This window comes from Battus philenor, unplaced genomic scaffold (genome assembly GCF_028537555.1).
Source record: "Battus philenor isolate CCGP_79_NKW_IND1 unplaced genomic scaffold, ilBatPhil1.0.hap1 SCAF_10, whole genome shotgun sequence".
NCBI lineage: Eukaryota > Metazoa > Arthropoda > Insecta > Lepidoptera > Papilionidae > Battus > Battus philenor.
In genome coordinates this window covers 1,249,000-1,321,088 of record NW_027181662.1, presented here as the reverse complement: position 1 = coordinate 1,321,088, position 72,089 = coordinate 1,249,000, and the positions used below count along the sequence as shown (strand labels likewise).

The following is a 72,089-nucleotide window of genomic DNA, read 5'->3' as shown; positions in this document are numbered from 1 at the left end:
ACCGCTTTGACACCACCATCCACGGTAGACATTGTGTAAATGGAAGATAGTTTATTTGGTGCGATTTTAGTACTGAACTTTAAAAATGACCGTTTCCAAAAAAAAATATTGTTCACCATCTGTGTGCAAATTTAGAGAGTTATTCATATTAATATATACGCTTAAAAACATTTTATATAAATTGCTCCACCTGTATCGATTATTTTTAATTATAATCGATATTCGAATCATTCGATTCATGTATCGATTTTACTAATGAAGTAATTTATTTTTATCAATTATCCTGTCTCTTTCTTCCATTTACATTTTGCTTCAAGTAGATTATTTCCTTCTCTTTCTCACTTCCTGCGGCGTATGACAGCGCCATCTAGTAAGTTAAACGGTGATGCTTTTATCAATTCTTGCGATTTCGTTTCCACCAGTTGCATGCACGTTTTAAAAGTTTATTTTATTCTCTGTCGAAAGCAAATAGTCTTATTATCCCATATCCTTTTAGCAATCACGGAAAATAATTAGTTTTAACAATTTAGTTATTCACTTAGTAGATACATTAGCACACTGTAGCATAGAACTGCTTCACTGTAGTCAACACTGTTTGATTTATATTGTTGTATATATAGATATTGCCCAAAAAATTTTCTAAAAAGTTTCAGATTCGACATTTAGATCACATAATAAATAGAAAAGTTACTCAGATAAAAGGCTGACTTTTTGGCTTAATTTATTGACCTGCCGCATTTCTATAGAAAAAAGAAATTATGTATTTATTAATTTATTTGTGAACTAATAACTATCAACAGGCTGGCGGGGGTGGGTGCACTTTGTTGCACGACTACCACTGCATGTGCGGATGTAGCTATATATTAGTTCCTTTCTTACTTAGGATGGACTTCCACAAAATAACGCCTGATTCCATTATAAGAACTCAGAGGCTTTTAACGGGCAATTCAAAAATAAGTTCGCTTCAAATGGGGAAGATCGGTTAGTGTGACAAAAGGAGAGGGGGTGACCTTGGGGTTTAGAAAACGTTGTGATCATCGCTAACACACTTCAATTCCGGTTATAGATATAACATATTGACATGTAGACAGGAAATATATACATTTTTTTAAATTCATTTAATAGCCAGCCAGTGTCTTGGAACATGGGAGTCAGTCGACTTTAGTTTTTGTTGTTTAAAAAGGATTAAAATAATTTTTATTGCCATTGGCATACTTAAGATAATTAAAATAAACAAATACGCAGTGCAGATACATTAGCTTATGTTACTTCGCGCGATGCCGACGCCGTACTTATATATTGTTAGGCTTCACGCGCCGGCGCGAGATCGTCTCCTCACCGTACTCCCAGCTTATCGAAAGTTAAATTTTGTTTTTGTAAAAAAAAGTGGATTTTTTATGTGATGAAAACTATTATATACCTCCGTTCAACTTACCGGACCTCTTCAGGAAAAAATCTTCGGAAGAATCTTTTGAGCTGACCCCCGGCACATTGTCTTAAACCTCAAGGCATTTAACGGTCTGTTGCGCTTGGGCAGCGATTTAAAATTAAATAATGCATCAATTAATGTATAATTCAGTAAAAAGTTTTTTTTTTATTATATTGTTTATATATATATATACATTTTTGCTGTATTTAACTATAAAAAATTGTAAGTAATAATGAAACGCTGTCATGACTCGCAGCTAGGAGAAAGGTCCGTATCAAATAGCGGCAAACCCTCTCCTAAGTAAGATAAGAACCAATATTTAGCCACTTCCGCACATGCAGTGGTAGTCGTGCAATAAAGCGCACCGCCCACCAGCCCGTTGATAAATGCGTATGCGGCAAACAATGCGGATTACACAACTACCACCGTCAAATCACTCAACTCGTGTTTCACCCCTCCACGGGGCATCTTAAGGAGTTATGTTACACCCCTAGTTCCAAACAAGGGACTCTGTTGCGGTGCGGACTCTGGTGCTCTGGGCTTGTTGTTGTGCACTTTGTTGCACGACTACCACTGCATACGCGGAAGTGGCCAAATATTGGTCCTTTTCTTACTTAGGATGGACTTTCGCAAGGTAACGCCTGATTCCATTAAACCCTCTCCTGTCTGCTCTCGAAAAAAACACCCAAGCGGTACAAATTAGAGTTAATAAATAAAAAGTATGGAAAAGTGTTGAAACGAGATAAATAACATCTTGTGTTGCACAGATAAACTGCACGGGTCGCAGTCTCTTTGTTCAGACGACACGGCAAGCGTGTGCACAACTGGCACAGATGAATTGCACTACCCTCGACGCGTGGAGAAACCGCAGCTGGAAGAGCTGATGGTACAGGTACTGGAAATATATCGATTTTCTCTCTTCTAATTTTTCCAAATCTAGGCTAATATAACAAACATTTAAATGTATATTTTTACACTTCTAGGTATGTGATGGAGTATCCCTATCTTTGGGAAGCGGTCGATCGTTTTTTTCTCACGATATTTTTTTCTTTCATTCAACACTTTATCTTTCTACTTCTTTCATTTCACAATTATCTCAGTCTTTCTCTTTAGTTCTATTCGCCATACATCCATCCTCAACTACCACATTCTAGGTATCTTCAGCTTTACATATATTTATTACAGTTTTTATCCTTTATTGTACTTATTTCAATATTTTTATTTACAATTTAATTTATTTCTTTACTTACTATTTAATTTCCTATCTGACAATATTTGAGCCTATAATTGTTTTATTTCTCTCTATTGCTGTTTTGGTTACCTTCTTACAGTAGTTGAAGTGTGATGGAGGTTTTGCTGATCAGGCTTTGTGCAGCTTCTATTGAGCTAACGAAACAAGATGTCCGTGGACTAAAAATGATGTATGCGCGAAAAGGAGGCTATACCCGTAGGTTTATATATATATATATATATATATATATATATATATATATATATATATATATGTAAATGTTTGTATGTCCTTCATATAATCGTCAACTATACTTTCGAACATGTGATGATCTTTAGCAAAGTTGTTGTGCATGAGCCCACGGAGGTTTCTTAGTTGGTATGGCCAATTTTCTACAGATGGCGCCACTGTCATTTTAATGAATTTCGACAAAATTGCCGTGAAAATAATTATAAACACTAAATTTTAAACTTAAATAATGGATTATTTAAGTGTACCGAATGAACACTGCAGTGATGTAAATAAACGCTTAACTTTATGACCACTTACTGTACTAACTGAACAATCAAGTGCACTATTTGAACTCGTAACTGTACTAACTGATGGACCAAGTGCATAATTTGAACGCTTAAGTATACTGACGGTACAGTCAAGTGCACTTACTGAACAATTAAGTACAATAATTGAAGACTAAAGTGTAGTAAATGTACACCTATATGTAAATACTGAACAATCAAGTGCACTGTTGGAACACTCAAGTGTATACACTGAACAATCGAGCACACTTTTTAAACACTTAACAATCTCGTGATGTAATCAATCTAGTGCACTATTTTAACACTTAATTGGACCTACTGAGCAATCAAATGCGCTGTTAAATTCAAGTGTATTTCCTGCACAATCAAGTGCACTGATCGAACACTGGTGCCCTGCACAGGCACAAGTTAGGTGCAGTAACTGAAGATTAAATGTACTGACTGTAATGTGTGTGATAATTTAATATTTATGTATACTTGCTGAACAGATAAAGTGAACATTTATATATATATATATATATATATATATATATATATATAAAAGATCTCAGCGCACGTGTTTCTATATTTGCACGTTTGAAAGATCGCATTATTTGTTGCAGCCGTCATTGTCCAGTACTATGAACCAGACGATGGCACTGCCCAGTCCGGCGAGCACAATAGAATCTCTGACCAGAGAGTTCCAGGACTCTTTGGAGATGTCACAGTCTAAATACGGTAAGGTTTTATACGACACTGATAATTTTACCAACAGTTACATAGTAACCCTTGAACATATTTCCACTTTTTTGTACACCATAGATAATAATAAAAATAAAAAAGAAACAATTCATATAGTGGTACCAAAGGCGGTAGTATTGCTCGAGGCGATCTCTACTAGAAAACCTTTGGAGGAAGATGAGAGACGTGCAGGAAAGGACAGAGAAGAGTTCCCCAAACTTTTTTGTGTCGTAGACCCCTTGCCATGTTTTTCCGTGTTGTGTTAAAAACTAAAATAAAAACACATGTTAATTTATACATTTATTAATTGAATTTAAATTAAAACTACTCAAAATAATCGCGACTCTCAGGTTTTTACAAGTTCAAAATATATTGCGACCACAAAGCAAATACCAACATCCTACAACTTACATAATTAATGTTTAAATTTTTTATTTCAAGGTACTTTTATAAATAATGTAAATGTTTTGATATTATACGATAGTATGATGTAAGTAAATAGGTACTATCAGTGTGTGTGTTGAGATCCACTATCGTGGACCCCCATTTTCATTTCATGGACCCCCAATTTTTTTTTCGCTGACGTAGACCCCTTGCAGGTTGTCATAGACCCCTAAGGGTCGATATAGATCACTTTGGAAATCACTGGTTTAGAGTGTACATAAATAAATTAAATATGTTACTATTCACACAAAACTATATATACGTGGAAATGGTATTAGATAAATAGGAATAAATAAATAATGCTGCACGATATTCGATTCATTTTCGTTATGACGTCATTAACATATTAAAGAGAATATTCTAGAATTTGTTTTTGTATGGAGTTGAATTTTATTTCGTGCCAGTTTACATTGCAATGCAATTATTTTGGTGACAGTTAACCGTAATGAATGTGGAAAAGTCATTCGTGTATTAAAAATCGATTAGATGTAGTTAGTTATATAATTTTATTTATCTAATATATAAAATGTCCATGTCACAATGTTAGTTACCGTACTCCTCCGAAACGGCTTGACCGAATTTTTACCAAATTTTATATGCGTATTCAGTAGGTCTGAGAATCGGCTACTATCTATTTTCCATACCCCTAAGTGATAAGGGTTGTTCACCTTTAAATTTTTTTTGTTTTTATATTTTTATGATACAGCATATAAAAATACATACAACCCTAAATTTTGGCCCCTCTACGATCAACTCTTATTTTTAATTGTTAAGTAAAAACTTAAGTAAGAAAAGGACCAATATTCAACACAGAGTCAAGTCAAGACTCTGTGTTTGTCACTAATCGGTGTAACATAACTCCTGAAGATGCCCCGTGGAGGGGTGAAACGCGTGTTGAGTGATTTGGCGGTGGCGGTTGTGTGATTCGCATTGTTTGCCGCATGCGCATTTATCAGCGGGCAGGCGGGCGGTGCATTTCATTGCACGACTACGACTGCATGTGCGGAAGTGGCTAAATATTGGTCCTTTTCTTACTTAGGATGGACTTCCGCGAGGTAACGCCTGATTCCATTAAATAAGTAAAAACTTCATTTTTTTGCAATACGTTTGCGGGATCAGATAGTTCATTTATATTATTAGGGGAACCGGAAAGTAATGTCGCTTTCTTAAGTTTAATTCATACGACTACATTTTTAACAAGTTTTCACTTCTAATCAACAATATATTCACCTTAGTTATCAACAACCTTTTGCCATCTAGTATACAAATCAATGCCGGGGCGGTAACAAATCAATCGGTTTTTCTGTAAAATATGTCGACAGAAACGACAGTACTTACCGATCTCCCTAATACTTTAACATACGGTGTTAAGATTCTGGAGTACAGAAGACATAATCCAGAGGATTAGCAAGTTGAACTGGGCAATTAGCAGGCTGTATAATGCACGGGACATGTATATACCTATCGGAACTTTAAGGTTGTGTTGATGTCCATTTAAGTGGACAAACGGTCCTTTTTAAAATTGTCCAAAGACACTGGACGTAATCCAATTACAACCAGCCTTATTGGGCAGGCTTTACGTCCAACTATGGACTTTCGCTGAAAATGTGACATTATTGATTTTTGACTTTATTTTGCATAAAATTTTTGCAACAATTTGGTCGTATTTAACCCTTAAATGCATAATGATGCAAATCTGCAACATACCAATTAAACGATATAAGTAGAAGTAAATGCATAGTGTTGTATAGCTGCAACATAAGATTAACTACTATTCATTAAGATAAACTAATATTCTTTTGAATGATCCAAAATGTTAATTTATCAATCAAAAAAAAATTAGGATTCTTGTTGTTTTATTTCGCTCTGTCTGTCTCTCTTTCTCTCTCTCTAACATTTTTTTCTTTAATGCTTAAAGAATTAGTCATTGTCCTTATTATTTAAAAAGCTTTTGTAAATAGGTGTCATAGCTTAATTCAGCATTCAGCTCCTAAGGTTTTACACTTATAATCATACATCCTGTATATTCTAATTGTATAGCTAGCGACGTGTCGGTGGGTTTGGGAGGTGGTTGCTCCCACGAGTGCCGATCTTCAAGGTCCAGCGAGCGGGCCAGCAGCTCCTCCCGAAGCAGCACGGCGACATCACAGCGGCATAAGCCACCACCAGCTACCGCCACAATGCACTCAACCTTGGACATCAAGGAAGCTGTTAGAGGTCTGTACCATTTCTATCTTCTTGTACTATTTTTGGGTACTCTCGTACCCCCTAAGACAAGGACATTTTTTATTTGAAATATTTTCTTTTAGTTTGTGTTTTCTTATCCCTTCCGTTTTTCGAAATATCTATCACTCTTCTTTCACTCTCTTAGCATTTATTTACATTCCATTCGCACCTTGTCTCTCTTCACATTTTAAGTTTTTAACTGAAGTTTTTACAATTTTGTTTCTTTTTTGGACTATCACAGTTCTGTGATATTATTTTTATATTTTCGTTAATATTAATCTTATTCTACTGGTCATTTCGGCGAATCTCTCAAAAAGCAGGGCACGAGAGATGTACTTCGCGCTTTTTACCTTAAAAGCCTTTTGGGACAGGCTATACTCGAAATCAGCTCCGTAGGAACTGTGTTGTGACAAATATATAACTTTATATGCAGGTGAATGCATGGTTCGTGCACTCGACGAAGAGAGGTCGCGAAGCAACGCCAGAACCCACAGCGAGGGTCGGAGTCACGCACACCACCAGCCCCATCAGCCCACAGAGCACCAGGACCCTAACCAACCAACCAGCGCCAGCCTCGGACATACGAGGTAATGACACCAACATCATCACTGAAGCAGAAAGTATTATTGTATGTATATCAAATTTAATTAAAATTACAGTCGAATTGGGTCAGGTTAGAATAGGCTCTGATCACCAAATTTGATATACATACAATAATACTTTCTGCATGATGTCATGATCATATTGTGAGGTATCTGAAAGAATTGCTCATAGAGAAGGTCGCAGATATCGCAAGACCAGTGATCATTATTGTCATTTTTGAGGGAGGCCCTGTGCCTAGCAGTGGGCGTCTATCGGCTCATATGATAACGTGGATTATTGTTTTGCAGAAAATCTGCAGGTGGTCGAGCGCGAAGGCGGTCCGCCGGGGATTCCCCCACTCCGGGGCCGGCGCTGCGGACGCGTTCTTCATCAGGTCACCAGCTCACCGACATTGAGATACTGGAGCAGGTCACCGTGCTAAACCTTGACACCGGTACCTATCACTGCATCTAGATGTTTCTGATCCTTGAGTAAAAACTGGGAAGTTCAATCTGATTGTAGATTGTATCAGCTTGATCTCTTTTGCCATTCTGAAGCCGTATTCGAGTATTCAATACATGAATCTTTAGTTCCTTACGCAAATATTAATAATATGTATGAGACAATTTCTCTCGACTATGTAGGTATATGCTTAAAAATAAAAACACTAATGTATTGTTCTTAAAATAGAGTAACGACATTTTAAATTATTTAAATTGTGGATTTCTTTTAAAACTTAACCCTCCTACAATTTTTTTCACATTGACGTTAAAAAAAATCCACTGCTTTACCATCCTTTAGGTGTATACTGCAATCTAGAAAATTATGACGATACATGGTGTGTTCGTATGCGTGTCTGTCTGTCTCTTTCTCTGTATGTGTGCTCTTCTCTCTCCATCTCTATGAGGGTTTGTGTGGGGGGGGGGTACGCATGTGTGTGTGTGAGGATTGTCACTGCTCATAAACATGTTTCTAGAAGATTGGCAGCAGCTTTTGCGTACCATAATAACAATCTGATCGAAAACATGTCAAGCGTGGCGATTATAGTCCCCCCCCCCCCCCCTATATACCTTTATTGAAGACCTGTGCCTTTTTTAGTGGCCCCCACTATTGGGACCTCTCATTCCCCTATCTTTGGGAAGGACAGGGTCGTTTTTATTTTTTCTTATTATTTTTTTTTTCACTGTCATTTTCATTTACATTCTCTACTATCATTCTTCACATAATCAATCGTTCCATTCTTTCTTTCTACAGTTCATTCTATCTTTCTATTTCGTTGTAATTCTCATTTGTACATCGCCTTCTTGTTTCTATTTTTCAATTTTGTTTACATTGTTTTACATTTTTATTAACAGTTTTATACTTACTCTATTACACTGTTTTCTGTCTTTCACTTGTTTATTTTTGTAACATGTTTAACTATTACTTTACAAAAACTGATAAACGATTCCCTGCTTTTGGCATCTTATACCATAGAGGCAATGTGTTCCTCATTTATTTTTACGCTTAACTGGCATTCGGAGTCGATCCGGAGTCCTCCGAATGCGGGATAGTGGGCTACCAGGTGGACCACGGTCTGGTCCACGCCCGATTCACAGAAGCACGAGGGGGGGTCCTCCTTGAGCTTAATCCGCTGAAGGTACTCGGGAAATCCCCCGTGCCCCGTGAAGAGCTGAAGAAGAAGAGCCTTAACCTTCTAACTGCCAAGCTATTTTGGCCATGACTTCCCCAGGTGCCAAATGGAAATATCAAGTGTAGGCTTTCCTTATGTGAAAATTTGGGATCTTTACATTCTATGAATGAATATAACACATAATGAATGTCATTATGTACTGATACCGCCGGCGACCTTCATGTCAGTTAAAGGCAACAGAGTACTCGGTGTGCCATGAGGTCGCCGGCGGGTCACGTTTTTGTAACACAGAAAACACGATAGGTTTTCAAAGCCAGCTTTGAAATATGAATAAATTTTAAAATCAATACAAAGAAAGGTTTCTATATACATATTCTAATGTAAATTTTATATAAAAAGTGAGGCCGCCCGCGGTCTCATTGGCACCCGTGGTAACCGCTTCTAAAACATGCTGCAAATCGTATACCATCCCGTGATCCAGTTGCTAGGTGTCTAATGAAGCTAATAATTACCGGAGGGTCGGAAAAAAATAATATTCCTTAGATGTGCAGATGAAAAATTGTGAGGTAGCCGGCGGCCCTCACGGCACCTATTGTTGGGTATCGTGAGGTAGCCGGCGGTCCTCATGGCACTTAAAAGGTTAAAAGCATAAACAAAGACAGGAGATATTCTAATTGTTTTTGTTTTAAAATATTCCGCAGGCGAACGCATGCCCCTCAGCGTGGCAGAGCACAAGCTGCCACAATGCATTAACCCGCTGTCGCTTCACATCATGAGGCTCACCTCGGAGTACATTGGACGCACAGGCGACGACGAGAACACGAGGTAACGCGGACCATAGATTATCTGTGCACAATGTCTATGGCTAGCACAGATAAAATATTGCACGTTTAAATAACAATTGAGACGCATGCGGGGGTAATCTAATAATGTATATAATGGCATGTGTGCAAATAATACGCTAGTTTTTTTTAGATTTCGAATGCCATGTAGGTTTTTATTACTACCCACGTAATTTCTAGAAACATTAAAATTGTCACAATTAAAATCAGTTTATAGCTATAGCTCGTGTTGTATATTTAAGATTAAATTTAACTAACTAAATTTAACTTTAAAGTTGCGAATGAATTTAGTGACCACAACAAAGATGCGTTTGAGTTTGTCGTGAGCCCTTCATAGATCAGGCTGCGTTTGGAACCTTGGTTTTAAAAGTTGTATTTTAAATTTACAATTTAATACAAGATACTTTGATGCTTCATGTATTGTTATACAGTTGAATTAGATGAACACTTGAGAAAGGTATAAATGTTGACAACAACGAGTGGGGTAGGTGTGGCTTGGGTAGCCCCGCCTACCTGGACTGATATGTCAAGGTCATGGAAAGTCGCTGAAGGGGGTAGCGCAATACCGGCCATCGTAACTATCTTTGAGGCGATGGCTTGATGACTGGTGAATGGTTCTAAATTCAAATTATTTGTAACCCACAGACTTCATAGAGTTAGCAAAAGTTTTACAATAGGAACGTAATGTTCAATAAATACAATTAAAAAACTTTTAAGTTAAACGGTTTTTTGATACCCATATTGAGGGGGTTAAGAAAAAAAACGTTATCCGCCATTTTGTATCGGCGGCCATCTTAGATTTATAATGTTATTGATTTTATTATTTTGTATTGTCGTCTAAATTAAATGTGTGTACCAAATTTCGGATCAATCTGACAACGGGATGGTGCTTAAATTTCAATTTCTAATTTTGACCCAAATAAACAAATTCCGTACGGGTCGAACTAAATAAAACCGTTTAAAAAGCTTCCATTTCTTATATTTAATTTTTAAGATAAAAAAGGTTTTTATGTTAAATACTATATGGGTTCACTCTGCGTATACCAAGCTATTAAAATATTTTTTTATGTAATTTAAATAATTAAAATAAAATGACACACGGATCGGTAGATTCGGTTTGAATTCGATAGATATAATCTGTGGTATGTTGAATTTTTGCAGCCCACAGATAAAGCCAAAAAGTATATGGAAGAAAGGTTTCTCAATGAGCCTGCAGAGTTCAGCTTACCTGCTGAAGCGATCACCTTCTGCCCCAATACAACCCGTCAACTCTCTGCTCAGTATTGACACTAGGTCAAAAATTTTTTTGTAACTACCCACATTTTAATATATCGATGTCGTGTTTTATTTGCTTTGCTGTGTTTATATTAGTATAGAGTAGTAAAAAGGTAGTAAAAAATATTTTACAATAAAATAACTACACCAGTACCTCGATTTGCGTCGTTTCGTTTTGCGTTTTTTTCGAAGTTACATCGCTGCTTAATTTTCACTGTGCGTCGTTAGATTTTCGAGGTTGCGTTGTTTTGGGTTCGAGTCTTTAATTTTTTTTTAATTTTCTTTATTTTATAAAACATGGCAACACTTTTGTTTCTAATTGCGCCATGCCATCAAAACTCGGGGATTCCTTTTCTAACTAAAACATTTTTATTTTCATTTTGTTTTGCTAACATAGTGTGTTGTAATGTAGTGGGTTGTGCTTTTTTTTTTAAAGAGAATTATAAATTTATATAAATTTTAACGTGTTGTTTCTGGTTACAAAAAAGGTATATATTTTTCCAATTTATTTATGGGCAGAATTATATTATTTTTGTTTTTTGAATGTTTACTTTGTTCAATTTTCTTTTCAAGAAGTAGTATTTTCGTGACCCTGAAACCTATCTTCGATCTTTACATGGTTTACTATAGAAAATCCTAATTCACTTTGCGGCGTTTCAATTTGCGTCGTGTTTTTTTGGAACGTAACCACGACACAAAGTGAGGTATTGGTGTATTTGTATATAACAGGGGTGGTCAAACTGGCGCTGTTTGAACGATTATTTTTGGCTTCGATTGATTGTCGAATCATTTCAATATTTAAATTTATTTAACTTTTATCCAATGCTAGCTTCTGGGAAATCGAAACAAATTACTGATGTGAATAATAATTATTATTATTCCACCATAAAATTAGCAAAAACCAAACGCGGATTATAATTAACTAACCGGCGTCTTAAGTATTATTAGGAGTGCTGTCATATACGTGTGCATATATATAACTTAAATACACATATTTCGTACTTTTGTCATAGTTTCAATAAATATAATTTTTGTAAAAAAATTCTATTGCGTGTTTTAAATGCGTGTTCAATTGCGGCTCGCACTATTTAAAAGCTTGGCCACCCCTGGTATATAGCTTTTACGAATGTGTAATATATTATATATTAACAGAAATATTAATTATTTTTATATGTACCGCAATAGACAGGTGAATAGTTGCAGGTGTATAACGTTTGTGTGAATGTGAAACTCATTTGCTTTATTTTGCATTTAGATTTGCCCTTGACGGCCTACCAACAAAAAGGCAGTTACTCCTAATGCCCGCGGTTATTACGTCATCGCGCGTTCGATATTTGAAATTGGAAACTTGCTTATAACAGATAAAATAACGAAAAAAAACTACGGATTCAAATAAATTTTAAAAAAATTTTAATGTAGCAATAAGTATTTGCAATCGCATTCCTATAAGGATTATTTGCATTATTATCTTTAAAAGAAATCGGACAGGTCAGTCGGGCGTGAATTAACCCCGGTGGAGGGTTGATGTTGTATAGAAGTAAATGATTTCAGAAATATTAAATAAAGTAATGATAATATTGCAAGAAGAAGCTTTTTCATTATTTGAATTACTGTGTTGTGCTTCTAATTAAAAAAGTAATGGAAAAATGGAATGATAAAGATAGTTTTGATACCCTAAACATAAACTGATAAAAAAAAATCAAAAATCTTACCTTGGAATATATATATATAATATAATATAAATATATATATCCCTGCAGACTTTGTTCTGCCTTGTATGTTTATTGTCGTGACACATTGCAAAGAAAAAATATATTTCACAGGGATGAAATAAATGATGCATTAAAACTTTATGGCGGGCTAATAAGCATTATATACAATCATCCTGCATATAAAGATGGATATTTATATCAAATAGAAATGTTTAAATATTATTGTAAAGATGCGATGAGAATATATCGGATTATTAAAAGGTTCCAACTGGAAAAAACTCATGCGTGGATTTTACATTTCAAAATTTTTAATATATGGATCTTTTGTATGTCATCGTCTGATTTAAAAAGCTTTAGATCATCATTTCTAATCACCTTTTATATATTGTTTGTTCAAAAACTACATCGGAATGTGATATGTCAATAACTATAATACAAAATCTGCAGGCACAGGTAAATGATAATTAATTTTAACATTGCTTTAAAATCATACCGTGTTTATTATTTTTGAAAAAAAAAAATTTCTAGTGTACCATAATTAATAAAAAATCTTTTACACCTATACCCAATCACCCTGTATATCATATTTAACAATATGTATACTTTAGCCTTTATAATGGTATAATTTTTTGATTTATATTTGAGTATACGCTTTGAGCATATAGTATGCGATATTTACGTAACATATACAATATTTTGAATTAAGGCTTTTAAACAACTTATACAGTACAGTAATATTGGTAAATGTTGTCAATTATTCAATTACAATAGAAAAATGTAAATAGATGTTAGTTATTGTATGAAAGGTAAGAAAAACTTGTATATTTGTGATTAATGTTTTTATATACTAGCTAACGCTCCCTCCTTTCCCCCTTCTTTTTTGACTTACGCTGCCTTGGAGTAATTTTCTTAAAATCCATTCATGGTCATTTTTATCCTGAACTAACTTAACACACCTCCTGATAAGGGATCCCCTTTCAGATGGATTCTTATAAAATATGTTTGTAGCCGACCTCATTTCGGCGAATGATTTTATCTCCTTTTCATCCGGTAGACGCTTATTTCAAGATTGTTTGCGATGCCAACATCCAGCACTTCCTCAACCTTGACTGTCATGACTCCACCCAGTGGAGATGGTCTGCCCACGCCGCGTCTACCGGTCTACCTCAAGAACCTTTCGGCTCCCAAAGGCCTTTGCACGAGCGATGTGACTTATCCACTGCCAATTCAGACGAGATTTTCTTGTCTCATTTCTGATTCCATTTGTGAATGAATTATTCCTATTTAGACCCAAATTTCTTCTCTCTATTATATGTACTTTATATGTATAGTTGTGAATATATCGGGCCGCAAAATTTAAAATAGCGGGCCACGAATTGGTCGGCACTGGTTTCGTTGAATGTATATATAAAGTGATGTATTTATTATATTTTCAGAGAAACCGACGAGGAGAGTGAAAGCGTGTGCGTGGGAGGAGTGGAAGACGAGAGGCAGGAGGTCAAGAGGGAGTCCACTGACCGACAGTCTACCGCTATACGGAGGAAAACTGAGAAGTATATATATATCTTATATGTTTACACGATGTCAACATACAAGGACAGATGGGTTACACTGGACACTGGTCACTTCCAATTTGCCTCGTGGTCTACCAGTGGAAGTTTTAGACTGAAATGTAGAGTTGATTAAATTAATACATATTACTAGGAAAAAGTATTTTTTTAAACTGCACTTTTATAATAATAAATTAAAACTCTTATAATAATAAACAAAAGAGCACAATGGGCAGTCTTATCATACGAGGCAATCTCTTACAGACAACCATAGTATGTAAAAGAAAGAAGTATAGATAATGGGTAGTCAACGTGTACAAAATATACATACATATAGCATATATACTTGTAATAAATTAGGTACAATACGTCTTATAATTTTAATACAATAATAAATAAAAATTTATTTGGATCACACTTGCATTAGAAAGAAAGAAAAAGAAATCAATTAACAGATAAATAAGCATAGGTCTAGTAAATAATTGTTAATCATTTTCTTAAAAATAAGTATATCATTTTGAAATTTAAAATGTTCACACCGTTTGTTATTGGTTCAGAGCGCTGATGAACGATTTAGTGAAGTGCCACTCGCACGACAACATTAACAGGCGGTTGACGAGCGCGGCCAACTCGAGGTGACGCCCCGCACATCACTAACCGCTTTTGACAGTTGCGTTTGACAGCTCCGTTTGACAGTTGCGTTTGGCGCCAAAGGGCAATGTGCCCAGCCTTTATATGCGTTGCATTTTGCGCATAATGAATCGCTTTAATATTAAAATATATATTTTTTTACCTTTTTGTACGTTGTTGTTGATTTTTAAATATATTTTTTTTATTATTAATCGCAATGTATCCACCGGAGCGTTTCGCCCTCTAGTGGACAGTGTGCTTAACAGCTGAAGCAGTGTTTAAAACTTTAAATTCGTTTTATAAATGTTCACCTCTTTCATTCCATTGTGTGGTTTTATTTTTAGCTAAAGTTTTGAGTTTGATTTTCATGTATTCGAGTTTTATTAACCGTTTGTATTGTTTTCAATTTGTCTTTGACACAGGTTAAATGAATATGGTAGTATGGCGGTCGAGTTTGAAAGATGGCGATAACTTCAGATCAAATTATTCCATGGGCATTGTTCTATTAACCATACCAACTTAGTCTGTATGCATAAGATGGAGTAGAATGGTTCAAGTGGCGACCACAAGGCGCTGCATGGAAAGCTCACTAGGTAGATCAACATAGTCAAGGTTGAGAAAGATCGCTGGGTGCGGTGGTAGTGCAAGACCAGTGAATATGGTGATCTTTGGGTCAGACCTATGCCTTGCGTTGGGTGTTCATCGACCGACATTATAAAAATGGTAACTGAACATCATTTCCTGTCAATGTCACAGATATGACAGTTTTGTTCATAGAATATATTTGTTGGGCAACAATTTTATGCTTTATAATCTCCATTCTTCTCCCACATCTATACTTTGATTTAACACAAATGTATAAGGCTTCAATTCAATCATTAACACATAAACGTTATTTCATATGTCACTCGCGCGTCATTATAATTTAACCTGTCACTAATGTCAAATTTGACATTTCTCCCGAATCTTCCACAAATGTCGTGTTTATTTGTCATGAATGTCAAATCTGACATTTCTCTCGAATCTTCCACAAACGTCGTGTTTATTTCTCATGTCAAATTTGACATTTCTCACGAATCTTCCACAAACCTCGTGTTTATTTGTCATGAATGTCAAATTTGACGTTTCCGTTGGTTCTACCACGAGTGTCAAACTGACATTACTAACGAACCAGCCACAAACATTGTCACACTAGTCTCATTCGACTTATGTCAATTTTAACATTTCCATCGGTTAGTATCCATCTACGAGATAGATTAAGAATGTCAAATTTGAGATCTGTCCCGTAAATGTCATGTATGTATGTCAAAATTGACATACGTCAAATTGGACGTCTGGGCCGAATTAGTGATGAATGTCAAATGTGACATCTGCCTCAGCGTATCACGAGGGTCAAGTGCCAAGTAACGTCTGCAGGTTGAAGAGGTTCTTCGGCAGCACGGTGAAGAAGACGGTGGACGCGGCGAAGTCACTCGCGCAGGAGGTCTCCCACGCGCGCCACAAGGAGGACGTGGCGGACATAGCTGATGACGTCAGAGGCGAGCACAACATCAAGCTGAAAGCCTCCAACTCGCACAAGGGGCCGTACGACTTCGATGGATGCGTGCGGCATGTCCAGGTGACCTTTAGAAATTGTAATACAGGCAATCACTGTCTCTCTCTCTCCCTCTCTCTCTCTCTCTCCCTCTCTCTCCCCCTCTCCCTCTCATACACACACTATTTTCTTTTCCATCTTCAATCCAAGTATCCTTTTGATGTATTTGCCTCGATAGATTTACGTGTGACCGCAATCTTTATTTTCATAAACTTTCTCTATCGCTATCTCTTTTTTCTAAATAATATCGCGATTCGTCTTTGTGATTTTATTGATGTTTGTATAGTCCTTCGACCCCCCTGTCACCTTCCTCTTTACGACATTCTTGCTGGTCAGTAATTGTTAAGTTTTCATCTATGTATATATATTATAGTAGGTTTAATAGCCTAGTTACATGCTGTTATATTACCAAAGGTAAAAAAGTTGGTTGTGATTTAACAGATGGCCGCTGAAGCCTTAAGGTTTTATAGTGGACACAACGACGTAAGACTGAGTATGACGTCACAAAGTAGACAAACAAACTTACTGAGGTCAACAAAATCTTGTGCAATCCATGTAGCAGGCCTTTGTCCAGTTGTGGGCGCCCCAAAGCTGATATGACAATGTTGATTTAAATTGTAACGTAGTAGGTCACACCGGCGTAGGTCGAAGGATATTTCGTCTGAGCTGACAATGGGACTAAACATCGCTTGTGCAACTGACTGCCGTTAGGTACGAAAGGTTCTCGAGTAGGAGAACATGAACCGATAGATGCGGCGTGGGCAGGCCTTCACTAGATGGTCGCTGGATTCGGGTAACGCAAGACCGGCCATTGTGATGATCTTTTTTTTATTTATATTCCTTTTTATTATGACCCATTTACATGATGACTTGAAGGCGATATATTCTGATGGTGGAGGTTTAGACCCCTACCCCCCGCCACTACTGGTTTACTGTGTAACATAGGACTCCCCTGTGATGGTCTTTGGGGGAGGTCTGTGCATTGCAGTGGGAGTCTGTCAATTGAAATCATTATTTTAGCTGTCAGACATTTACTTCTGGACATAGGCCTAAAGATTTCGATAAAGAAGCAAAATTCATACGGTCGGTTTAGAATATTAAGGCTCCAGTAGCCATCTATTTTTGCCATTGTTACTTCAACTCGCCAATCCGCTGCACACTTTCGATTGTTGCCGGTTCACATGATGATGAGTGACGATGCGTGTTTTGTGTTTGTTGCAGGAGATGGGCGCGGGGCACACGGGCGCGGTGTGGTGCTGCAAGATGAGCGTGTGCGGGCGACTGCTGGCCACCGCCGGACAGGACCGCCTGCTGAGAGTCTGGGTCACTCGCGACGCCTACCACATGTTCCAGGTGACAAACACTAAAGCACTCGGCGCTGACACGTGGATACATACACACGTATACCGATACTGACACATAATACATACACACATATAGATATACGGACATATGAATACATACACACGTATACCGATACTGACACATGAATACATACAGACGTATACCTACAGTGACACATACATATTACACACTTCTTTAAAGCTCTTACACAGTACATCTATTCACCAGTGGTACATAGACAACCTTTAAGTCGTTGGATTCAGCCGTTTTCAACTATTCATGTTAGAAATATATGGAAGAGGCCTATGTCGAGCAGTATACGTCCTCCGGCTAAGATGATGACGATGAACCTTCTCTGTCTTATTCTTTTATCGTCCTTATATATTTTACGCTAAATTTGAACTGTCAATTTTTCTCAACAGGACATGCGAACGAAATACAACGCTGAAAAAAAGTCTTCCCCAACTCCCTCACAAGAGTCCTTGTCTCTATCAGCTCCGCCGCCAAGCCCCGAAGCACCTCTTGGTCCATCTGCCCCCTTTTGTCCAAAACCTTTCTGCGTGTATTCTGGCCACGCGTCGGATCTTCTAGACGTGTCGTGGTCAAAGAACTACTTTCTTCTCTCCTCTTCCATGGATAAAACTGTCCGCCTGTGGCATATCTCCCGTGGTGAATGTCTATGCTGCTTCCAGCATATAGACTTCGTGACAGCCATCGTCTTCCATCCAAGAGACGATAGGTACTTTCTCTCAGGCAGCCTGGACGGCAAGCTACGGTTGTGGAACATTCCAGATAAGAAGGTAATTGATTACATGGCTCATTATAATGTATATATCAAGTATTGTTAAATTGTTCAGATACATGGCTATTAAATGAAGGCGTATATCAAAGTTGAGTAGCTGTTTATTGTGGTGGCTGACCATGAGCAGGTAGATACGGCTTGGGTGTGTACCACCTGCTAGATGGACAGACGACATAGTCACCGGTAGTCGTTAATTTTCTGGGCATACAATAAATGAGATGAAAATACCTTCCAGGTAGCAGTCTGGAATGAAGTAGACGGTAAAACCAAGCTGATCACCGCCGCCAATTTCTGCCAGAACGGTAAGTTCGCAGTCGTTGGCACATACGACGGTCGCTGCATCTTCTACACCACCGACCAGCTGAAGTACCACACTCAGATCGACGTCCGGTCTACGCGTGGTAAGAACTCCACCGGACGAAAGATCAGCGGCATCGAACCCATGCCCAACGACGACAAGATCCTGGTAACATCGAACGACAGCCGCATCCGACTCTACGACCTCAGGGATCTAAACCTCTCTTGCAAATACAAGGGTTATGTTAACATCTCTAGTCAGATCAAAGCTTCATTCTCCCATGATGGAAAATACATCGTCAGCGGCTCGGAGAACCAGTGCATCTATATATGGAAGACTTACCATGATTACTCAAAGTTCAGCTCGGTGAGGAGGGATAGGAACGACTTCTGGGAGGGTATAAAAGCGCATAATGCGGTGGTGACTTGTGCCGTGTTCGCTCCGAACCCTGATCACATGATACGGATGATCGCTGAGAGGGAAGCTGAGGCCAACATGGCGGATAAGAGTCCAGAGGAGAGGGAGGAAGCGGTAAGTTTTATATTTTACACTTGTATGAATCCTCGGGTGACATCGTTCGTGAATATTAAATATAACTAAAATAACCAAATAGCCTTGGGGTCTGGTAAAGCGGTCCATTGCGACTAAATTTCAGATAAACGTCTTAGCAGCAAGATCTAATGTGTTTTTCAGGTTGTGAGATTTCTTTTGTTATGTCTACAATAAGACTTAAATTATTTTTTTAGCTTATATAGTCTGTAGAGATATTGCTATCATTGCTATTTATAGTCCTGCATTATCTATACTGGGGCAGAGGGTGTTCACAAAGGAGTCTTTGTAATGTATTTCCAATTTAAATTCATTTGGCATCGCTTTATCTGTTGTTCAGTCGAGTACTCGTGGCGCTTCACCTGATGATCTTCGTTCTAAGGCTTATTTAACCGTTTGACTGCACTACAAGAACTGTAAGACATGTTTCGACATGATTTTTCCAAAAAAAAAAAAACACTTTCATTTAGACTAAATATCAATCATTTTTATCCTACGATGGTTTCAAGCAGTGATGTGATGAAAAATAAATTGTGATACATTGCGGGTGTAACATCATCACACGTCTAGAAGCAACAAAGACACTAAAACTCCAGCGCAGAAATCCTGCGTAGCAATCAAACGGTTAAAAGAATAATACTTAAACCTTTCCACTCCAAGTCTGTTATGTAGCATCGATAACATTTAATTGAATTATAGTATCTTGCGATTCTAGAATATGTTTCATTCATTCGTGATTCAAACATTTTAGTAACAAAAATCTTTCCCGTTTTAAAATTTTCCGCAAAAATAAGTATTACACCATGTCGAGTATCACTCGACAGTGGAGCTTGTGGAACAAAATCAGTGTCGAGTGACACTCGACATTGGAGTGGAAAGGGTTAAATGTAGCCAAAATAACGACCTCTCAGAAAGTGACAAAAGGGTTAACGTACAAAAAAAAATGGCAATGAACCGATGTGGGAACCAATTTGTTACTCAGCAGAAGGGAGCCGATGGCGGCATGGTGTCATCGTCCCAGACCGGCCACGTGCTTGTCAGCGCTGACTTCAACGGCTGCATCAAAGTGTTTGTCCACAAGGCGAAACCCAAACACAGCTCGCTGCCGGCATCTGCGCTCGCGTAACACCAACCGCACTTGGCTTTGTCACTCTGCCAACAGTTATTCGGGTGTAACAAACGGTTGTAACATCCGGTTATTCTGGATTGTAACATGACACTGTAACATCCGGTTGTTATTCTAAAGTGTAACAATGTTGTAGCTGTAGTGGCGCGGGATATTATAACATCCAGTTGTTATTCTAAATTGTAACATCCGGTTGTTATTATAAAGTGTAACATATTATAATATCAAGTTGTACACAGGATGTAACATTCAGTTGTTATTCTAAAGTGTAACATTATATTGTAACATCCCGTTGTCATTATTAACGTTACGTAGTAAAATCTGCTTGTTTTTATAAATTGTAATGTGATGTAACATCCGGATGTTATGCAAGTGTCACAGGATTGTTGCGTTCGAATATAATCCTAGTGTTCATACCTAACAAAGCCAAGCTCAAATGGATTTCAACATTTAATCTCAAGTAAAACCAGTGGAACAGATGTTAATAGTGTTAAATATTTGCTTTATTATACAACTAAATTAAAAAGTAGCCGTTACGTTCGCAATTGTTGAATACAAGTTGCACCTTTAGTTTTTAGTGCTATAATGTTACAGGTTATAATAACCAGTTTAGTAATATCGAATCAAAATTCTAACACAGTAATATTACAAGAAATATTTGTGTGACAAAATCTCGAAACGTAGAATTCTTATCACGTGTAACAAACGAATGATTAAATCTATATGTTTGTAGTGGATACTAGCACAAATATTGACTTCTCTTTCTATGAATTCACAATATACAAGTGAGAAGACAATAAAATCAGTATAAATGAATGTATAAATGAATAAGGAAATTAGTTTTAGACGAAATATTAACACGTTCCATGCCACGGAAATTTTTTGAAGATTTTCCAGTTAGGGGCGTATACGACTCACACTATAAAAATTAAAAAAGTCGTTTAAGACATTGTTTTACACTTTTTCAATACTGCAAAGCTATAATTAGCGAGAATAAGTTAAATAAATTTTAATATGCATTACGTACGCGCATGCGTCATGTGAAGTTATCTATATTCGAGCCAACAATTCATTTGTTTAAGAATCCTTTGTTTTTTCAACGAGAACTGCAAATGGCCTGAACGGAAAGTGCAGCCGGGGTCGTATACGCCCTGGCATGGAGTGTGTTAAAATTACTCCTTGGCCTTCCTCTCCTTCCCTTTTTATTTCCCTCTCTTTTTGACTTCTTCCACCTCTTTCCCGACTTTTCTCTCTGTCACTCTTTCAGAAATGACAATATGGTTGATTATTATACAAAATTGCAATAATAAGGAAAACATAATTGTTGGTACCGTAGAATTTTATGTTTCCTTCAGCAGGAACAAATTGACACTCCTCAACGCGATTGATCAATGTTTCGCAACTCTGTCTTTTTTTTACTCGTGGGAAAATGATGGTCTCCTTGAACGCCTTTTTTTAAACTACGGAAACAATTTCGCATGCTACCGCAGTTACGGCGGTGATCCAGTTCCTTGACTCCTTACTTGCGGCGGATCACCCTGACTCCTCCGCCAAGGCCATTCTAAGGCGGTTGGAGAAAGGCGCGGTGTAACACCCTCCGACGTCCAGGCCTTCGACTGCGGATGGAGAGTTGAGATGTTCTTTCTCTCCCTCTCTCTCTGCAGCCTTCTTCTGCGACATCATTATTTCGCAGAATGTTATACAAACGCTCCATGACTGCTCATTCTGTACCAAAGCCCGGTGACGAGAGGTCATTCCCCAAAGTATCGGCGAGTTCTCGGTGCAGGCTTCCCAAGCTGTACACTCCTCAAGCGTGTGCTGAGTTGTATCCTCTTCGATACCACAAAGGTGGCATATCGTCGAATGTTCCCTGCCTATGTGACACAGGTACTTGCCAAAGCATCCATGCCCTGAAAGCACCTGCACCATTCGAAATGTTAGAGTACCGTACCGCTTGTTCGTCCAGACCTCTAGGACAAATAGCTTTGATTGTGCTGATCCCTGCTCTTGGGCTGCTCAATCGTTCCTTCCACCGTCTTGTAGCAACTGTCGATTGAAGCACCTCTGCGGTTCTAATTTCCCCGGCGAGGTTTGATCGCAGGCCCGTACTTCCAAGCGGCGTTGATATATCCAGGCTTTTAGTCTGGCCTCAAGATCCCATGGTAGAGATCACGCCAATGCATATGCTGTTTCATAAGAGATGGTGCGGTAGCCCTTTATCCCACCAATAGTCAATTCCCTTTGAGGTTGTCTGAGAAGGATGGAGCAATTGGTCCGCATAGGAGCTCCATACAGAGTCATTAACCGCAACACACTTTGATACAGGCGACTTGCTACTGGATTCCTGAGATTAGGCATTAGTCGCTTAAAAGCAGCGGCCATTCCCATACGCCGGGGAACTAGACGCGTAAAATGTTCGCGGAATTTCCATCAGCTGTCAAGAGTTAGTCCGAGGTACTACATATTAGACCCGATCACAATTCAGGTATCACATATGCCTCTGTAGGAATCACGTGGCGGCGCCTTTCGCGGCTCCGTGTAAACAGATGACCTCTGTCTTATTCAACGCCAATGTGTGTATGCCTATCTACAATCTGCGTCACCGAAACTGTGACAAGACAAGCAGCTTCCTTTTATTTGATCCCCGGAGTTGTAATTAAGGTATCGTCTGTATAGCAGACAATGTTCGCCCCTGATGGAACATTACATTTCAGAACCCATTCGTAGCCGATGTTCCACAGGACAGGACCCAATTCTTTGTGCCTGCTTCAAATATCTTGAATCTCGTCCTCTAAGAACCTTTTTTACATTAATGCAAATTTTAGTTGCGTGGCTTTTTAGAAAAACTGTGATCCTATACCAGTTGATTCAAGAACTCTTGTGTGAAATTCATTTTTCTGAACTGAGTGAATAGCCTGCTTGTTGCTGCAACATTTTGGATTCAGGTACTTACCTGCTGCGCTCTTACACACTTGTGATAAGAGTGTTTTATGTTAAAACCTGATACAAATACGCATTACGTTCACAATGTCATTATAAGTTGTAATGGCAAATATAGGTCATAACTTCTTGGTTGACGAATATAGTCGACGCTCGGATATGTGTATGGTTTTTTGGTTGATAAACCTCGTACCGAGGTGGTTAAGTTTTACCGGAACGTTATATTGCTTATATTGCTTTCCAATTTGAATAGTGTTGAGCTCTCTCCTTTGAAAGTTATTTCACTCAGTATTCTCAGATCTTCGAGGTACGTTCCCTACATTGCATGGAATACTACTTTGGCTGTTTTAAAAAAAATCTGCACCAGCAGACTCAATTTTCCATTTCCATTGATTTTCTATAAGCCTAATATATGTTTCCCTGAGAAACTCGCGAACTGTATCGCAATAGAAGTAGTGGAAAGTATATCTATTGTGTAGATCTAGCTGTAGTATCTAGGAGGATATTACCCTACTCCTCTGAAATCCCGGCCACTAATCCTGGTGTCCTTGTTTCTTTTAAACGGTACAATTTCTTGCGGCATTGGTAGCATCTGTATGCTATTTAAGAGTGCATTAGACTACTTATCGCTTCTGTCAAAGGTACGAACCATGTACTACCCCTGTTCTTCTTTCCGGTGCTAGATTTATGCCTTGTAGTAACGGGATATGATTATTAAACCATACAGTTAACGATTTTTGCGACATCGGTAACATTTTGAGGCTGTTTATTAGTGCATTAGATAACTTTGTGTTTCATTTGTCCTCTATTACTAATAATATTGCTTGTCAAAGATCTGAAACTTCGTACTGCCCCTGTCCTTCTTTCTGGTGCTAGAGTAATAGATTCCAACTGGTCGCTGGACGCTGCGTGGGGTTTCGCGTATGCACGCTCCGGGCAATGCTAGCCCCCCGTTACATCCTCCCCCCGGCGACTCTGAAGCCTATATTTCTATAATTCTATATTCGAAAAACGCATCGGTGTGAACCAAGATGAAAATACTTATTGCGTTATCGAAAACGAGTTTAATGACGTGTTTCTTTTTTCTTTCCACGTGTTTCTTTTTCCCACGTGCTTCTACCTTGTGCCTCCGTTTTGTTTCCACAGAGGCGCTTTTCACGTTGACATATTCCTATATTATTCAGGGCAGATCTGTCCATGGGCATTCGACAAGTTAATTTACAATTTCCATAAATTTTCTATAAGCCTGTTATATAATTGCCTGAGAAACTCCAATACTCTGCCACAGCTCTGACCACACGTATCGAAATAGAAGTAGTGGAAAGTATATATTTTGTGTAGATCTAGCTGTTGTCTTTATGATATTTTTTATATCACCTGATTCCTTTGAAATCCCAGCCACTGATATCTTTGCGTCTTTTAAATAGTTTATGATTTCCTTCGACTTTGGTAGCATCTGTATGCTATTTAAGAGTGCATTAGATTACTTATCGCTTGTGGCAAAGGTACGAAATACGTACCACCGTTGTTCTTCTTTCCGGTGCTAGAGTAATGCCTTGTACTAACGGGATATGATTATTAAACCATACACCCGGAATCTAATCCTTATACGAAAGTTCTCTTTTCCCACCTATCTCTTACTTCCTCCTCTCTATCCTTCTTCCTCCTTCCACATTACTCATAAATGTTGGTAGGATTCCTCCTAGGGTTGGAGTCTTGGTGGTGATAACAACACGGTCTGAAGTACAAGTGTGTATATTCATTTTGGCTTGGCCCGTGTTTATATATAATAAAACTATGAAAATATTGTTCAACCAATAAAAATCGTCAGCCAGTCACAAGTCGAGAAGTATTGTAGAGCGATCTCTTTCGCACGATGTGTATAAAGAATTATATTTCTGTGGGATTCCCCTTTTCGATGCGCCGCTGACGATGATGTAATGGAGCTCCTGCATATTAAAATTACCACTCCCGTCTCCCGTCACATTGAGTGGTTTTTTGTGCATATATATATATGAATTCATTTAGATATGTGGGAATGTAGCAGTGAAAACATTTGATTTAAACCGAGAAGTTTAATTAAACAAAAACACATGTACATCCCCTCGTGAAATCGCCTGTCAATGTCAACCCTTACATCCTTCTATCCTAATGTTGCTCGATAAACATTTTTTCCTCTGCGATATATATATATATATATATATATATATATATATATATATATATATATATATATATATATATATATTGCAATTTAATATGAGGTGAAAGTCACCAATGGCACTTAAATGTTTGTATGATAAAGATAGTAAACAAATATAGCTTTGTAAAAATAAAGGTGAAAAAAACGCCATGTGATGAAGCCTTAAAAATGTCTTAAAAGCGGAAAATGTATTCAAATTGCTATTTTACATTTTCCTAAAGTTTTTGGTGGACAGGACAGACCGTGTTAAGGAACACGCTAGATGCAGCCTAGACATGTCCTGTTGTCGTTTTGTATATAACGTATATATATAATGTTTTAATGTATAATAACACATTCAAAAATCCACATACACATAGACAGACGAACAAGCTACGCACATGTTTTATATATGATTTTGTATGTTTTATTTGATTTACATATAAAATGCAGTTGTACATTGTTAATGTTGGTTAATTTATATTTGGCTGTGTAACCATCACATTTAAAATTGACTTTGACGCGAAGTTATTTTCAAAGCCTCTTGCCTTCGTGGAGGTAGCGTACGGTGTAAGTGTAAATTTATTATTTAGTATTATAAATTGTATAGAAATGACGTTGCCATTGTATTATCAAATGATATTGTATTGTTTATATTTAAATCGCATTTATCACCAATAAATTCGTTATATTAAGCAATGTTTTATTTTTAATTTACGTTAAAAGGCACAAAATTGGCTAGATAGCTGCTAATTATAGTGGTTTATATAACTGTCGCAGTAAAATCCACTTAAAAAATAAAATTTCAGAGCAAATAAATTACAAAAATAAAAATTATAATGAAAACTATGTGCAAGTTTGTGTGTACAAAATCCATTTATAAGTGTATTAGAGTGGGTTTGTGTGAATGAGTGTGTTTATATGCGAAAGTAAGTGTCCATATATGAGTGAGTGGGTTTGTGTTATGGGTGTGTTTATTTATTTGCGGCAGTGTTTATGTACGAGTGAAAGTGGATATGTTTGAATGGGAGTGCATTTATATGCGAATGATAGTGTGTTCATGGGTGATAGTTCGTTGAATAAGTTTTTGTTGGTTTATATGCGACTGAAAGTGTTCATTTGTAAGAGTAGGTTTGTATTGTATTGTTGCTGTGATGTTTTTACTGTTAGCCCTAGGGCTTTTATATCTCATACATAGGGCTGCGTCGAAAATGAGTTCTCGGAGCAGAAGGTTCCGTGAATTCGGAAGTCCGACTGACAGTGAGTTCACGTGAGAGTGAAAATGGGTTTGTTTTTGGATGAGAATAAATATATATGTATGTGTATATATATATATATATATATATATATATATATATATATATATATATATATATATATATATATATATATGGTAAGTGTTACTGTGGTACAAGGAAGTGCAAATATAAAAGTATATTACATTTAACACGTTCCATGCCGCGGCAATTATTCAAGATTTTCCATTCATGCCGCATGGAGCGAATACGACCCACACAAATTAAAAAATCGTTAGACATATGCTTCACTTTTTAAATACTGCTAAGCTATAATTAGCGAGAATAAGTTATAAATTATAATACACATTACGTACGCGCATGCGTGATGTGTAGTTATCTATATTCGAGCCAACAATTCATTTGTTTAAGAATCCTTTGTTATTCAATGAATGAACGGAAATTGCAGCAGATGTCGTATAGGCTCCACATAAAATGGAATGTGTTAATGGCCTCTATGTATAGACATAAGGGTCAAGTTAGCGAAACGGAGGTGTATATCCTTAACTTATTAGCTAGACCCATAGCTCTATTAATAGTTTAATGGAAGGCGTTATTTTGCGGAAGTCCATCCTAAGTAAGAAAAGGACCAATATTTAGCTCATGTTTGACACTAATCGGCGTAACATAACTCCTGAAGATGCCCCGTTGAGGGGTGAAACACGTGTTGAGTGATTTAACGGTGGTAGTTGTGTAATTCGCATTGTTTACCGCACGCGCATTTATCAGCGGGCTGGCGGGCGGTGCACTTTATTGCACGACTACCACTGCATGTGCGGAAGTGGCTAAATATTGGTCCTTTTCTCTATTAATAATACCAAAGATGCCTTCAATGAAGTTTGCTAACTTAATGGAATGTGTAATGTTAAGTTTGATTAAAACAAAATTAAAAAATCAAGAAAATTTTATTGTCAACAGCACACGTCACTCCAACAAGTGCTTACATACATAATGAATAATAACAACACATTAAAAATCTCTTATCAAATAACTAACCTAATTGTAAATATGCAAAATGTTAATATATTGGGGCGGAATCGTTGCGGACGAAAATTAAATAAATAAATATAAAAATGCATTGACTTTATTGTATCGATTTTATTAACAATTTTATTTATATTTAGTTATATTGTACCTTTTCATTTGTGGGTACAAATATATGATACAGTAGTGTGATTGTCTATGTAAAAGACATCGCCGATAGATGGCGCTGTAAGTCTATTACCTCACGCTATTGTTTTGGCAATATTTTTAGCTTTGTAATTTTTTCAAATCTTTTGTTACAAAGATATATATATTGGTTATATGTGTAATAACTTTAAATATGTAAATGTACTTAGGTGGCCAAACTCTTTGATAGTTTGAGCAACTGTTCGAAATTTGAAACTTTTCGCGAGTTGCAATTGAATACGCATTTGCAACACGAAAACGAATATTTTATATTTATTGAAATTATATGACAAAAGCACTATATTTGTATATTGAAGTTAGACAACAGCACACATATATGACAACACTCCTAATAATACTTAAGATGCCGGTCAGTTAATTATGATCGGTGTTTAGATTTTGTTAATTTTACGGTGGAATAATAATAATTATTATTCACACCAGTAATTTGTTTCGATTTCTTAGGACCTGACAAAGGTAATGTAAATTAAAATATTTAAGTAGTTCAAAGAATCCAAAGAGTGCCATGCGGCTTGCAAACCTCAGTTTGGCCACCCCTTGTATATCTCATTTTCTGTAAATTAATATATGGTACAGTTAATCCAAAAATCGATTCAGAAATAATAACAATGTTGTTATAGTAAAAAAATTGTTTCAATAATTCAGAATAATACACATAATAATTATTGTTTTACTATCTGTGACTGCAAACTGCACTGCCTGTAGTTATTGATTTGTTGCATTTCAATAAAAGAAATAATATTAATGTAACATATTTCAGAGTGATCATTTTATAAGAGATAACTTGAAATAACAAAGCCTTTCATACTGTATAATATCATCTTTGATATCCGAGTCATCCTGACTAATATCACTTCCAACACTCACATGTGAGTATATATGTAAAGCCTTCATTCAACTAACAAATTGGGTCAGTTTCACTTTGTTATAACAAGACCTTACTAGTTCTGATGAAGCTGCAAGAGTCTCCAGACAAGTAGCTTTAACATCAACAGATACCAATACTACTGTATAATACACAAAGATACGCACCATAAAAATTCCTGATAAGACTTCATTCATTTTGTGTCACTATAAAATCACTGTTTTTAACCACTAAACAACACATTACACTTTCACTTTTGCTTCGTGGTCCAAGATAAACAGTCAAAGACGCTAGGCCTTCCACGGCGGCTTGTGAAGGCTCCGTTTGGTCCTGTCGCGGCGCTCATGGCGCTCCGCTCGGTCGCTGGTGGGCGGTTCGTGTAACTCAGGCCGGCGTAACTCCTCGCCGTCCGTTTCCACGTTGCTGCTCTCCAAGTTCACCGGTTTCATCAGCAACTGTCATAAATAATGAATTGTCAAATGTGTTGCTGAATGTAAAAGTTATATTAAGCCATGAATATTCTTGTTAGGGTTTCTAATGTAGAGAAATGAGAATGCCCTTTGCTAGAAGAATTTATAGAAGTGAGTAGGAGAGAGAAGATTAGAATGGACTTGTTATGGTGGTTTATATATGACTAGACTCTGCCTAGATATTTATATGAATGTAAACTAAGATATAAAGGTCTTTATTTAGGGCATGAATTTTTATGGAACTGTTTTTTTTTTTAATGACTCGTTTTTGGGGCATCTTTCCCCATGCCTTGTGTGGGACAAGGACGTTACAAATTCAGGTAAAGTGAGTTTTTTAATTTTTATTCTACACTCTCATTCGTCCTTTTCAATCTTTTCAGATCTTCATTTACATTCCTAGATCACAGTTTAAATTAATTATCACAGATTATTTATATTATTACATACTGTGGATTCTAACTCGAAATGGAACGCCACTGGTTCACAAAGAGCACTTTATTCACAAATCAGATGGTACTTTAACACAAAGTATACTTTCGCTTAGTTCAAACTACGCTTCCAAATCGCTCAAGAAATCACTGTCCAAATAACTTACCAAATAGTCACTTTGTATCACTGATCGTAGATCTTAATCTTATAACTCGAACAACAAGATTGAACTGTCGACATGGGGAGTACAATTATTTTTACAACGAATAAGGTTCTAATAAGTTCGAGATAGTACTCGGCTAGAATTTCCGATAAGTGTGTTCAAGGCAATTTTGGTCCTAGTCTTTCGTGTTTATTGTTTAAAGCAGAGTTCCCCAAACTTTTTTGTGTCGTAGACCCCTTGCCATGTTTTTTCCGTGTTGGGTAGACCCCCTACTTACTCAAAATAAGAATTTGTATCTGTTATGTAAATTATACGTAACAAACCACAAAGCGGATACCAACATCCTACAACTTTTATAAACAATTTTATAAACATATATAAATTTTTTTTTGCTTCAAAAATACTTTTATAAATAATGTAAATGTTTTGATATTATAAGATAGTATGATGTAAGCAAATAGGTACTATCAGTGTATGTGTTGAGATCCACTATTGTGAACCCCCATTTTCATTTCATGGACCCCCAAATTTTTTTTTGCTGACGTAGACCCCTTGCAGGTCGTCATAGACCCCTAGGGGTCGATATAGACCACTTTGGAAATCACTGGTTTAGAGGATTCTGTAACTCGTGCTTAGTAACAATATTTATTTCAATTTATTTACATTACTTTTGTAATGGACTGTCAGACGAGGCCCTCTCAATTCCAGAGTCCATTTCTAGAATTGCATCATGCAAGCAAGTTATGATATACATTTTATATTAAAATGTTTAAAGAAAAATTTTAGTCAACGTCAGTATACCTATCTCCTGATTTACACGGTACTTATTTTACACTTTTTTGCTTTTACACGGTTTTCGAAATAAGTTTTTTTTTGGTTTTTATAGCACTCAATGCTACTGTGATTGAACACGTGTGCTGCGTACACATTTCACGGGGAATCCTGAGCTTATGTGCTGACTTAGCTCAACATGAAGAAGTTTACAATGATCTTACAAAAAATTTGAAAGCAATTGTTAATAGCCGATTTTATTACCATCTCTCATAATGTAAATATTTCTTTTCTTATTTTTCAAACATCGAATTGACACAAATAACTTGGAGTGATGAAATTTAATTCGAACCTTCGATTCCGAAAAAATGAATGAGAGTAACTTCTGACAGTGATAAAGGATAATAAAACACCTTTGCTTTAAATTTATTTTTCTTCTGTTTAATGTATATTGAAATTAAATAAAAAAAAACAGAGTCCGTAATATATTAAATATTTTAACTTATTTGCATTTGATTTTTATTTCTGTGTACACCTAAAAATATTGAAAAAAATCACAACTGTTAAATAGCATAATTATGCATTTACTGCAAGCTTTTCGATTTACACGTTTTTCTCACGGACGTATCTACCGTGTAAATCGAGGGATAGGTGTATTGTTATGTCCAAGGATGTGATTAAAAAAATATTTATGTATTTATAAAATGTTACTGTCCCGATCTCAAACCGATTGAGCATTTATGGGATCAATTGAAAAAAAGTCTTAAAGAGACCCATAGCCACGTTAACAGCCAACAGGACCTCATAAACGCGCTGAAACTCAGTTGGGAACGAATACCCGACCAAAACATCACTCATCTGATTGAGAGTGTTCCAGATAGGCTCAGAGAGTGCATACGGAGCAAAGGAGGTCCTACTCGATACTAAAGAAAAGCTCCCGGCAAGTTTATTAAAAACAAACAGTGACTATAAAAGTTTTTATTGACAGTCTACTTAGTGCTCATATTCTCAAAAAATGTGTATTTGAGTGTATTGCAATACAATTAAACAATTCAAACGTTATTTTGTGTTTACTTAATGTGTAAAACCCTCATTCAACATTGACTAATTGTAAAAATTTAATAATCATGTATGCACATAAATTAAGGGGCAAAATGATGGTTGGCTCTATATTGTTTTGAGTAGTATATTTTCTACATTATTTTAGAATTCTCTAAGCATAATTTACCTTGTTCACATACTGGTGCAGTTCACTATCGCTGAGGCCGTCCACTGGTCTATGACTGTGCTTGTTCGCAGGCAACACTGTAACCAATAAACCGATTAAAAAATATAAAAAAAAAATAAAAAACCGAAATTTGTTTGCAACCCTTGTTAAACTTATGTTCAACTAACAAAAAATAATGTAATAAATACATTTGATATGTGTTATAAACTTTGCTTTGCTGTAATTTAATTTTCTTTTTAAAAAGTAGTATTTTCGTAATCATGGAACCTATCTTCGATCTTTATATGGTTTGCTATAGAAAATCTTAATTCACTTTGCGTCGTGTTTTTTTGGAACGTAACCACGACGCAAATAAAGAAATTAGTGTATTTATATGTCTAATATATAAACAATGGACTATGCTGATAAATGCATATATATAAATATATATATGATATATTTCTTACCACTGTCAGGTCGAGAAAAATCTATAGATGAAAATCCCGTTGAACGAGTAGGGAGATTGTCTAACGTTGGCTGGCACGCTTGGTTGGCAAGCTGGTTCGGAATCTGATTGGCTGGTTGGCTTGCAGGTTGGCCGTTGGTAAGTATCTGCAAGGCTTGACGCCACTGGGCTTCCATCACGCTGTGAAGCTGAGAAGCGATCTGCCCTCGCCTACGTCTGTAGGTCTCCAACTTGTTCTGAAATGACCAAGTTACTAAGTTTAAATAATAACAAAAACTTTGTAAGGGGCAACGTTATGTCATCATCAGCTGCGCGTCGAAAAGGGGAATTCTACAGAAATATAATTCTTTATTTACATCGGTATTATGGCAGCAACATTACTTCATCGTCAGCGGCGCATCGAAAAGGGGAATTCTACAAAAATATAATTCTTTATTCACATCGGTGTTATGACAGCAACATTACGTCATCATCAGCTGCGCATCGAAAAGAGGAATTCTACAGAAATATAATTCTTAATTTACATCGGTGTTATGGAAGCAACATTACGTCATACATAATTTTATTCGTTTTCGGAGATGAACAACATCCCATGATATATCTCATTCAACGATATAGGTTCAGTTCAGATTGAACCCAGTCTTGATTCTTTTAAATGGAATACACTCTTGTTTGTGTTCATCAAAGGCCTGACTTTATAGGCCTTATAGGACTTTGGCAATTCCTAATATATTAGTCTGACTTCTGTTTTTTTATAAACCATTGAGCACCTATGGTTTTCTGCGTGTTTTGGAATCTTTGGACAATTTCAATATTCGAGTGGCTTACTAACACCCTGAGTTCTATGCCGTAGGTCCAAACCAGCTTTTCATACATTTATACCTTTCCTACTAGCCTACCTACCAACTAGCCTACCTACCTAGTAGTCTACCTATCTACTAGTCTACCTATCTACTAGTCTACCTATCTACTAGTCTACCTATCTATCTATTAGCCCACCTATCTATCTACTAGCCTACCTATCTATCTACTAGCCTACCTATCTATCTACTAGCCTACCTATCTATCTACTAGCCTATCTATCTATCTACTAGCCTACCTATCTATCTACTATCCTATCTATCTATCTACTAGCCTACCTACCTACCTACCTACTAGCCTACCTATAACCAGTACATATCTCTATGTTTCTTACTGGCCTGATCTTTTTTAGTAAGTTTTCCGTCAAATTGAATTATGTGATTTTTTATTTCTACTTCCTCTATACTTAATTATTGTCATATCAAAGGAAGGTAAGCGTAATACCTAGTATCCAACTGCTTTAAGGCACAAAATCATGAGATTATTTATATACGGGGAGTATCACGAACGGTGGATCAAACAGGTGCCAAACCCCTGGACTATGTATTTTATATGTTAAGAATGAACATAGGATAAACAATACCAGTGGATACACACCTCTAAGAAGCCAATCTTTTCACTGGCCTGCGCAAGCTGTAGTCTGTAAAGTTTTATCTCCTCCTTCTGCTTCTCTTCTAGAACGTTCACCTCCAACTTATGTCTGGTGGACAAATTATAAAATCAATTCTAATATTTATTTTTATTGTAACATATCTGTGTATATAAAAATTAACATCATATTTAATTACACCATGACTTAGAACGACTTCAGCTATTTAATTTGTCTTTTATAATACTTTGAGGAAGGTTCTTATGGAAGTATTTAATATAAGCCATAAGATGTACACTGCTAGGTGTAATCCACTATGTGCCGTCCTGATAAATTTACAATAAGACCGGCCTGAAGAGTTCTGCATCCAGCTTTTTCTATATAGAAGACCATATTGTCCTTGTGAGGGCAACTCTTACACTGCGCACCTGTCTATGGTCTGCAGAACCTTAAGTCTTACAATGGCCTGCTTACTTCAACTTAAATTAGCCACTCCGCTGGACTTGGTGATAACCTTGAATTGGAGGAGTAGTCGTTTACAATGAACCTAAGGTGGTCACCAAGACATCAATGGAAAGTGCTAGCGTAGCAGATATGAGATCTGTGGAACCAGTATCCAACATTGCTCAATGAATTGCTTGTCTAAAGTGGCACATGCAATATTCAGCAATTGGGAGCTGGTGGACCTATAAAATAGTCATGTCACTGGATTGGTCTTTGGGGGAGGCTTATTTTGGGCGTCTATCAGCTAACATGATGATTTTGATGATAATGGTAATGAAGAATGACAAATTTCAAATTAAGTTTTATTGGTGTTTATGGTCAGACCCAGTATATATAATTTAACTAAGCTTTGATATATAACATATATAATATATAACATAGCCTTACAATAAAAAAAGAAAACTCACTGTTCCTCTATCCTCGCTATCTGTGCATTGTATGTATCGATGATAGCATTCTCTTTACTTCTGGTCTCCGCTTCCATCTCACTCTGGGCTTGATCCAACTGGACCTGGAACTCTTTCAGTTTCCCAAGCACAGCATCCTCCAGCTGCCGCTGGTAATGGGTCTTTAATTCATTCTTCTGGAGTTCCAGGTGTTTTTGTAGTGTCTTTATTTCACTCTCTAATGTTTCCTGGGGAATGTGCGATTTAGCTAATTAAATATAGTTTAAATATACTCTGAAATCCACGAAGCTCTGGAGATCAAAACGGTAAAGGAGGAGATCCAGTAGTCATCTAAAAATAAAAATTCGCTAGATAAAAACCCAAATAACTTGGATTCCGAATTGACTTACATCCAGTAAAGGAAACGTCTTAAACGCCATGACATCTAGAGACTAGACGCTCGATGGTGAACTAGGAGTGTCTTCCACCGGGGAGACCCCTTCCAAAGCTATAACCACTCAACAAATCCGGTTATAGTCCTAGGACTGATTGCAGATGAAATAAGTAACACAAAAAAAATATATAGTTTGAATATAATATGATTTGTCTACAGGGTGTTTGGTTATGTGTGTAAAAACTTTACAGGGGTGAATGGTAGCTGATTTGTTGTCGATTTCGGACATAATCAATAATGTAATGATAATATAGTAAGAAGATGTATCCCTATGAACTTTTTACTGCCAGAAGTTATTGCCTTGTCATATTCTAATTGATGCCCACTGCAAGGCATACGTCTTCTGCAAAGATATCTATGGGGGGGGGGGATATACCATAACTACCACTCCTGGCAGAAGGTTTGGCGATTGCAGTGTGGTATTATAGTATGCAGAGGACGCTATTGCACATTGTCTAGAAACATATTTATGAGCACTGGCAATTTTTTATAATTATTGCACAAATTGTGAAGTATATAAAATTGTATCCTGGGAATCAAACACCTGTCGCAATAAAGAATGAATTTAAAGTATTTTGGAGTGATCATTTTATACAAGATGATTAGAAATTTGACTGGATTTACCATCACCAAGTGATGTCAAACTATACTAGCTGTTTCAACAGACTATATACTGTCTGAAGTTGCATGACAGTCGCATTCAAATTAAAAAAAAAAAACTAATGTAACATTTATGAAAGTAAGTAATAATGAAAATAAAAATAATGTTACTATTGAACTTGAAAGATAACTATGTCCAAGTTTCAATGCCAAAATCAGTTTTTTTATTACTAAAAAACTTTAGCAAAACATCAGAGAAGTTAAAAAAAAATACAAATGAAATAGGTAAATTTGTTCTCAAGTTATGGTGAGACCAATTGGCAACCCCATTTTTATATAAAAAATTAAAGGAATAGTTCCTTCCCATTCTTTATTTAACCCTTTGACCTATAATCCCAAGTCTGACTCATGGTGAAAAATTTGTGCCATCAACAAAAGGCACAAGTCCGACTTCTGGTGCAAAATTTGTGCCATAAACGAAAGTTAGTACACCAATACCTCACTTTGCGTGGTGGTTACGTTCCAAAAAAACACGACGCAAATTGAAACGCCGCAAAGTGAATTAAGATTTTCTATAGCAAACCATGTAAAGATCGAAGATGGGTTCCAGGGTTACGAATAATAAAACTTTTTAAAAACAAAATTGAACAAAGTAAACATTTAAAAAACCAAAATAATATATCTCTGCCAATAAATAAGTTGGACAAAAAATATACCTTTTTTGTAACCAGAAACAACACGCTAAAATTTATGTAAATTTTTATTCTCTTTTAAAAAAAGCTCAACACACTACATAATTGAAACTGAACTCCAAGATTAGCAAAACAAAATGAAAATATTACAATATTAAAATTGCATTAATTTTTAGTTAGAAAGGGAATCCTCGAGTTTTGATGGCATGGATTAGAAACAAAAGTGTTACGATCTTTTGGATAAAAAAGAAAATATCAAAAAAAATTAAAGACTCGAACCCAAAACAACGCAACCTCGAAAATCTAACAGCACACAGTGAAAATTATTACTAATTAAGCAGCGAAGCAACTTCAAAAACGCAAAACGAAACGACGCAAAGCGAGGTATTGGTGTACATACTTTTTGCAAAGACAGTTTCTCTAGCATAATAAATAAAAATGACTTACACACTTCTTCATAAGCTCACTATTCTGGTTTTGAACGTCACATAATTGTCTTTCCACCACATTGCATCTCGATCTCTCTTCATTGACTTTCTCTTTCAGTATGTCCTTCTCTTGAATCACCAGGTATGACTCCTCTTGTACCGACTGGATTTTATGACTTAACGAATCCACTTTACTCTTACACTCCTCGTGTTCTGTTCTTTCCTGAATAAAATAAATTATTATCATCATATCAGCAGATAGATATCCAATTCAAAATATAGGCTTTCACCAAAGATACGATGACCAGTCTTGGACTGCACACACCGTGTTTGTCATGGTTGTTACTCAATAAAATTTTAACAGCCATCATTTGGACAAGTAATGTTCCTTGCCTACTGCCAGTTCAGACTTGCAATTCTTTGAGCTACATTGATGACCTAGGTTTTACTGTGGATCTTCTCATTTGTGATTTGATGCCCCTCTCTAAGCATATCTCTCTCCATTGCTCTCTTGTTAACATTGAGCTTTCTTATAAAGCCCAACATACACAACCATGTCTCAAAATATTTCTCGTCCCAAATTACAGGCAATATATTGATATATATTCCTTGCCAAATTCTTCTCCACAGGTTTTTTCCGAACCTGGCAGTTGTATATATCATAATATATATTTGAATGTATGTTATATCAATGTTGTATATTCAGAGGTGGTCACCAAAGAATAATTAAATATTTGCTTCATAAAGAGTACTAACATTGGGTTCCCCTTACTAAATTATATACTGCAGTACATTCTCTAACTTATTCCTAATTTGTTGGTTATACCATCCCCAAAGTTCCCAACCGTTAAGTAATACCAATCGGTATCATACACCCATCCGAAGGCAGGGACCTATTTACTGTAGGTATTGCCTCCACCATCTCTGACAGCATAGATACTACAGTAGAGTAACCTACAGGGCTACCCATGTCACATCACCGGTAACATCAAGGGTCTGCTGAGATATCTTGGGGAGTTGGTTCAATTAAGACCAACCATGACGCAAGACGAACGCATTGGCGCTTAGTTGCGGAAACCAGTCTGCGCAGACGAGAGAAACAGTAAAGTAACTAAACTAACCCGTTTCAAAGCATTTACTTTCAATAAAATACCCAGTTATGCGCATTTTCCTATTTTTATAGTCAGCCCTTACTTCTTGACTATATCATCATCATCATCATAATACCAGACAATAGAGAGTTACGGCAAGGCATAGGCCTCCCCAAAGATCGCCACAATTATTGATCTTGCACTGTCTGCATCCAGTGACTTCCTGCGACCTTGACTTTGTCGTTGGTCAACAAAGATTTCACAGATCCATTTAAGTGGTTCACTGCAAGATGGGTTAGTGCGAGCTGGGTCAGTGTGAGATGGTTCAGTGCGAAATAGTTAACCAGAGAGCTACATTGCTTTTATGAAAATATTCAATTTTTACACATTCTCTTACCTTCTCTAATGCATCTTCTAAGTTTTTCACGCAGTCAGCGGATTGTTTGTTCAGTCTCATAATTGTGTCACAGTTGTCTTTTAGTACTTCTACTTCTCTCTCTTTACTTTTTAGCATTTCATCTCTTTCTAATAGAGACCTCTCGGTATTTTCCTGCAACTCTTTTTTCTCCTGTGTCAGTTGTTTGCACTTCTCCTGATAGTCGTGAGCAAGGTCCAGTGCTTTGTACAGCTCAGCCTCAAAGTGTTGAGTTTTCTGTAATTAATTTTTTTTAATTAATTTTAATTGTAAATGGATGGTAAGTTACCACATATTGTAAGATTCTGCATGACCAAGTTGCAAAATTACGCCATCATGTTAGCTGAAAGACGACGGCTGCAAGACCTTCAAAAATCGTCATTATGACCTTGACTATGTTGTCTGTCGACCTAGTGGCAGTCAGACGCTACACATGCCTCGTCACCCGTATTGTGCTAACTACTCAAGGACCTTTTGGCCACTTAAGACTAAGAATCCTTCAAGCTATGCCAGTAATCTTGATTCTTCTGCAGATCTCCTCATTTCTGATTTGATCTGGCAGACATGTTCCAAGCATGGCCTTATCAATTACTCCATGAGTGACTTTGAGCCATTCATTTTATTTGTGAATAGTCTCTCAAAAACACATTATTTAAATATACATTTATTATGTATGAGAATATTTCCATGTTTAGATCTCACTAGATATGGTTACATTGTTAATTGTATATAAGACTTGAATATTCTCTGAAACTAAGATTTCTATATCATAAACAAAAACAATAAGAAATAAAAGAACCATAGAGAACATATCATCAAAGCTAAAAGAAGTAAATTGTTAGATATAGGCCTTCCCCAAAGAGATTTAATAGGACCAGCTGGATATGGCCAACATCTATGATGACAGCTATCAGAGCTAGAGTTAAGGTGATGTAATATAGTGACTGGGATAAGAAATTAAGCATGAAGAAGTTTAAACAAAAATCTGCTGAAAAAATATCAAAGACACTGAGATCTCTGCTGTTTTAGGCTAGGTATATGGCAACTAATACAAAAAGATACCTTCTGTGCATCATCAGCCACCATTTTGAAATTGTCAACTTCTTTTACCATCTTCTCAAGTGCTGCACGATGCCTTTCTTCAGCACGATCCAGGCTATGTGTAAGCCGAAGCCAGGCTTCCCTGAGCTTGTTTATTGCTATATCCTTACCCCTGTCTACTTTTATGGCCACCGCTAACTTTTCTTGCTGTTCTAGAATCTTCCTCTGAAGTTGTTGGATCATCACTTCGCAATGCTGTGAATATTTTAATATTATGTTGATTTTGAATGAAATAAAGTGCATTAAGGTAAAGAAGACTGTGGGATTTCTAGACGGTAGGAGTCCAATATAACCCTCTAGTTGCTCCCGCATCGGAGGGTTATCCCATGCAGGAGTTCCTCATGAGAAAAAAAAAGATGTCAATCCATATGGTGTACAGATACCTGTATACCAGCCACTGCCAATAGGGCCTACTGGAAATCTCTGGAGGAGGCCTATGTCCAGCAGGGGTATTTTACTGTTTAACTGGTAATGATAAATGAATCTATATTACTACTGAACTGGGGTAAGCAGAAGACAAGATGACAAACAGCTTATTAATCCTGCCAAGATGTTTCAACACTATTTATGCATTCAATGATAAAATAACAATTAAGAGAAAGAGGCTGATTCCTCCAGAAGCAAAGTTGATATTCGAAGAACATATTCTTTGACTTGAAATTGCAAATATAACTTAATGTAATGAAGTTCACAAAGTAAAATTGAGCTTTTCCTACCTCTCTTTTAAGTCTTTCCTCTTCCAGTTTTAGGCTTTCAGCTCTTTCAAGCTTTTCCCCTTTCTCTCCCCAAAGCTCGCTTAGACTTAAAAGGTCTGTATCTATGGAATCCATATGTAAACCAGCAAATTTCTCTTTGGCGCTGTTAAAAGGTCTCATTTGAGGCATTTTAAATTCACCCTTCTCCGATAAGTAGTCATTAGTGTCTGTTACAGAAGATGGTGTGTTATGTGAATAACTTTTTGATCTGTATTGATCTAAAACCTTCGAAGCTTGTTCATAAATTTTATTTGTTGACGGTTTAAAATTCTCTGAGTGACTTGAACCATATGGATATTTCTTAGGTGTTGAAGTAGATTGAGTATCCTTGTTTTCTGAGAAATTTAATTTCCTCATGCTTGAACTTTTTAAGTGAGTTTGAGCATTTTGTTTTATCTGTGTAGAATTACTGTTTTCAGAATTATCCTGTTCAGGATTATTTTTATTTATTTTATCTGGTAGTGCATTATTTTTCACTAAATAAATATATTTATCTAAGACTTCACTAGTGACCTTTCTTCCGCTGGGTAACTGGATTTCATTATTGGACTCTAGTTGCTGTGTGATATAATTTCCTGTTGCTTTTATAACATTTTCTGGACTATATTTATCTGTAACTTTACATTTAGTTTCAGGGCTTTCATAAGCTTCTACTTTGGTAAGAAACTCATCAATCTCGTTAAGAAGAAGTTTATCGTTGGTTTTACTTGGTGTTGACAATATACTACTTATGTCACCGTCCATGCTCTGCGAGTCATTTATAACTTCACGATTCGAATGCTTCACGGTACCTTTCAAGTTTAGTGTAGGAATATTTTCGTGCGTACTTACGAAGTCGTAGCTGATAAGTGAAAAATCCGGGTTATCACGTTTAAAAACCTTTCTACGCCGCCTGCGAGGAAATGTGGAACATTTGCGATCGAAACTCTTATAACTTTCGTTCCAATTTTTATTGGATATCGCACTGGAAGTCGTGGTAGTATTTATTTCTAACGTGTCTAACCTAGATTCCAGCGAATGCACTTGATCGACCAGCTTGCCCAGCACGCGGGCGGTACAAGAAACCGGTTTGTGCACAACCGTTCTGGACGATTCTAGCAGAGAATCTTCTGACTCTGAGCTGCAAACCAGAAAAAATTTCGGCGGTATCAACAGAAGAACGTCTGTATCGTCCGTCTCACTCATCACGTCTATACAATTTTATATACCTAGGAATTCGGGCCATTATATTTTATTATATATTCAATAACTTTTACCTATATTAATTAAAAAACGTTATGAAAAATGAACACAAACAAACGGTCCCGTTTTATTGTGAAAATATATAGTCATAGACAATCAAAAATAATAATACAGACAATCTAAAAATGCGATGTAGATTAAATATATGTTCGTAAGTTCAACCGTATTTAAAATTTTATATAAAAACTTGTGAGGTAAATAAAGCTTTAGACATATTCACGGAATAAATAATTTATATTCAATTTAATCAACATACTAATTAGGTATTGAGTTTACTACATGGCAAAACAAAATGATTTTTTTTATTGTTCAAATTCTGTAAAATACTAAAGGCGCTTTAAATACTCTTATTGTAATTATTCGAAAGAATAGTTAATTCTATTTTGAAATACTGATTAAAAATCTAGTAGGTTCATTATAAATATAATCCATTGATATAATTCAATTTTTTTATTTATTGTACAGACAATAGCAACAGTAACTATTAAAACAAATACAACAAAACGTTTAAAAACATTTTGGACACACTCTTGAATATTGGAAAGTTATATGATTGGCGACCACGAGGCCCACACACCACCACCACAGGCACCACACAGTGGCCTGATCAGGAATGAACCACGCTCGATACCACAGTAGCCGAAGCAATATACGCCGCAGAAAACCGGAACATATAGCGTAACATATTGTATCACAAACACAAAGAAGGGTACTAGTCTCTAGTGTCTTAACACATATTTATAACATGATATATTTATTCATCATTTTCTAAAGAATACTAAATTTTTATAGTTACTACCAGCATAATGTCACCAATTTGAATTATTGAAATTTATAAATAATAATTACTGTTCTTGCAGAACAGAGGTATTAATGTATAGAATGCCTTATAATCACTTCTGATAACTAAACTCAAGTGCTTCTAGGAAACTTCCTCTGCATTAAGACCATGGACATAATAATTCTTAACTGTTTGGACTCTGTGAATGAAATTTTGCATTTTGCAAATGTAACCACTTTGTACAAAGGAAAGACATTTATAAGCGTTTGCCAACTTTTTCAATGATAATGCATTTATTTTTTTAAATAAAACAGGGGCACTTGTTACTAATTTGCCTGCCTATTGTAATGTTATAAACAATTCATACTAAAAATGCCTCTAGTTACTTAACTTAGTGAAAAAATATTTTTACAGTTCATTACTATTTCATACTGTCAAGCATAGAAGTATTACATCCCCAGAGTCATACATTTCAGCAACAAGTATTTAGAGTAGTATTTTTCAACCTTTTATGTGGCATGCTCCTCCTTAGCCTTTTTAATATTAAAGTGGAAGCTTAAACTCATCTCAAGTCCATTTCTGTATTGCCCCTTTAACAATCAAATTGCTTCCCTGTGGGGCGTGGCACCCATGTTGGGATTTAGAGCCTAAAAGGTTAGTTACTTAGTAAAAAAAAAACATTAGAATAATAGCTATAACATAACCATAGAAAAAGTTACAAAATAAATTTTACTTTATTATCAAGAAGCCCTGATAGCATGAATAGGTGTTTGCTTAATAAAAGAGTCCAATTTATTCTTGAACAATTCACTAGTAATTGGTTCTCCGATACCACAAAGTGGATTTCTCACTGCATACTTGACATAGATCTCGCCATAAATTTTTTTTAATAGTTCTCTGACACCCTGGGCTTGGTTATCTGTGTTCATAACAAACTTTAATCCTGATGGTGTTTCTAGACAATGAAGAGTGTACTTCGATGTTTTATAATTAAGAAATCCGTCTTTGGGGTCCAATGGTGATATTTTACCAACAAATGATTTAATTGAAAATAACATTCCATACATTAGTTTTCCTTCCTGAAATAAAAATGTACATTTTTAGTGTCTGCTATTTGTGGTCTTGATTTAATTTAGAGTACTAAATTTATGAAGATAAATGTTCGATAAGACTTACTTATTTAAAAAATATGTTTATATCTTATAATAAAATATGTTACAGATGAGACAATTTTCAATGTACATGATAATATCTTGAAAACATAGCAAATACATATAATTTAGTTATAAATGACCACAAACATAAAAGATATTAGACAATAATTTAATGAAATTAGTGAAATACGATATATACCTCTTCTCGAGACATGCCCGATTGTTTAGATCTATTCCATTCTCCATAATATAATAAAGTTCCATAACGATCAAAAATATAAAGATTATGAATGGTCATTTTATTTATACACTTAATAGATTAATCTATTTTAATTATTTTGTGTGTTTGGATTTTTAGCTACAATCTGACATAATGACAGTGACAGATCAGCTTAAAATGTTTGACTCCCTCAAAGACTATGAAAATGTAATGTCTGCTAAAATGCTAGGGTTTTAGAATCAAAAAGAATACTACGAACAGTGCCCAAATTTATTATTAATTTTATTACAATAAAGATAATTTATTACATGCGCATTTTTTAAGAACTTATTCTATTTTTAAATATGATTACTTTTCTTAAGAAGCGTTAGCGTTCATTATAATGATTTCTCTCTTCCATTCGCTTATAAATTTGCGGTTAAAAGACTGCTAGAAGCAGGACTTGGCAATCTAAGGAATGATAACCTTTCTTTAAATGTTGAGTGGTCCACGCTGCCCTCTAACTCTCACTCCCGGTGCACTACACCAACATAAACACTGACACGACCAGGAAAGCGTCGTGTTCACTGCGTCCTCCTCCACCGGAGTGCCAAATGTAGGTTCTGAAACACGAATGCTTTAATTTTATAACTTACGGACCTTTCCGCTTCATGAACTAATATCAGATGAAGCTGTAAAAGCCTTAACGCTAACTGCACCAACATCATCGAAACAGCATAATGCAGTACTGCTATAAATATTTTAATTCTATCTGGCGAATGTAGTGAAGATTCCTAGTAAAAATATTAACCAAAACAGTTAAACATTGTTAAATATTTTTATTGTGGTATATATGTTATATTTATTACTATTATTGGTTACAGAAGATAAAACAAAGTAATTAAGAAAAACATACCGATTTTATTTTCTTAAAAATCAATGTAATAATTTTTGTCTTAATTAAACAATACTCTATGGTCTTTTCAATCTGTAGAAAAGTGCCCGACGGAGTGTAGAATGAAATATGGTGTAAAATTATAATGGAATAAAATTTAAATAGCCATTTGAATAGTTTCAAAAAAACTTTACAGTTATTGTATTATCATAATAGGTAAATCAGTGAAGTTACGAATCATTTTAACAATTCTGTAATTTAGAGGTTATAATCTTATCTAATAATTTACAGAAATTTACCCTTGAAAAATACCTTTAAAATGGACGAATATACAAGAGAACCTTGCCCTTGGCGTATACTCGATGATTCAGGCGGTGCATTTATCATGGGTGCCATCGGTGGTGGCATTTTTCATTCGATCAAAGGTTTTAGGAATGCTCCGATTGGTTTCAATAGGAAAATGGTATGATATTAATTGATTTATATATTTTTTTTATATTTTGGGGTTAACCTGTGGTACTCTGCTGTACATGGGAAGGCTAGGTTATGCAGAGTTCTAACTCACTTAAACTTTTAATGGTTATTTAGAGCTCGTTAAGGAGCCCCACGATATGTTAGAGAAAAATTACATGAAGTAAACAAATTTACGTGGATATCTGTTCTTCTCTTTTTTAGCCAATAGACTTCTACTGCCAGGCATAGGCCTCCCCCAAATATCACCATGATGATCGGTTTTGTGCTGGCCGCATTCAGCGACTTCCTGCGACCTTAACTATGTTGTGAGTCCACCTAGCCCCCCTCCTACCCACACCACTTCTACCAGCTTGTGGTTGCCACTCAAAAACCCTAACAGCCATAAGTTGCACGAGTGATGTTCTTAGCCCACTGCTACTTCAGCTGAACAATTTTTCGAGCTATTTAGTATACATATATACATATACTAAGTAGCTCAAATATTTATTTATATACAGATAAAGAAGTACAATAAAAAAAATTAATGGTGCCCTGGAATTGTTGTGTCGAAACATATTCCGTTGATGGACTTTACTTCCAGGGAACCTGGCTGTTGTGTTATCAGTACAGAGCTATATGTTGCTGCCCTCCCTAAGTGTAATAGGTAAAAAGCCCTACCACAGTCATCCAAATGCCTTATCATTGTTATCATATCAGTCTATAGACAAATATTGTAATGCCTTGGCCTTCCCCAAAGATCACCAGAATCAGTTTTATGCTGCCAGCATCCAATAACTTTCTGCGATCTTAACCATGTCAGTTGTCCTTCCGGTGGAGGCTCATCTCTGCAGTACCTACTAAAAATTAAAAAAATAAATAAAAACTAATGTCATTTTAAAATAATTTACAGCTTGGAAGTTTAGCAGCAATAAAGGAACGTTCACCAATAGTAGCAGGCAACTTTGCAGTATGGGGTGGCATGTTTTCAACGATAGATTGCTCTCTAGTTTATTTACGGCAAAAGGAGGACCCTTGGAACTCAATAATGAGTGGAGCGCTGACCGGAGGTATACTTGCAGCTAGAAATGGTAAGACTTGATTTACTCTCTGTTTTAATATACTATGAAAGGTTGTGTAATGGACAAATACTATTAGAACTGGAGGGCAATGTCGCTTTCTTAAGTTAAATTCACACAACTACATTTTTGTGTAACAATTTTATTTTTTGTGTAAAGCTTTTATTTCTAATATACAATGTGTTCGTTCACCTTTGTTATCAACAACCTTTTACCATCTAGTATACAAATTTTCAATGCCAGAGCAGCAAAAATAAATTGTTTTTTCTGTGAAATATGTCGACAGACAAAATTACTTTTCAGTTCCTCTAATTATATATGTCCTTATGTTTAAGTACACCACTGTGATCAAAAATTAAGGTGGAATTGTCACTTAAAATTTAAGCATTAGGCAAGCAGGTAAATTTATTATTTCCTAGATTGATAGGATTGATTACAATAAAAAGCATTCCAAAACCACCATATTCACATAATTTCAGTCAGTGTGACTTCTAGCTATTCAGCAAACTTAAAAGGCCATGTGCGGACCCTGTTGGGGAGATGAAAACCAAATCAAAGAATGTCTCGAAGGGTATATGAAATAAAAGACTAGTCCAACTGTTTTGAGGACGGGGAAAAAGCTTTGGCAAAAGTATGCTTTATCAGACAGGGATTACTTTGAAGGGGATGAAATTGATTTTGTAGAATAAATTAGTAATTTACATTTTATAAACAAATTCACTTTTTGATCACAGTATTATATAAGTCCTTATGTTATGTACATATGGAAGATTTCCACCTATGTACTGACTTCACAATATCTTTGGAACCATGATGAAAAGTGAATTGAAATTTGGTAAAATTTTATTTTATATTGAGTGGAGGCTTTCAATTTTCGTAATTCCACATAGCAGACAGGCACTGTGGGCCATTCAAAATTATAGGGCATAACATTAAGTAGTTACCATTGACTCTGAATGATGATCTGTTGAGAAGAGCCGACCAGAAAGCCTAAAAAAGAAACACTTTGGAACTTTATTGTATATGTGTAAACTTAGTTCTTATCTTATCTTTTTTAATATATCTTTAATGTGTTTTTTATCATCATCTTTCAGGTGTACCCGCAATGGCTGGCAGTGCATTAGTTGGTGGTATTTTGTTAGCTTTAATTGAAGGAATCGGTATTATGTTCACCAGGCTATCAGCTGAGCAGTACAAACCACAACAAATTATCTTTGAAGATCCATCAATATTAGGACAAAATCAGGAACAGAGTCAATCTTTCCAATAGGGGTATAAATTAATTTAAATGAGAAAGTTCCAGATGGTTAGATGGCTAATCTCATATGTCACAATTTAAGGGCTTGATTAATACAGTTCATTTTGTTTACCGAACCTTACAGATGGTTTTACAAGATATATGTTAACATTCAAAATATTTGTGTATTTTTTGTACATATTCTTTCTTTGAAATCCGTGATTTCTTTTTAAATTTAGTTACAGACTACATAGTATGCAGTTTGTAATGCTTGTGGTCTTTAGTGATATGTATATACTTGAAATTTAAAACAAATACCTCTTGCCCAAAAATATGATTTCACATACAACATTACTTATTAACAGTGAGGGATATTTGGATTCATGTTTTATTTGAATGTATGTATTGCAGCAGTTACAAAATATAAGAAGGCATGTAAAAGTTCATAATGGAGTCTCAACCTGTACATATTCAGGCATATGCTTAAAATTAAAATGCTTTCCCTAAAAATGAGCTTTTTAGGGAAAGCATTGCTGAACAGTGTTTTAGGTAAATATGGATCCAAATATCTGATCTCTGGTAACACAACTTTAGGTCTGTTGTTCACTGCACATCTTAACCATAAGGTTAAGTATACTTGCAAGCCTGTACATGGCATGGCAAAGCTCCTAATAAGCTGCAGATGTGGTCACTGTTAATCTTTGCAAGAAAACAATTATCCTTGCTAGGGCACGATGAATCCGATACCATTTATGTTTACAAGCTCCCAAATTGATCTATAAGATAAAGCTGTGTCTACATATGAAAAATTTCACAGATTAAAATGTGTGTGTACAACAGCCCTTGCATCAATTGGAATATTGCCATAGATACCTGAAATTATTTAGTATATTATTTTTAGTTCTCCGCTATTTGCTCATGCCATATGAGTATCGGTAATTCCTATAAATATTCTGTATTTTGAATGATTGAGTTGTTATTTTGTTAATGTCTCTGATATATTGCATGCAGTTTTAACTTTCAACATATTTATTTGTTTCCCATATCGTTGAATGTACATGTACGATTTGTACTGAATGGATTTTGACAAGTAGGTTGTGAAGAATTATTTGGCCCGTCTACCAACCGAATCTTGTTATATATCATTATTCTAGTTCTCTACAATTGTACAAAATTGCAGGCAATATTTCGAGAATGTGATGGTTTAAAATAAAAAATAAAAATTGATTTGATATTGTTTAATTTTATCCTAAATTATGGTATACATCTCTAGACCAAGCTAATATCAGAAAACGCAGTTTCTCTTTGGTTAGTGATAATAATGGTGTTTATATGAATCTAATTTTTGCATGGCACAAACAAATGGTGTATTAAGACTGATAGCCACTTATGATTTAGTATATTCTAACACTGATTCCTGGTTTGGTGGAAAATAAAGGCTGTTGGGGTCGAAAGGTTCTCAAGTAGCAACCATGAGCCATTGAATAGGCTCTCCACAAGATGGATGGACTTGGACAAGTCTCTGAATGTGGTCAGCACAAGACCATCATGGTGATGTTGATGTTTTGCGGGTGGCCTATGCCTTGCAATGGGTTTCTATTAACCAACATGGTTAACCCTACATGGCTACTCGTCACAGATCACCCTCATCCACCCATCTCCCTAAGATCACTGGCACCATCAAGGGTCTGCTGGGATTTCTTGAAGCGTTGAGATGGCTTGAGTAAGGCCAACCCTGATGCAAAACGAGTGCAGTGCCACTTGGTTTTTAAAAGCAGCTTGTTGAAACAAGACAAGACTATCGGCCTACTTGGTTATATATTCAAAACCCATAATGAATTTCTATATAAGCTTATCTATACGTTAATTTACATTTAAGAGATTTCCACCTATATACTGACTTATCATGATATCTTGAAGCCACAAGGCTTAGAGAAATTAAATTTAGTAGGGAAATTTATTTTGACAAGGCGGCTAAGGGATTTTACAAAAATTTCTTTGCAAGGGTGGTCAAGGAGGTATGCATTATATTTGGAGATCAGATATGGGATAATTAGTATTTTATAAAACTGATATTAGGATGGTTGTGATTTGGTCACAAAAAATTTGACTATCATTCCTGATCAGCTTTAGATTTTATTAATTTTGGTGGACCAGGCATTTTTCCCTGGAAGTCTAAAGAGATGATGATTATGACTGCAGCACCATAGGCGTCCCCAATTAGTTTTCAATTATACCAGTGGTAATCAGCCTGGAACCAGCATTTTCCAATGGTCATAACAAGGTTTTCGGTCTGTTGGTGGCTGCCCTGCAATTGTCGCATGCTTGTAGTTTACTGAATTGGTGTGTTTTAATGGCAAGTATATCATAAAACCTACAAACTGATTAGGATGCTAATTTTCAATATTAAAAAAATACATTTATCTTGTCTCATCATTTGTAACTTGTACACCTTTTAAAGAAATAGATAAATGTAAACACATCTTTACATTTTTTAACAATCACTGTAATCATCAGTCTCTTATAAAAGTGCTATGTCAACTCTGGTTAATAACATATAAATAAAGCTTACTAATTTGATCTTAATTATAAATGCGTGGTATGATGGCATAGGACTTGTTGCTAATGACTTCTCGAGTCACTACGCTTGATTAATAGTTGGCTTATTTTGCGCAGCATTTTCTCCCATTTTTCTAATCTCTTTGATTACGTGGGCCAAAACTTCAGGGTCCACGCCTAGTTCGCAGAGCTTGATGCAAATCGTAAGGGTTTCTTGATCCAGACCCGTAGAAAGGAGTTGCGATATTTGATAAAGCATTTGAAACGCTTCGCGCGCTTGTCCTATTTGAGCGTTTTTCTCGGATGTCATTGTTGCTGCAATTAACATAATAAAACACATTATTGTTATTACATTGTAACCTCCACGTACGCATTACGTTATTATTAACTTACTTTGCACTATATATATATTAAAACCATATAGAGAGTATGTATAGTTTACAAAGACTGTTGTATGCTGAGATGTGTTTTAAATTTTCATTGACATTCCGTTGATTTTGATTAGACAAACGTCAACTTTAATATCTTGATTCTGACAATAACTTGTGGGTTACCATGTATAAAAATATTTATAAAAACATAACTAACATAACCATTTTAATTTTTATTTAATTAACATTATCAAAACGCAATAATTATTGATATTGCGTTATGAAAATGTTTAAATAAAAATTATTTAATATTTTTAATTAATTATTTGCACTATTATTTAATATATAACAAATATTCGTAGCGACGTCTTTTATTGCGCCCTTCCCGGAAAACCATGGTCAAGTTTATGACGAGTTGTCTGTACAGGTCTTTATGACCTGCTTATCTGAAACCTTCCGTTATTACGAGACTCATCACCACAACATAGTATCGGCCAATGGGGTTCGTGATCACCCTGTTTGTATCTTTCCCTCTACTTATCCTACGACTATGAGCTTGTTGAGACTTGCTGGTTCCCTCCGAAGTATGTTGCCAAAGTAGTCCAGAATCCGCTGTTAGCAGATAGTATAGTGCCTGGTCTTTACATGGCAGTCTACGGATGATGGTATGGGCACTTTTTTTGCTGAATGGAATGGACATGATGGACTGGCATTAGTATTATCAAAGTTAATCGTGTAAGACTCTTTTTTAATTAATAGTAATAATCCGTAAACAATTAGGCAAATCTCGCAGTTCATTCTTAACGTTTGCCTTTATAAAAATAGAAAGTAGATAAAAGCGTTATATATTGGTTATTTACAATTATGCTTATTTGTTAATTACAGTTTTAAAAATAGCAGTTTTTTTGGTTTGCTAGAGAAAATTTACACTTTTAGAATTTATTCCAATTTAAAAAAATGTTTAGTGTCACTACTCTTTGAATAAAATTTTTTGTAATAATTTAAAACTAAAAACATAAACAGTTAGTTTAATGATTATGCTGTTCAATATGTTTTAATTTAAATTAAAAAAAGACATACAATACAAAAAAAACTTACTAATTAAATACATAGATGGAGAATAAATAGATTTTATCTCATAAATTTATTACGGCTGAAAGTTTCGTTTTGAAACAGTATAGATAATAAAATATTTCGTGCAGCATTGAAAGTCGAGCGGGAAAGTTTGGAATATCATGTCGCTTTACAGTTTTCTATTTTCGTACCCTCGCGTCCATACTCCAGAAATAGCTATTGTTCAAGTTTTGTACAGTTTGATTTGTGCTTTGCTTTTTAGGCTACGATAATTTATTTATTTTCTTCTGTAGATAATTGTTTCAAAGGAAATTATTATGGTGAGTTTAGTTTTTATACCTCTGTAATGTATTAACCCGAACCGGCAACATTTTTGAGAAATTTTGTCAAGTCATTACTCAAATTTAGGCCACGTGTGATTTATTACAAGCAATTTTCTTAAACTAGTAATGGTTGAGTTAAATTTGAGCCTCCGTCATATATCTTTTAATATGTCTATGAATTTAAAACAGTCACAATATTTACATTTCGATTAATCTTGTTTACAAGACGTAGTACCGTATGAACGTATATATATTGGGTACGGATTTGGATTTTTGTTGAATATTTTCTTAAATCGTTGAAATATTAATATGATATTTTATTATTGTCTTAAATAACGTTTAGCTTAGTCGTAACAATAATCTAGATTGGCGTTCTAAATACTGAATTTTGGTCAATGACCGCTTGTAATGAAAGACCTCAAAAAAAAAAGAAATGGGAAAATACAGATATCCTCTACAACTTTTTTAAATATTTTTTTACGATAAGTTAATTGTGAATGTAGAATTTATAATTAACAAAGTTTTGGGTCGAGAAAAAAGTATTATTGAAAATAGTATGTAAAAACTTGTAATCAAATCTGCTACTTGTATCTGGCTGATTTTAAAAATAACATAAAATAATACATTCCCCTTTCAAAATTTAGTGCGTAAAACTTTTTTAAGTTATTTTTTTTCTGTCGTAATAGGTGAATGAAATGAACGAATTCGATACATTTAGAATTTTACCAAAAAAAAAAAAAAAATCCGACGCATGCCGCGAAAATAAATCACGACGTTTTTAGACCTAATACAATGATAATAATACAAAGTTGGTTTAAGCGTTTTCAATCCGAGAATTTTGATGTCAAAGATGCTTATTTTGGCCGTCCAGTCACTGATAACTATTGACTTTAATTCGGCAAATTTTGATAAGATTTAAAATAAAATAAGTTTTATAATAACTTCTATATAAACTTCTTGCTCACATCGCACATAAACGCGTGCGATGCAACAAAGCCAAGTGCCACACAAACTACAAAACGATGCGTTTACAGAGTTTTGTATCATATTTTTATGACATCCCACGCTGGCGATTTAAAAACAAATTAAAACTTAAACAGGACTATAACATACTATTATATATTGGTGTATAAATAGCCGTGTAACTTTTTAAATGCAAGCTCCCCGTGCAACTGGTAGGCGCCTCCCCAGCTTTTAGTTTCTAGTTTAAGTCTAGTTCACGGACCCTTCCGCTCCGTGAACTCAGTACTGATGAAGCTGTAAAAGCCTTAGGGCTAACAGCATTAACATCTTCAGAAACAAATGCAAGCATTACGTGATGGCGTTAGTATAGAACAGTCATGTGGCATACTTCGCACAACAGTCTTTCATTTCAATAAGGATAGAACATCATTATACTTCTAAGGTTCTTTACTCCTAAACTTATATGTAAGTATATATTTTCTTCATTGCCAGGCGGATGCTGTACAGCCTCAAGAAAAGCCAGAAGGGGACGCCGTTGTTTCACCAGTTCCTAACGGAATTGATATAGCACAAGAAGTGAAACCAGACAGTGAAAAGGAATTAGTCGACAAGCTAGTAAGTTATTCTTTTAATATAAACATATGAATTCTGTTAATCATCAAATAATATCTTGAGTACTCCCACGCAACTGAGGTGAACAGGTTTAGGAATAAATTCATAGTGAATTTGTACGCGGTGTAAGGTGTTAGGTTCACTAACATTACTAAATATGGGCGTTCTTAGATGTCCATATAAACATTAATACTGGCAGTGTATAATTAAAAAAGAAAAATAAAATTGTACATGTCATCTGTCAGTCACGTCAGTGTCATATAGCACAACAGATGCCACAGCTAAAAAAGCATTAAGTATTCGTTTTATTCTTATCTTAAAGAATATATGCGGTCTAAGATCTACATAATGCTATTAATACTAGCAGTATATAATTAACAAAGAAAAATAAAATTCTACATTTCATCTGTCAAAGTCACGTCAGTGACATATAACAGATCAGATGCCACAGTTAAAAATGCATATAGTATTCGTTTCGTTCCTATCTTAAAAATATATATATGTGGTCTAAGATCTATATAATGCTTTTAATACTGGCAGTGTATAATTAATGAAGAAAAGTAAAATTATACATGACATCTGTCAAAGTCACGTCACTGTCATATAGCAGAATATATATGACAGAGTGAACAAAGCCAAAAAGCATATGAAATCAAAAACATGAGATCGCTATGGACATGTCGTTGGGGTTTAAATTACGGGATGGTACGTTATGAACCAATAAAAACGGACTTGTGATTATCAAATTTTGGCGCCAAAACCGGAAAACGAAATTCAGTTGGAAATAACGAACAGCGCGAAAGATGTATGAAACGGATTCGGACGTATATAAAAAGTTTATTTATTTCGAATTATTTACGACCATTTTATATATAGCTGGTTATCTAATAGGCGAAGTTTTGGGCCGACGTCCGAATATTTATCCTTGCAATGTTCGTACTCACATCAGTATTGTTGTAATTTTCATTATTCGATTTTTAAAATCGTTTAAACTTTTTTCTTTTTTTTTGTCATTAACAAGTTCTGTTGTTCATCGGATGTCAAAGTTTCGATTCCTGGCAGATCGCATACTTAAAGATATTATGAGACATTGGACCCACGTGAATAACAGTCTAAAATACTCGCTTTTAGTGGTGACTCGTGTCCTGACCAAAATTAGGATTATATACATTAAAAATTTCGAGGATTATTTGTATATAAGTGCTATACATTAGTACTATTTAACGGTGTTATATAAAATGCTATTTAAAACTGTATTGTATTGTTTCGGAAGAAGTTAATGCTGATAGCCTTTCGGCTTTAACTGCTTCATCGGAAAGAGTTTACGGAACGGAGGGGTCCGTGAACTTAAAATTTAAAACTGCTATTAAAAAGTTCTGTTTGACAGTATTTTATGTTAAACAATGCTATATAGAAGCGCTATATAATAGTGTTATTTTAAAGCACTATCTAACTATGTTATTGAAAGGTCCTATTACATAATACTTTTTAGATCGCTACCCAATAGTTTTATTTAACAGTGCTTTTTAACACTGCTACTAAAAGTTCAATTTCTGTTTGACAGTGTTTTAAACAGTGCTATATAACAGCGCTCTGTAACAGTGTTATTTATACGTACAATCTAACTATGCTAATCAAAAATGCTATTAAACGGTATTTTACGTTGCAACCCAATATTGTTATTTGATAGTGCTATTTGAATATGTTATTTGATAACGATAATTAACAGTGCTATAATTTCCAGGCGGAACCAACTTCAAGCTCTGGATCTGGAAGTGGTGAACCACTGGCCCTTGCTGAAAGCGCTGCACCAGAAAATTCTCAAGATGCTAAACCTGTGAGAATATTATAATTTTTCTTGTTTAATAGTTTCCACAACGTCAATTTCTGATATGAGAATCACAAATATTGTACATTGATGCAAGATATACTGTTTTGTTTGACGACTTTGTTACGTTACAACCAGTACTATTAGATATATATCGCCGAAGCCTATGTCCACCGGTGGACATGAAATGATAATAGTCTACTGAAATGTATACCAAGGATTTCAATGGTATTATATCATACTGTATATTTAATGGAATCAGGCGTTACCTTGCGGAAGTCCATTAAGTGTATAATATTTTAAGTTCATCCTAAGTAAGAAAAGGACCAATATTTAGCCACTTCCGCACATGCAGTGGTAGTCGTGCAACAAAGCGCACCGCCCGCCAGCCCGCTGATAAATGCGTATGCGGCAAACCGCCGCCGCCAAATTACTCAACACATGTTTCACCCCTCCACGGGGTATCTTCAGGAGCTATGTTACACCGATTAGTGCTAAACACAGAGTCCTCTGTGTCCTCTGAGGCACATTTGTTGCACGACTACCACTGCATATGCGGAAGTAGCTAAATATTGGTCCTTTTTTACTTATCATACTGTATTTTTTAATATTATGTTGAGCAAAAAGTCAAATAAATATGGTTCGAATTTTCAACTAAAATGCAAAGGAATTCTTTTCCTGACCTATCATAATATCATCATCACCATGTAAGTCTATAGAAGCCCAAGATTGAAGACTTCTGCAAAGATGACCACAATGACCGATATTGCGCTATCCGCTTCCAGTGTCCTACCGTGATCTTGACTATGTTGTAGTGGTGGGCGTACTTAAGCCGTGTCTATTGGCACGTGGTCACCGATCGAGAACCTTCCACCTCCAATAGCCGTTCGTTTCACCAGTTATATGCTCCACTCATTGCCATTTCAGATGATTAATTCTTCGTGCTACATCGGTGATCTTCGTTCTTCTTCGGATCTCCTAATTTTTTTTAATTTACGCGTCAACATTTACTGTAAAATACCCGGCGATAAATCGCACGACAAAACGTCACATAGATAGTGTGGGACAGAGATAACGCTCTACGAAGCCGAAATTAGCCGATTGTCTCTTTCCAAAGGTCGATGTGCAATATTTATCGCCAATTACTATAGTGTCATTGTTTGTTTTAGTTCAACCGTCATTTTAAAAAATAACTTTGTATGTCTCTGATGAAAACAAAGTTTAATTCATTTAAAACATAAAAGCATTCATTTCAGGAAGTGATAAAATCTAATGAAGCGAATGAAATTCAAGTGCCGGTAGATAAAATAGCGAAAGAGGAAAATAATGTGGAAAATTCCGAAGTAAAAGCGAATACGGAAACGGAAGTGGCGAAGGAGGAAGTGAAGCCTGAACAAAGTAAAGCACCTGGACAGTGTGTAAGTTTGTGAAAAGTTTATTCATAGCTTATTAATCAAAAAGTTTCCATGTACAATATTAGCGAGATGATAGATTATATATTATTGATTATATATATTTGGACTTTTATCTTCGCTTTGGAAAAAAAACAGTAACTTATATAGATATATATAAATGCTTAAAGAGAAGGTTCGAGACTGATTGACGGAAAGATCTTACCTTTTTTATATTGCGAATTTTATGATACAGGGGGTGCTAATCTGCGTCTCTCTAAAGATTAATTTTGGCTATACATAAATGTATTCTAGTACCCTTGTAACTTTTGAGTCAAAATATTTATAAAAATCTTAATTTTCTACTATAGGTTTCAAAATGACTTTTAAATTTCTTACAATATATTTGAGTTAACAAGTGTAAAGGTATCATATATATATATTTACAGAATTTTTAATATAATTCATACAATTAAATCATTGTTCGAGATAAAATGTAAATTTTGAAAAATTGCTCAAATTATCGACTTTTTTTTAAATGACCTACGTTTTTGAAGGCCTCTTGTATTACCCCTGTAATGGTTCACAGGGAATATTTTCACAGTTTTTTCACATACTTTTTTTTTTTTTTTCATTCTCGTCTTTATCGAGGATCTTAGCTATTCCTAATACAGTATAATGTTAATTAATATATATATATATATATATATATATATATAGATATATTTATATCGGGGAATTATATGACAAAAGTACAAAATATGTGTATTGAAGTTAGATATATGTACACGTATATGACAGCACTCCTAATATACTTAAGATGCCGGTTAGTTAATTATGATCGATGTTCAGATTTCGCTAATTTCGTGGTGGAATAATAATAATAATTATTCACACCAGTAATTTGTTCCGACTTCCCAGGAGCTGACATAGGTTACATAAATTTGAATATTGAAATAATTTGAAAATCAATCGTAGCCAAAAATAATCTTTTGGCCACCTGGTATATATCATAACTTAGTATTTATGTTTTGACCCACTGCAGCATCGGGACTTGCCCTAGATCCTAATAAAACAGAACACAAAGCTTAGGAAGCTATTGCAATTGTACACTTACTTGTCTAGGGAGAATGGCAGCAAAGGGAGGCGGAGCTGTTGAAGAAGATCGAGGAGTTGGAACGGGTGAAAAGCGCTCGCAGTGAGGATGGACTGCGTTTGGAGTTAAAAGTTAGAAATACTTCACTTTTGTTTATTAACATGTTTAAGGTTAGGAGAAATCGCTGGATTTGAATAGCGGAACATCATAAAGGTGATATGAAGTGAAGGTCTATGTCTTGCACTGGGCCCTCATCACCTTATCAGATGATGTTTCAATTATTTATATTCTTATCCGCATCGGAGTAGTTCTAATGATGGCTTGCGTTAAAAATGCCCGAAGAGTTCAATTTAATGGAAACCTGATTGAAACTAAGGTATTACTTTGTGATCATATCGCAAAATATATTCAAAATAGCATCCGTTGAATTTACAAATTTCTAAGTAAGAAAGGGACTAATATATAGCTACTTCCGCTATGCAGCAGTAGTACGCGCATTTGTCAGCGGGCTGGCGGGCGGTGCACTTCATTGCACGACTACTGCTGCATAGCAGAAACAGCTCTATATTAGTCCCTTTCTTAGTTAGGTAGGTCTTCCGCAAAGTAACGACTTTTTCCGAAATTTCTTTTTGTTTACTCCGTTCCCATAAAATCCTTAGTGTTGTTATAGGTATGTAATTTCACAGGTATAACAAAAAGGGTGTAACCAATAAGTTATATTCATACAAATATTTACCAGTTTTAAAATAAGGTTCTTTAGTGACGACTACACGCTGGTAGACGAGACGAGTAGGGTAGGAGGAATAACGATACAGTTTAGGTCACTGAAAGTGGCTGATATTGATATGCAGGCAGCGCAGGACCTTTAAGGCGATCTTTGGGGGAGACCTATGCCTTGTAGTGGGCGTCCATCAGCTGAAAAGAAGAAGAAGGAGATGTGAATGTAGAAATAATAGGTATAGATAGAATAGGTCTAGAAGAGAATGGTATTAGTCCTATTGCACCAAACGAACGTGGCAATCGAACGATAAATGATTGTAAAGTTACGTACTAGTTCTTGTATCTGAAAATATGAGGTATCAAGAACTGTCAACAGGATATTTGACTCAGGTACGCGAAGAGGAGATAGATCTGCTGAAGGCAAGGGTGAAGAATTTGGAGACGGAGCTCCAAGCCGCGCTGTCAAAGCCAGGGGGTAAGAACAAGGAGATGATTGAAAACATCAAACAGCAACACGAGGAGGTGAGTCCAGATGTTTTTATTGACTTATTAGAAGATCAGCTGGTGTATAATGTTTCTATGGAAATATTGATTTGTAAATATAGGTTAAAGTTTGAATGTTAATGTTGGTATAAAATTTCTTCTATCATAAATGAAGTCATTGCAATTTTAGGAAATTTTCTGCTGGACATGTGCCTATCTATAGATTTATAGGCTTTCATTTTGTTTTATCAATATCACTACTGCACTTTCTAATTAACGGTTAATTATTTTTTTTAATGGCCCCCTCTATTGGGGGCCTCTCGTACCCCCTATCTTTTGTGGGACAGGGACTTTTCGGGCAAATTTAATTATTCACATGATTTTTTATTATTTACTTTCTCTTCTTTCATACTTCACATTGTGTTTCGGTCTATTCTTTCATGCCACAACTCTGTTGTCTTTCCCTTTTGCTCTGTATCACCTTTCATTCATTCCTCTTTTCTTTTTACATTTTCATAATTACATTGTTAATTTATATCACATTTTTATTACTTAAATTCTATAATTATTTTATATCACAGTACTGTATATAATTTTGCTCTTATTTTGTCTCCATTATCTATTTATTTGCAATATTTACATTTTATTTCTTTCTATAGCATTTTTTACGATTTTTCTGCAGAGGGTGATGAATGACTGTTTTTTGTCTTTTTCGCTTATCAGGGAGGCTATTGACTCCTCCAGGTTAATTATTAAAACAAATCGGTAGACGTTGCGTGGGTCGGTTCCTCACTAGGGGGGCCAACGGCATAGGTAGTGGGATGTCGATTGAATTGGGAATCACAAAACCGATGGAGACGAACTTTGGGGAGGCCTAGGCCTCGCAGACGACGTGGACCTAACTGTGGACTAGCGTTTACTTAAATAAAATGGTATCTGAAGGGTTTCTTTTTTTAATTTCCCGCATTCTCTATTATATTCACAGATACTTCATTTTAAATTCATGTTTCTTATATCTTTTCTTTCGTTTTTTGCTTCTCTTACCATATATTTACATTCCATTCACATCTCTCATCATTTCCTTTTTTATATCATTTAGTTTTTAGCATTTTGTTTAATTTCATGACTCTTTTACTGTTGATATAAATTTCTATATTTTTTTTATTAATATTTACAATTTCTTATCTTGTCATTATTACCTAAAGAGGAAAGGTAAGAAGAGGCTATGGAATTGACTTCAATGGTCTACCATATCTAGCAGTAAAACCCAACTGACAAACGGAATTTATCAATGGCAGAACTATATTTAAATTAACTATAGTAAAATCTCTATTCAGTAAAGTAAACAATGCAATGCCTTATAGCTAAAGACCCAAAGAGAGTTTTCCACCTTAGTCGCTGAATCAAAGTTCAGGATATGCTGTAGAAACCAATATATATGTTGGTGATTGTGTCATTTTAGTTGCTAAGCAAAGCCCGTGGAATGATATTCGACAAGACGAAGATGGTGAAGAACCAGGAGCTGCAGATCGAGGCGCTTACCACGCAGGTGCAGTCGTTGAAGGATATCAACGTCATCACCAAGGATCTTCTGGAAATTAGGAATTCTGAAATTAAGGCAATGGAAGTAAGCAGTTTTAATAAACGTTTGAAATTTGATAGGAAATTAACTTTATATTTGAGTTGAGATCTCGGTTATTTATTATTCAAGATCAGGTTTGATTGTGTGAAGAACGGACTACTTTTAAAGATGCAAATCTAATGTATGAGTCGACTTTATGTTTGTTTTCATAAGTCCTTCCTTTTTTCATAAGTTACTTCTTTATCCAGAGTGACCGCGACCACTCTAACTAAAAGTGCACAAATAAGAAGATAATTTTAGTGATAAAGAAATTCCAATCTTTTTAAACGGTTTTATTTATTTCGACCCGTACGGAATTTATTTGGATCAAAATTAGACATTGAAATTTAAGCACCTTACCGTTGTCAGATTGATCTGAAATTTGGTACACACATTTAATTTAGATGACAATACAATATAATAAAATCAATAACATTATAAATCTAAGATGGCCGCCGATACAAAATGGCGGATTATATATTTTTCCTTAACCCCCTCAATATGGGTATCAAATGAAAGGGCTACACTAGTAAAACACGATGATTATGTCAAAATTTAAAATTCAAGATGGTCGCCGTTCCAATATGGCGGACTAGGTACATATTTTTCCACAACCATTACAATATGGGTATCAAAAAACCGTTTAACTTAAAAGTTTTTTCAATTTATTTATTAATATAGACAAACCTTTGATAGTGCTGCCATCTATTTCAAATGTAGAAGACTTTTTATAAGGCACTTTTGCAAGAACTAACGGTAAAATTTTTTAACTTTGCATCGAAGTTAACATATCTTGTTCAATTCTAATGTGAAGCCTGTATGGTTTCTTTTTCAGGAACGCTTCCAAGCTATGGAGGCTAGATTTAAAGCGGAGAAGGAGAGGTATTCCCTGGTTCTGCAGCGAGCTCAGACCAGTACCACTATCAATGATGACCTTCGTAAAGAATATGAGACCCAATTGGCGATATTCAAAGTGAGTAGCTTTTTTACAAACGTTATTGTTTGGTATAGTATATTTAGGTAGCTAGCACTGCGGCTTCTATATAAGGTTATATCAATCTCGTTGGAGAAAGACGGGGAGAAAAGTGTTGAAAAGACAAAAAAATACGTGTTGAGTGAATTAGCGGTGGTAGTTGTGTTTCGCATTGTTTACCGTACCCGCATTTATTAGCGGGTTGGCGAGCGGTGCATTTATTGCACGACTACTGCTACATAGCGGAAGTAGCTATATATTAGTCCTTTTCTTACTTAAGGTGGACTTCCGCAAAGTAGCGCCTGAATCTATTTGATATATTATCTATTTAACTTTTCATTTTAATTTGTTTTTTCATTGTTTGACTATAAATCATTATATGTTCTCAGTGAGATAGTTATAAGGTAACAACTGTAATTAATTTTATATTTCTAAGCTTCTAAGTTTGTACTTTCTTACTGCCTTTTTTTACTGTCTATCTCCAATAAAGTAAATAAGTAAATAAATAAATTTTAATTTCTAACATCAGTTTTAATGTCATTTACAAAATTTCTATTCATTGGTCTTAAAGAATGGATCATATCTGTGATGTTATATATTTTTTTATGATTTTAAGGAATTACGCGAAAAATATGAAATGAGAGTTCAAGCCCTTGTCGCTGAAAACCAACGCCTGAAGGGGTCCAATGGCAGCTCGAGTTAGACATCATTCGCGTACGTGAATAACAAAGACTGTCCCTAGGCGGTATTCGGCAGAAAAATCAAGACAATTTGTAAAATTATTGAATGTTCTTGTTTAATTTCATGTTTATATACATTTTTATATTTTATTACTGTACCTAATAAACGGATGTGTTTATATAATTTCTTTCATTGGTGCTTTCTTTTTTTAATTATATTTTTTGTTATGTCAATTATTATATCTTTATCTATTTGCCATAATATCTGAATTAGATTCTTTATTTCTGGATATATCTATAAAGGTTTCTTCAATATGAAGTCTATCATCATCAAAATTTAAGACAGAACGTCTTCTGCTAGATATAGGCTTCCTTCCGTATATTTTTAATTAAGATCACTTGAATGTGGTCTGAATTCAGCATCTCCCGAAGGCTTTACAAGGTCGTCCGTCCGACTTGTTGGTCTTTCGCTGCGCTTGCCGGTCTTTACTACAGAACTTTAATACTCTTGTGGCTAAAGGTTTACGAGGATATAAATTCGTCCAAGGATGTGGTGCACTACCTGAGTAGGCATCCTTACTCTGGAGAGAATATCTTGAAATAGAGAAACGCCTTGTATCTCATATTTAAGCCCATAAGCAAGTTCTCATTAGCCATGGCTACGGTGCAGAGACAAGTTTAAAGACGCTCACCATCCACGAGGCTCAGGAGGTAAAGAGTGAAGTGGTCATTGATATATGTCGAACAACAGACACCCTCGGAGTGTATAACAGTGTCCATCACGCGGTGGTGGCAGTGGTCGAAACTCAGGATGCAATCGCAAGATTCATCGATGTGGCGAATACGGCAACCGCTGCACAGATACTGGCGCACAATTTGGATGATAATATGAAGTAGGGTTGAGAGAGTGGTTACATGAAACGTAATTTGAATAACTGGACGCTATTAAGGCGTCGTTAAAATAAATTAAGAGACTTATTAAACATTCAAAAACGTGATAAAAATAGGATATGTTAAACGTAAATGTAATAACTAAGGCATGTATGCTAATGTCTGTGTAATATAGATAAAATATATCCTCGTGGCTATCAGTTTTGTTTCGCTATTTGGCCTGCCACTGCTACTTCAGCTTCTTTCTTCTTATTACTCTTTCGTTCTTGACGAGAAATCTTGGGTCTTCCTCTCTATGGATGGTAGAACGACAGTACACTGACTAATAATACTCGAAGTGACATACCATGTTACACTGCCGTGAGTCTTCATTTGTTTCTCAATAACTAAGCTTAAATATTATTATCAATAGACTTCAGCGAGAGATGCTTATTGTACTAAAAGTGTACATATCTTTAACAACGATAGTACAGCGTACGATGTCCAACAACAAGGGTAGGGCAAAGAAAGTTAGAATTGTAAATAAATGCTTATAAAGATAAATCAATGAGAATTATAAAGAAAGATATAAAATAAAACGTATCAAAAATGTGGTGAAGGATAGAAAACGATGCAAGGTATCTAAATAAAAGCAATAAGAATGAAAGAAAATACCACAAGAAGGAAGGAGATAGAATGTTAGATATTGTGACAGACGAAGGAAGAAAAATAAATTAAACTGTACTGAAAAACTTAGTCAAATCAAAGTCCCAGTCCCAAAGACTGATAGGAACACGAGAGGTCACAAAATATGGGAGCCGTGTAAGAAAACTACAAGTTGGAAAGAAGACTAAGATCGTCGAAGACTGCTTACAATTTATTTAAGGGAATCAGGCGTTACCTTGCGGAAGCCCATCCTAAGTAAGAAAAGGACCAATATTTAGCCACTTTCGCAAATGCAGTCGAAGTCGTGCAATAAAGTGCACCGCCCGCCAGCCCGCTGATAAATGCGTATGCGGCAAACAACGCGAATTACACAACCGGGGCATCTTCAGGAGTTATGTTACACCGATTAGAGCACTCTGTGTTTGGCACTAATGATGCCACCTGAAGATGCTCCGTGGAGGGGTGAAACACGTGTTGGGTGGTTTGGAGGTGTCGGTAGTGTAATTGGCGTTGTTTGCCGCATACGTATTTATCAGCGGACTCGCGGACGGTGCACTCTGTTGCACGACTAACACTGCATGTGCGGAAGTGGCTAAACATTGATTCTTTTCTTGCTTACAACTTATTTTATTAGAAATCTACGGAAGAAGGTTCTATGGCTGAAATAATTATGTATTTTACCTACTTCTGAAATCTTCAGAGATACCGAAAATGTCTGAAGAAAATAGGTTAAGCGTTTATGCTAGAATAAATCAAACGTCATTTAAACTGAAATTTTACGAACAAATAAATTTTGGAGCCACGTGATCATGGGTAAACAGTTACTGATTGCAGGCAAATATATAACGAGGGCCTTCAAGGTAGATTAGCAAAATTTAAATTTTATAAGTCAATTGCTTTCAAAGTACACGTCCCTTTGAAACTATTCTGACTTCTTTTTTGATGATATTCTTATAATATTTGATCTGAGATTTTATTAAGGTTACATTTTTAACTATCTTTCATTGTCATATTGTAATGTTGCATGTTAACGTCTCATACGATATAATTAAAATTTTAACCAAAAAAATATAAACACGAGAAATGTCACATAAATTGCAATATAGTAAAAAATTGTTGAACACTGGGAACGGTACATCTCAAGTGGCGTGGGATCACGGAAGCGTGCTATCGGCTCAGTGTACCTTCGTTTTTATAATAAACATTCCAATGCGCCCGCGCACCAGCCACAGGAGTTTGGATCCATTGCCCGGGAGAAGGACCCTGGCCTCGGTCGCGTTCACTAGCTAGGTGACGTCTTGAAGTATTTTACTGTTTTTTGTTTCTCTTTCGTTGTACACATTCTTTCTTACTAACATCATCAGATCGCATCGTAGAATGTTCACTCACAAGGTGGACAGGTTGTAACCTTGTCTTCGGAACATGCTTGAAGAGATGGAGGAGTCATATATCCAGTAGGTTTTCAACGGTTGAAACGATATAGACAATATTCTACCATCGATGAAGATATAAGATAAAAATAAAATTCATTTATTCAAATATGGAACTTTTAATAAAACTCTTATTGATCGTCATCTTATTATGTTTTATTTTTGACTTTACTTCGCAAAGTCTTATAGTTGTGTAGAAGAAACAAGAAGAAATTCCACAAAACATCTTTTAACTTTAACAATACTTACTCAGACACTGCTCCCGATTCGCATCAAAAAGACGTAACCACGTGACCTTATGTGAAAACCTGAATATACCTCCGTTCAACTTACCGGACCTTCTCAAGAAAAAATCTACAGCAGAATATTTTCAATGAATAAGAAAGGACCAATATCTAGCCACCTCCGCACATGCAGTGGTTGTCGTGCATGAAAGTGCACCGCCCGCCAGCCCGCTCGTAAATGCGCATGCGACAGACAATGCAAACTACACAACCGCCACCGTAAATTCACTCAACACGTGTTTCACCCCTCCACGGGGCATCTTCAGGAGTTGTTACACAGATTAGTGCTAAACACCGAGTGAGCTCAGTCCGCTGTCGCTTTGTTATTTATATGTCACCTCCTCCCCACCACAACTTAATGTCACGTGATCGACCACGTGGGTATTTTTATTTTACCCTCTCTTACGCATTTGTTATATTTGAGATTTTACGTAATGGACGAGTGCCCCGACCGATTCCCCAGACAAACCTGCAATAATGGAGAGGAGGAGACATTGACCTGCTCATTAAATACAAAGAGTTAACATTTCTGGAGAAGGGTAGCAAATATAACATAACACCAATACTAACACAAAAAGAAAGGGAGGAACTAGCAATAGATTCGGAGATAGCATGCGTGATGAATGGTAAAGGTAATACGGTCAGGGCGGTGGTGGCTGAGGAATTAAAAAAGCACGATTCACCTAGTAACACGTATGTGGACGAAATCAGAGTGGCGAAATCATTGAAACGTAAAATTAGAGACAATAATTTAATAGTTACGAAAGCTGATAAGGGTAATAGTATAGTTATTTTAGATCACAATGATTACATTGGAAAAGTCAATAATATAATTCACAGTGGTGATTTTGTTGCTCTGCGCTCGGACCCAACAACCCGCTACAACACAGAAATCAAAAAAGCTATAGATAGTTCCAAGTTCGTTTTTAGTCACGAAAATTCATCAAAACATATTGTTCCGATGAATCCGCAGCCACCTGTGTTGTACGGGTTACCTAAAATACATAAGGACAATGTTCCGGTACGTCCGATAGTTTCATGCATTGGCTGTCCAGCATATCAGTTAGCTAAAAAGTTAAAAAGCATAATAAAATCAAAATCGGCATTTTCTCCAAAATATAGTTTACAAAATACTCTCGATTTGATAAATAAAGTGAAGGATGTTACCTTACCAGAAAACTCGTTGTTCTTATCTCTGGATGTAGATAATCTTTTTACCAATGTCCCTTACCAAGAGAGCTTATCATTATTATCAGATCTATTGGAGAGAAGGGCACTGCATCCGGAGGAGCTGAACGAAATAGCAACGTTAACAAAAATTTGCATGCGACAAAATTATTTTAGGTTTAACGGTAGTTATTATAGACAGAGTGAAGGATTGGCTATGGGATCTCCGTTATCCCCTTTGATGGCGGAGATCTTCATGGACAACTATGAGAATAAATATATTGTGGGTAATAGTAACATCCTTTACTATTATAGGTATGTGGATGATATTCTTATATGCTGGACAGGTACAAGGCAAGACTTGGACAATTTTGTAACTAATTTAAATAAATTTCATCCAAAAATTAAGTTTAAATTAGAAGTTGAAATTAACAATTCAATTAACTTTCTTGATATCACGATCAAAAAGGAACATTGTCAGCACGTTTTTGAAATATATAGAAAGCCAACTGATACGGATTTGGTAATTCCATCCTCTTCTTGTCATCCTTGGCAACATAAGCTTGCGGCCTTCAATTCATATATAAATAGATTGATGACATACCCGTTAAATGTAGCAGCATATAATAAAGAACTTAATACTATTTATGCAATAGCTGTTGCAAATGGCTACGAGCGGAGAATGGTGGATGGTTTAATTAGGAAGAAGATGAGCCAGCGAGTGAGGGGCCTTTTATACTCGGTGACACCTGAGCGCGGTGTCCAAACCTGTAGGTCTAGTTTAGTGTATTTGGGACCAATATCCGAAAAATTATCTAAAATATTAAGAAAAAACGGCGTTTCTGTTTCATTCAGAACCAACAACACTATTCGGCGTGCGATTTGCAACGGCAAGGAAAAAACAGAGGTTGACAAAAAGTCGGGTATTTATAGGTTGAAGTGTGGTGGGTGTGAAGGGGTGTACGTGGGCCAAACTGGTCGAAGTTTCAACATTCGTTATAAGGAGCATATTTCCGCATATAGAAATGATCGCCCTGAAAGATCTCATTTTTCTAAACATTTATTAGAGACTGGACATAGTTTGCCCCATGGTCATTCCTATGACGTGCTGCACACCTGTAGCAAAGGATTACGTATGGACGTGTTGGAACGGCTAGAAATAATAAGACACGCGGGTAGTGGACCTGTATTTAATGAGCAGGTCAATGTCTCCTCCTCTCCATTATTGCAGGTTTGTCTGGGGAATCGGTCGGGGCACTCGTCCATTACGTAAAATCTCAAATAAAACAAATGCGTAAGAGAGGGTAAAATAAAAATACCCACGTGGTCGATCACGTGACATTAAGTTGTGGTGGGGAGGAGGTGACATATAAATAACAAAGCGACAGCGGACTGAGCTCACTCGGTGTTTAGCACTAATCTGTGTAACAACTCCTGAAGATGCCCCGTGGAGGGGTGAAACACGTGTTGAGTGAATTTACGGTGGCGGTTGTGTAGTTTGCATTGTCTGTCGCATGCGCATTTACGAGCGGGCTGGCGGGCGGTGCACTTTCATGCACGACAACCACTGCATGTGCGGAGGTGGCTAGATATTGGTCCTTTCTTATTTAGGATGGACTTCCGCAATGTAACGCCTGAATCCATTAAATATTTTCAATGAGTTGGCCCCGCACATTGTCCTAAATCTCTAGGCATTTAACGGTCTGTAGCGCTTGGGCAGCGACTTGAAATAAAATAATGTAGCAACTAATATATAATTGAGTATTCCACATTGTATTGTTAATATGTATAAATTTTAGCTGTATTAACCCATAGGAGAAAATTATGTAAGAAAAATTGTAAAAAATTATAAAACGCTGTCGTGCCTCGCAGATGGGAGAAGAAAGATCCGTATCAAATAGCGGCAACCCTCTCCCAACTGTTTGCGTTTAGTTAAAGCGAAAAATAAATATTGTAATAAAAACACTAGCGATACAAATTAGAATTAATAAAAAAAAACTTTAACATATATAAATCTATATATTTATTAATATACACTTTTTCTATTATATCCTAAATGAAATCAAAGTAATCAAGCGATATCATTGCCAAGGATTCTTGACATTTAAATATTTGCTTATTAAATAATAAGACTTTTTCGTCAATTCACTTTTAATATGTGTTTTGAATTTTGTATATGGTAGTCTAATACAGTTTTGTGAAATTTATTTAATGGAATCAGGCGTTACCTTGCGGAAGTCCATCATTATCAGCGGACTGGCGGGCGGTGCACTTTGTTGCACGACTACCACTGCATGTGCGGAAGTGGCTATACATTGGTCTTTTTCTTACTTGAGAAATTTAATAAAAAATCTGATTGCGTTTATTACGAATGAATAAACTTTTGTAGTCGAAATTTCGACTCAAAGTGTAGTAAAAAATTTACTAACTGCACACAGTTCTTTAGTAGAATGAGTTGCTTTTGTTTTTGTAGTAATTTAAAAACTTTATTCTTTCAAATATCATCATCATTTGTACGACAAGAGAAGCTTCGGACGTTCACCTATAAGGTGAACAGACTACCTGGTCTTCCTGGTCTCCTGGTCTTTGGAAGATTCAGGCTTTCCACTGTTCTTATTATAAGGCCTATATCTACCAGAGGAAATGATGATGGTTATATATCCTAGGTTAAAATTTATGTCAATAAAAGTTTATATATTAATAAAGAATTGTGGAGTATTTCTTTTTCACTTATCAAAAGCAGTTTTTTCTATATGGCGTTAGATATCTTAATATTAAATTATATTTCATCTTACCGCAGATATTTCATAGTAGGGCTTCTTTCAATTTGCGAAGTGTCGCGAAATCATTTACTTATGTTTGATTTGAAGCCATTTTGTAATGTATGTACATTCGTTCGTAGCTTTTTGACAATGGATTTGTTTTTAAAAAAAATTGTTACGCACATTCATAAAACATTTTTTATAATTGTTTGTTTTTAACATCATAACGTCGATCATTATAAATATATTATTTTTATATGGTAAATAAGACGACATTCTGCCAATACTTTTTAAACGGTTTTATTTAGTTCGACCCGTACGGAATTTATTTGGATCAAAATTAGAAATTGAAATTTAAGCACCTTCCCGTTGTCAGATTGATCTGAAATTTGGTACAAACATTTAATTTAGATGACAATACAATATAAAAATCAATAACATTATAAATCTAAGATGGCCGCCGATACAAAATGGCGAATTTCATATTTTTCGTTAACCCCCTCAATATGGGCATCAAATGAAAGGGCTACACTAGTAAAACACGATAATTATGTCAAAATTTAAAATTCAAGATGGACGCCGTTCCAATATGGCGGACTAGGTACATATTTTTCCACAACCACCACAATATGGGTATCAAAAAACCGTTTAACTTCAAAGTTTTTTAAATGTATTTATACGGTTACAAACAACATTCAAGGTTCTAAATTGTATGTCCAAGACTTATTGATCCATACACTTGGTCCTTGTACTATCTTATCTATTCCGTAACCAGAATATTTTGCGAGTTTCTGCCGTAATTATTTTAATAATTATCCCTTCTACATGATCTTTAGAAAAAAATATATATGTTCTAATTTTAGATATCTATGAGAGGAAATACCATAATCGCCACGCTTGGCAGGCGGGTTGGCAATCGCAGTGTGGTATTATGGTACGCAGGGAACGCTTCTGCCAATCTGGAAGGTGTAGTGGCAATTCTATACAATTAATGCACGAAGTGTGAATTATGAGTTTATATTTCGGAAATCCTGTACTGTTGAGCTACCTTTACTCAACCACAGTTCAATCATAGTGAAAATAGGGACTTTAATTTCTTTAATTAATTTTAGGTTTTTAATTATCCTTTGAATTTTCACCTCTTCCATCCTTCAAGTTTTATCTACGAATCTTTCTTGCATCACAATTCATTCTTCACCACAATTCTTACGCTATAACATTCTATTTCTTTATATTGTGTTACTTATTACTGTTTTACAGTAGTTTATGTATATGTGGTTGTGGCCATCTCTTATCAGGGAGGCAATGCTGCCGCTCTCTATCCATTTTCTCAGCTGCATCTCTTACTCTGCTCTATCTCTACTGAATACGGAACATCATCAAATACCTTTACAGTGTTTTTGGTCCCTCTATTTTTTTATAAGGTCCTCCTAATGGGGTACCTATCCAAGCGGCTTCTAATCACCCTATGACATTAGAAGTACCTAGTATAGTGTTTTATTAAATAGGTAATGAATTCTTTTTCACTCACACACACACGCACGCACACACACACACACACGCACGCACACACGCACGTACGCACACAGTGCGTGTAAATCCCCCCCGCGAAGTAATGCCTAGCGGCCATGCCGCGCGGATCAGGGATACCGAAGAAAGTGAGGATTGTTTTTAGTCGGTATTGACGCCTAGATCGAGTCCGACATACGGGGCACCACCATCAGGCCCTATGATACGTAAAGTATTTTTAAACCTCTACTAAAAAAAACGCACGCACGCACACATACACACACTTTCTTTTTAACAGATGAGTGTCTTCTGTATGACATAGGCCTCCCTTAAAAATGGCTACGATGGCCGGTCTTATGTGCATCCAGCAAACATTAACTATGTCGTCAGTTCATCTAGTAGTAGGCTTTACCCACGCCGCGTCTATCTCCTCGTGGTCGTCACTCGAGAACCTTTCTGCCACTACGCCCATCGGTACCGCAAACTATGTGCCCCGCCCACTGTCACTTCAAACGACCAATCGTTCTATCTACGTCGTTGATCTTGATTTTTTATTAAGGATATTTAATAGAAACATGCGTTATCTTGCGATGATAAAGGAATGTTTTTCTTAGATATACAAATTGTTTTTATCACTTCACCTGGATCAATTAAACGGAATCCCCTTATTAAACCTTTATTTGTGGATATTTTTAATAAAATGTTTAAGTTTAGAATAAAGATTTTAAAGCATTTGAAGAACCTGAAGACACATATCTGTCTATTTAATGGAATCAGGCGTTACCTTGCGGAAGTCCATTCTAAGTAAGAAAAATACCAATATTTAGACACTTCCGCACAAGCAGTGGTAGTCGTGCAAAATAGCGCACCGCCCGCCAGCCCGCTGATAAATGCGTTTGCGGCAAACAATGCAAATTACACAACTGCCACCGTTAAATCACTTAACATGCGTTTCACCTCTCCACGGGACATCTTCAGGAGTTATGTTACACCGATTAGTGCCAAACACAGAGTTGATACTTATTAAGGAATTAGAAACATATACTTAATTATTTTCATTTAATTCATGATACACTTATTGTAATAAATAGTGTTAATAAATGTTTATATAATTCCGAGGTAAATACATTTGGATCACTTTCAATGATGTTTTTGATGACAATTTGCGAAAATTGAACGGGATAGTACAGAATTCCCAATCGAACAGATGGGACAGTTTTATCTTTGCAATTTTACAAATGGATACATCTAACAACTTTATACTAGAGAGATATATTCAAACGTACATTCAT

The 72,089-nt window shown here is 35.8% G+C and overlaps 6 protein-coding genes across 12 annotated transcripts in view; 3 read left to right on the top strand and 3 right to left on the bottom strand.

Moving 5' to 3' along the window:
- Positions 1-22,635, top strand: part of LOC137922490 (WD repeat-containing protein 44) — a 40,068-nt gene extending 17,433 nt beyond the window's left edge. For 2 of the 5 annotated variants that reach the window (XM_068765545.1, XM_068765513.1), the window contains 13 exons: positions 2,197-2,321; positions 3,799-3,913; positions 6,401-6,577; positions 7,020-7,173; positions 7,477-7,622; positions 9,503-9,626; positions 14,067-14,183; positions 14,738-14,815; positions 16,227-16,428; positions 17,626-17,757; positions 18,171-18,548; positions 18,786-19,379; positions 20,380-22,635. In XM_068765545.1, the coding sequence (XP_068621646.1) occupies positions 2,197-2,321; positions 3,799-3,913; positions 6,401-6,577; positions 7,020-7,173; positions 7,477-7,622; positions 9,503-9,626; positions 14,067-14,183; positions 14,738-14,815; positions 16,227-16,428; positions 17,626-17,757; positions 18,171-18,548; positions 18,786-19,379; positions 20,380-20,523 (2,486 nt within the window). In that variant the 3' untranslated portion in view covers positions 20,524-22,635. The remainder of the gene's footprint in view (positions 1-2,196; positions 2,322-3,798; positions 3,914-6,400; positions 6,578-7,019; positions 7,174-7,476; positions 7,623-9,502; positions 9,627-14,066; positions 14,184-14,737; positions 14,816-16,226; positions 16,429-17,625; positions 17,758-18,170; positions 18,549-18,785; positions 19,380-20,379) is intronic. The other 3 variants (XM_068765522.1, XM_068765539.1, XM_068765531.1) reach the window with 3 other exon arrangements.
- LOC137926464 (uncharacterized) lies at positions 22,057-22,452 on the bottom strand. Its single transcript, XM_068770063.1, has one exon. It carries the CDS (start codon positions 22,450-22,452, stop codon positions 22,057-22,059), a length of 396 nt encoding a protein of 131 aa, XP_068626164.1.
- Positions 22,636-27,826: 5,191 nt separating the features above from the next.
- LOC137923022 (putative leucine-rich repeat-containing protein DDB_G0290503) lies at positions 27,827-41,656 on the bottom strand. Of its 2 annotated transcripts, none has more exons than XM_068766147.1 (9): positions 40,340-41,656; positions 39,585-39,818; positions 38,505-38,759; positions 37,036-37,239; positions 34,864-35,090; positions 33,961-34,063; positions 32,504-32,738; positions 32,058-32,134; positions 27,827-29,451 (listed from the first exon to the last, which is right to left on the bottom strand). In XM_068766147.1, the coding sequence occupies exons 1-9, from the start codon at positions 41,561-41,563 to the stop codon at positions 29,287-29,289; spliced, it is 2,724 nt and encodes a 907-aa protein (XP_068622248.1). In that variant the 5' UTR covers positions 41,564-41,656; the 3' UTR covers positions 27,827-29,286. The 2 variants fall into 2 exon arrangements, with proteins under 2 accessions (XP_068622248.1, XP_068622254.1); XM_068766153.1 differs by having other exon boundaries at positions 29,363-29,451; positions 32,569-32,738.
- Positions 41,657-43,100: 1,444 nt separating this feature from the next.
- Bet5 (blocked early in transport 5) lies at positions 43,101-43,913 on the bottom strand. Its single transcript, XM_068769130.1, has 2 exons — positions 43,755-43,913; positions 43,101-43,480 (listed from the first exon to the last, which is right to left on the bottom strand). Exons 1-2 carry the CDS (start codon positions 43,851-43,853, stop codon positions 43,142-43,144), a joined length of 438 nt encoding a protein of 145 aa, XP_068625231.1. The 5' UTR covers positions 43,854-43,913; the 3' UTR covers positions 43,101-43,141.
- An 839-nt stretch (positions 43,914-44,752) lies between these two features.
- Positions 44,753-47,919, top strand: Tim17b (Translocase of the inner mitochondrial membrane 17b). Its single transcript, XM_068767761.1, has 4 exons — positions 44,753-44,865; positions 44,941-45,112; positions 46,013-46,190; positions 47,273-47,919. The coding sequence occupies exons 2-4, from the start codon at positions 44,969-44,971 to the stop codon at positions 47,446-47,448; spliced, it is 498 nt and encodes a 165-aa protein (XP_068623862.1). The 5' UTR covers positions 44,753-44,865; positions 44,941-44,968; the 3' UTR covers positions 47,449-47,919.
- A 3,671-nt stretch (positions 47,920-51,590) lies between these two features.
- On the top strand, positions 51,591-62,285 carry LOC137925003 (uncharacterized). Of its 2 annotated transcripts, XM_068768434.1 has the most exons (9): positions 51,592-51,739; positions 53,198-53,320; positions 55,062-55,154; positions 56,402-56,563; positions 57,662-57,763; positions 58,743-58,874; positions 60,298-60,462; positions 61,292-61,429; positions 62,046-62,285. In XM_068768434.1, the coding sequence occupies exons 1-9, from the start codon at positions 51,737-51,739 to the stop codon at positions 62,130-62,132; spliced, it is 1,005 nt and encodes a 334-aa protein (XP_068624535.1). In that variant the 5' UTR covers positions 51,592-51,736; the 3' UTR covers positions 62,133-62,285. The 2 variants fall into 2 exon arrangements, with proteins under 2 accessions (XP_068624542.1, XP_068624535.1); XM_068768441.1 differs by lacking the exon at positions 56,402-56,563 and having other exon boundaries at positions 51,591-51,739.
- Positions 62,286-72,089: the final 9,804 nt, after the last annotated feature.

What these genes read in the sequence shown, in the direction of transcription:
- LOC137926464 (XM_068770063.1), bottom strand. Translation starts at nt 22,452, where the DNA reads ATGGTGCAGGTGCTTTCAGGGCATGGATGCTTTGGCAAGTACCTGTGT.
- LOC137923022 (XM_068766147.1), bottom strand. Translation starts at nt 41,563, where the DNA reads ATGAGTGAGACGGACGATACAGACGTTCTTCTGTTGATACCGCCGAAA. An exon ending in TAGAAGATGCATTAGAGAAG is followed by an intron (nt 37,240 to 38,504) that starts GTAAGAGAATGT and finishes TATTTTATTCAG; the next exon opens with GAAAGAACAGAACACGAGGA. An exon ending in TTTTTCTCGACCTGACAGTG is followed by an intron (nt 32,135 to 32,503) that starts GTAAGAAATATA and finishes TATTGGTTACAG; the next exon opens with TGTTGCCTGCGAACAAGCAC.
- Bet5 (XM_068769130.1), bottom strand. Translation starts at nt 43,853, where the DNA reads ATGACCATTCATAATCTTTATATTTTTGATCGTTATGGAACTTTATTA. An exon ending in CGGGCATGTCTCGAGAAGAG is followed by an intron (nt 43,481 to 43,754) that starts GTATATATCGTA and finishes TTTTTATTTCAG; the next exon opens with GAAGGAAAACTAATGTATGG.
- Tim17b (XM_068767761.1), top strand. Translation starts at nt 44,969, where the DNA reads ATGGACGAATATACAAGAGAACCTTGCCCTTGGCGTATACTCGATGAT. An exon ending in TTGGTTTCAATAGGAAAATG is followed by an intron (nt 45,113 to 46,012) that starts GTATGATATTAA and finishes AATAATTTACAG; the next exon opens with CTTGGAAGTTTAGCAGCAAT. An exon ending in TATACTTGCAGCTAGAAATG is followed by an intron (nt 46,191 to 47,272) that starts GTAAGACTTGAT and finishes ATCATCTTTCAG; the next exon opens with GTGTACCCGCAATGGCTGGC.
- LOC137925003 (XM_068768434.1), top strand. An exon ending in GTAAAGCACCTGGACAGTGT is followed by an intron (nt 56,564 to 57,661) that starts GTAAGTTTGTGA and finishes TTACTTGTCTAG; the next exon opens with GGAGAATGGCAGCAAAGGGA. An exon ending in GACTGCGTTTGGAGTTAAAA is followed by an intron (nt 57,764 to 58,742) that starts GTTAGAAATACT and finishes TATTTGACTCAG; the next exon opens with GTACGCGAAGAGGAGATAGA.